Raw genomic sequence first — 60,948 nt, 5'->3', positions numbered from 1 at the left:
CACTTTTACATTGGGTTAAAGAGAATTTTAAAAGCATTTTCACATCTTATGAGGACCAACTGAGATTACATTTGTAAAGTAGCAACCAGAGAGACGGACATCATGAGAGAACGCAGCTCACCCTCTAGAGTAGCAGTTTCAATATTGGTAAAGGTGGTGAAGTGGCAAAGTTTTAGTGCTAACGTGTCAATTCATTCTAAATGCAACAAATCGAGTACATATAAATAAAAACAAGAATAAAACACTTTGAAAGCTAGAAAGATAATACAGTGAATCGCACTTTTGCCTGCAATATGACTGACCTGGGTTCGATCTCTGGCACCCCACATGTTCCCCTGAGTACTATCAGGGATATTTCCTGAACTCAGAGCCTGGAGTAAAGCCTTAGTAAAACAACAACAACAACAAAAACAATAAAAAAAAAACAAATAAACACTTTTAAGACTACCTAGTTGGGTATTTAAAAGTTAAAAGGAAGCAGAAACTCGACTTACTGGTACAGAGTAAATGAGTTAGTTCCATCAATATTTGGGAAAATGCTACTCCCAGTGATGCTCAGGGGTTACTCCCAGCTTTACATTCAGGATCCTAGTGGGGAAGGGGGGACAATATGGAATGCTAGGGATTGAACCCTGATTGATCATATACAAAAAAAAGCACCTTACCTACTGTGCTATCTCTCTGGTCCCCCCATGAATATTTCTTATACATCAATTATTTTTTATAGGGTAGATGGAGTTTGTACTGAATTTACTATGATTGCTGACAGCGCAGATAAGAATGGCTGCTTTGAGGTTGAATGTAAGTACCTTTAAAACTTTCTACTTCCTTGGGCCTGGAGAGATAGCACAGCGGTGTTTGCCTTGCAATCAGCCGATCCAGGACCAAAGGTGGTTGGTTCGAATCCTGGTGTTCCATATGGTCCCCCATGCCTGCCAGGAGCTATTTCTGAGCAGACAGCCAAGAGAAACCCCTGAGCACCGCCGAGTGTGACCCAGAAACCATAAAAAAAAAAAAAAACTTTCTACTTCCAAATTTACTAATTCATAATATCTTGGGAAGTTTTTTTTTTTTTAATCAATTTCAAAGAATGCTTATTTAAGGGATCTTGTAAGACCCAGTACCTGAATTTTGGAGAACCTTGCCTGACATATAATACCATCGGAAAAAGAATGTATTTTGATCTTGGGTTATCAGAATCTAGGACTATCAAAAATGCATCAAGAGCCATGCACTAGCAAATACTTAGAAAATTAGCAGCGATCACAGTCAACTTATGTTGGAGACTGTTTGGCATAACTAAAAGCCCTTTATTCTAAAATCAAAATGGAGTCTCTGAAAGTCTGAGCAGAAGTGCCTACGTGACAATTTAGCAGAGGCTGCCAGCCTGAGCTGCTAGCAAGATGTGGCCTTTGCCCTTGGATTTAAAGAAAAGGGGAGTCACTGCATTCCTCAGAGCTAGGGGAGTCGACCACAGGCACCAAGATGTTCCCATAAAGATAGAGGCTGGTGGGCCTGGGCAGAGATTAGATCTTATACTTTGTTGCTCTACCAACTTGGGCCTCATGATTGATGAATGCCAACCTCATGATGTACAGCCTTGTTAATTTTGAAAAAACATGATGTGCCTGTGGAAAGTTACAATTATTCCAAGAATGCCTTGCCCCTTTCTCTTTGTTTGGCCTGACTATAAAAGGCTGTCCCCTCCCCAAATAAACGGACTCTTGATTGGAGCTTTTCGCCTTGAGTCTCCTTGTCTTCCCAAACCCCTCTGCTGTGAGCCAAATTTTGTTTGCAGTCTACAGCACCTGCAAACAAATCCTTCGTGGAGTTCGGGAAAAATTCCACGGGAAAAGGTGGGCACGCGGAATGGCTAATGACGGAAAATATATTGTAGAAATGAAATGAAACCACGCAGATTGCATGGGGACTTCATTCCAAGAACGAAGACAAATTTATTTTTTAAGCTGGCAGCTTTTAAAAGGTAGAAGCAGGAAGGCAGATGCAAATTTTAGGCATCAAAGAGGCTGGGGAAAGAAAGGGAAGACCCTGGCTAGATTAGCATATGAAGAGCTGATGCTGAAGGTGAAAAGGGAGCTTGTAATTAACAGGGAAGTTGGAAGAGAGGAATGTTTCAGAGTTTTTTGGGGGGGGGAGTGAAAATTACTTTGTTTTGAGCTAAGTTTATGGAAAAACCTTGGTTTAGGCGCCAGAGTAGGAAAAATTACAGGGAGCAGTTAAATGGGAGACTTTTGGCTGGATTGATTGCTGTCCTTTGTTGTAGGAAGAAATTACTAAGGCCTGATTTCTAATAAAGGTTTAAAATAAAGAGAGAGATAGTTACAGCCACATATTTAGAATTATTGCCAAACCCTCCACGCAAAGGGTCAAGTGATTTTGACTGCTCTAAGCGGGCCTTTTTGGCAAATAATTCCTTTTCAGGAGGACACTACACTATTTGGTGTGTGCTTCTCCTGCGTGGGAATGTGGCACCCCTCTTTTCTTTCAGACTGGAATCCACTTCGTGAATCGTGAATAACTGTTGTGGTCTCCAAGCCTCTCCCGCGGGTCGGGATTGAGGTCCCTGGGGGGCCACAAACTTACAGAGTGCTAATGGCAAAAGGAAGATGCCAGAGTGGTGTCGCACAGTTAGGTGTTGCAAGTCAGCCCTTGATGGGGTTGACTGATGGAGGGATGGAGATTGAGGCCTTTCTCCTCCAGCTTGGACCACATGTCTGTTACCCTGTTCAGCCAGTGGTTCTGAGGTGAATGCGGTGGGAAGAAAGCCAATAGGCAGTCAGGCTTCCGAAGAAAACAGCTCTTTATTCCGTGAAGAGGTCTAAGCCAAAAGGCCCCAGAATAGGCCCCAGGATAAAAGCCCTTCGCTTTTCACAGACCATTGTTTTATACTCAGAATCAGGTACCACCCAATGGTGGGATCAGGTACCACCCAGTGGTGGGATCAGGTACCACCCAGTGGTGGGATCAGGTACCACCCAATGGTGGGAGCAGAATGCCAGGTCACACCCTAGGGTAGGGCACTGAAGCCTCATCCCCCACCCTTTCTCCCTAGGTAACTTGACCTTACCTGCAAGACCCCGCCCATTCCTGGGAGGGGTCTTGGAAAAGGTAGATAAGGTATGGACCAGAGGGGATTAGGGCTTTTGGCTGGTGCTCTCACACTTCTGGTCCTTGGCCAGCATGGAGGTGAAAGGAAAGATGGCTGAAAGGAATTAAGATGCAGGGTAGCTGAGAATGGCTGAATGCTTGAAAGGTTATGAGATAGGCCACACACATGTGGTGAATAGGGCATGAATAAAGATGATGCTTCCTGATGCCTGTCTCTGGATGAGTCTGATTCCGCCGTTCACCTAAACCCCAGACCCGCCGGTTCATGGGGGATGAAGCCACGTGGCCGGGGCCTAAGGACAAAGGCCTTCACCCTTCACCATCCACCTCCATCCTGCATCCACCATTATTAATTATTTAATTCAACAGTGCACAATCACCGATCAGGGTAGGATCAGTAACATAATAATCCCATTGAAATGTTTACATACACAACAGTTAGGAAACTACATAAAGAGGAAATGACCCACCAAATGGCCCACATCTGCTCGAAGGTGACCCTGAGTTCTCAGTTCAATGGAAACATTCTATGTAATAGACTATGAGATGCTAAAGTCCTAGGCTACAAAGAGTGAAAAGTCCACAGATCAAAACCAGGCTATTCTTTTAGAAGGCAAAGAATAGAAAACATGGGGCCAGGAATGTGTCTCAAATGATAGAGCATATTCATCATACATGGGAGAGCTTGGCTTGATACCCAGAACCACCATGGCCCCAAGTACCAGTGAGTGTGGTTTCAACAACAATATAGACAAAAACCAAAAAGAAAAGAATGGGAAAGATAGCAAAAACAAAAATAGAAAAAAGAGCAAAATATAAAGAGAGAAAAGACAGGGAATATGGAAAAAAACAGATATGGATGAGATGGAAAATAAGGCCAAGCAGAATACTCTGGGGTCTAAAAAATGAAACCCTGGGTCACACATAGAGTTTGAGGTCCTGATGGCCAGCCATGGTGTCGACTGACATGTGGCTGAACTAGATTGAATTTGAAGACAATTTGTTTTCCTCTCACCTGGGTCATAAAAAAAGGCAGCTAAGATGTTGACCCTGCATAGAGGCAGTGGTACTTTTCTCTTCTAGAACAGGCTTTACTTCTATAGGTAGACTTAATAATAACCATAAGGTGTGCGTGCTGGTCTCCGGAGCCGGCTGGCAAGTGTCTCTCCCGCGCACGCGAGGTGTCCTTCGGCTGCTGCTTGAGCCCGCGTAGTCGCGCCCACCGCCGCGAGCCCCCCTCGGACTCTCGCCGCCGCCCCCCAACTACAAAGCCACAGAAGCCGAGGCCGCCGGCCGCGCCATGCCCAAGAATAAAGGTAAAGGTGGTGAAAACAGACGCAGAGGTAAGAATGAGAATGAGTCTGAAAAAAGAGAATTAGTATTCAAAGAGGATGGACAAGAGTATGCTCAAGTTATCAAAATGTTGGGAAATGGAAGATTGGAGGCAATGTGTTTGGATGGTGTAAAGAGGTTATGCCATATCAGAGGGAAACTGAGAAAAAAGGTTTGGATAAATACATCAGACATCATACTGGCTGGCTTACGAGACTACCAGAATAATAAAGCCGATGTAATTTTAAAATACAATGCAGATGAGGCCAGAAGCCTGAAAGCATACGGCGAACTTCCAGAACATGCTAAAATCAACGAAACTGATACATTTGGTCCTGGAGATGATGATGAAATTCAGTTTGATGACATTGGAGATGATGATGATGAAGATATTGATGATATCTAAACTGAATTCAACATTTACATTCCAACTTTCTGAGGACTGTTCAACAGTTTGGTTTTTGGTTGTGACCTGTTAAAGATTAAAGTTTTATTAGTATGATTGCAATTTGGTAGGTCAGACTGATTTGTTTGTACAGTATATGTGTTTCTTTCAAAAGTTGGTAATGCAGACTTCTTGTAATGAAAGCCCACTTTGTTCCTTTGATGTAAACCCACTATGAACCTTATGGTAAAAGACCACACATACTATTTTAAAATGATTTTTAAAAATGCATTACTGCCTTTCCAACTTGTATCACATCCATTAAGTAAATGGATGGAGTGAATAAATCATTTTCCCACTACTCATGATGGATTATGATGACTAAGTCCTAGTTTGAACTAGCCTGTTACTTTCTTTGTTTTAGCCATATTTTCTTTAGATTTTCATTTTTAAGGGAGACAAATCTGCATTTGAAATAAAAAAAAGTTAGATCTGTTTTTCATATTTAAGTAGCATGTGACTATTTCATACTAATTTTGATATCGCACATTTTTAATGATCTTATTTTCCACAATCAAGTAATCAACTGGAAAGCATTACCAAAATGCAGGTTTTAAAACCTGGGTTTTATTTTAATAGGCAGTTTTGAACTTATAAGATTTGTAGTTGCAGAAATGGAACACTAGGTGGCACTCATAACATTAGAAATCATTGGTCAGCTTTTTTATTTACTGTACGTAGGAAATTTTCCCACCATAAAAGTACGTTTTGACCAGATGCATGTATGTAGAATATTTTTACAAAACAGAAAAGATTGTTAAAAGTGTCATTTTACTTTCAGAAATTATGTAAACTTCAATTTTGAGTGTTTATAAACTAAATCATGTATACATTAAAATTAAATTTCATAACAACTTGTACAAATTCTTTCCCTAAGTTTGGGAATGATGAGAATAATAACTTAATGAAGTAAATGCCCTCCAATTTCTTGAAATAGCTACATCTAAGAAATGCAATAAAGACAGTGTTATGCTAGAGAACATGATAAACCCTTGATTTCTGTGCTAGGGTGTATTATTGTGTGTCCAGATTTTTTTCTTACATTTTACTCAGAATTTAGATTTAACTTTTTATTATCAGTTCTAGCAAGAACTGTAAGGGCTTATTGGTTGAATTGAAATCCCACGGCGCTGTAAATGTAGAGACTCATTATCTAACTTGTGGGGTGCTACAAACAATTTTACTCATGAGCTCCTGAACACAGGAGGGAATGGACCCCGTGGGTTTTGGAATACTTGTAAGAAATCAGCCTAGAAAGATTGACAATGATTATTTCCATCAGTTATTTAAAGCTCCTAAGATATTTAGGCTTCTGTTCTTAAGTTTTCTGTTAAATTTACAGTGTATGTAGATCTTTCCAATTTACTATATCTAGAGTTTTAATTCTGCCCCTGTGGGTTTATGATAGAGATGATAAAATTCAAACATGAATTTTCTACTTATTTAAGGATTCTTTTAAGATGACAGCCACAACCCATTAATGTTTTTGCTACTTTTTCTTTATTGCCAATGGAGTAACAGCCCAATGTAGTACGATTATATTGAAAATCTCAATTCATATCTGCTCAATTGGGTAAAGTTGTGGATAATATTGACACTGTTTGGTGGAAGTATTAACTTGTCTTTATTGTGGAAAAGGAATAGTTTAATTAATTTGATTGTATTTCAGATGAAAGTGGGTCCTGAGAAAATTTTAATTGAGGAACTTTTTTGGATTATACTCTTGAGTTTTCAATTTCATTCTATAATGAATTAAATTATTGATGCAATCCTATAATGTGTGCCCTAAGAGGAAATTAAATGTTTGACATCTAAGAACAAGGGTTCTTATTACTAAGAGGGTATAAAAGTTACTGCTAGATTGGTGTTGAAAAATTGCATATCTGAAACCCAACCATGAATAACTTTGGTTTCACAGTGACTAAATTATTTTTAAAATTTAGTAATGGATTTGATAGGGTTGAACTTTTCGTGCAGGGTCTAATTTTCTGAGAGTATAAAATGTATTATTAAGGTGACTTAAAAAAGCATTGTGCAAAAAGACTACCCAGATTTTGTTAATCTATTAAATCTTGAATATTCAGCCTCAAATGGCATCTCTTCCCAAGGTGCCTGTAAACAATGCATGAGGAAATATCTTGTATTTTACTAAAGAATTACCAATGGCTTACTCTACATACTTCTTGAATTATGGCTATAGAGTTGCTTCCAAAACTTGTGGATTGTAGTTTAATTTAATCTCCTATATTGTATAAATACTAAATTACAGAATTTTAAATAACATCTTTAATAAAAATGGACTGTCAGTAATGACCTCAGAGCAATTGATTAATGAAATAGGTAAAAGCATGCTTCAAATAAAATGTCTAACTGAATGTATACGGTATTTGTATTGTGTACAGATTTAACACTGACCAGTATTCATTGTGACTTGACAGTTAAAGATAAAAATGAAAGTGGGGTTTTTAGTGTTACCTCACGCATAAAAAGACAAAAGCGATTTGAATTGGTATTCGATGTTTACATCTGTAGTTTTCTTTATATGCTTGTATTTTTTTCTTGTGTCACTGTTTTTATTTACCTTCAGTTACCATCCTTTCATTCTTGCTTTATTTTCCTCCCTTATCAAAAATCAGCTGTATTTCAGCTAGAGCGATAGCACAGCAGGTTGGGGATTTGCTACCTGCTTATTACATGGTCAACCTGTGTTCAATCCCCAGCATCCCATATGTTCCCCTGAGCCTGCCCAGGAGTAACCCCTGAGTGCCACCAGGTATGGCCCCAAAACTAAAAACAACAAAACTCGCTATATCTGGATTACATCACAACCATAAATGCGAGAGGTTACAGCCTCTCGGCGAGTCAGATGAAGAGCTTGGAGTGTAGGATTGTGTCCTCATTTCCCCAGCTTCCAGGTCCTGAGAGAAGCAGTGTGATGATGAAGAGATTTTCATCCTTAGAGCCAGGGTCTGTGCCCTTCACCTGCCAGGCACAATTGTCTTCTGCTTTTCTGAGCTTCAGAGATCTCGCCGAGGGGCGAGGACAGCAGGACCTGCAGTGCTGTCGAAGCATTCACTGTTTCTGGGAGCGGTGCGTGCCACTTCTCAATGCACACTTGGGACTGGCACAAAATGCATATCCATTAGTCTTCGATTTCCTCTTACTTGCAGTCTTTGGTCCCCATAATAAATGTGGGAAATATATTTTGAAAAATTGCTGCCACCCTTGCTTAATTCAGCATAAGATTTAACAAAGTCAATTTCTTGAAGATGTTTTGCAAAAAAGCAATCACTGCTTGTTTTTAGGCCACAACCAAAGTACTCAGGTGTTGCCTCTGCACTCAGGAATCACTCCTGGCAGTGCTTAGGGAACCATATATGGGGTGTCGGAAGTTGAATCCCAGTTGGCCATATGCAAGACAAGCACCCTACTCTGCTATCCTTCCAATCCTCTTCAGAGAAAATAAGTTATTAATACTGATAGCTCTGGTCATATTGTCTGTAATGAATCAATGCATCCTTCTAATGTACTGCAGATTTGTTTTCTTCTCTATCTCTTGGAATGATAGAAATGAATCAGATGCAAACTCACAGTTAGGCAATAAAATATGATATATAAAATAAAATATCGCTAAAATAATAATCATAAGTTGTTCTGCAGCTCTTAGCTAACCAGTTTGATGGACAGAAATCATCTGTACCATTGTGTAGTCCACATTAATTTTCCTAAGTGAAAACAAGTGCCTGTGTCTTCTTTACCAAAGTCAGTTTATCACCCTACTTGTCAAAATTTTTTAGAGGTAAAATCTATCAGCTTCCTTGCCATTCCCCTTGTAGAGTCTTCCCACCTCTCTTTTACTCAGCATGATTGGTGAGAATTCTTCCTTGCTACATTATCAACCCCAACAGTTCAACAAATTTAAATATACTATATTCCTGGTAGTTAGGCCCAAAGGTATTACTAGTTTGCTTACTAGAATATAGGCCACTCTGCAGGTCATACAGATTTTTAGGATGTGTCAAACTAAATCATATCTGGGGGCCCTTATTAATGTTAAGCATTGTGTAGAGAATAAGACACAAGTGCCCTCAAGGAATTTTTCCCTGACAGTTGCAAAGATGCAGTTGGTTCTCCAGTCAGCCAGAGGAATCCATATATTGGGAAAGGAAGGATGAATAACTTAGCCTCAAACATTTCATTCATTTGTCTAGCGAGGCTCCTCCAGGGAGACCTAACCTTAAATCAACATGGTTTAATGAAGAGAGGTTTATTTTCTTGCCTCTCAAGAGGGCTGGCTATTATTTTCTATGTAATAATTCAGATGAATGGAATTAGTCACTCATTCATTTTTCTTATATTTTCATCAATCTTTGGGGATCCTCATCTGTCTGCTTAGAAGTGTGAAGGGAAGGGGTCAAAGAGATAGCATGAAGGTGGGGTGTTTGTCTTGCATGCAGAAGGACGGTGGTTCAAATCGCGGCATCCCACATGGTCCCTCGAGCCTGCCAGGGGCGATTTCTGAGCATAGAGTCAGGAGTCACCTCCGAGTACTGCCAGGTGTGACCTAAAAACTAAAACAAAACAAAACAAAACAAAACAAAACAGAAGTGTGAAGGGAAAAAAAGAATGTGTTAGTATCATGAGCCGCTTTCTTGTTTATTATCTTCTAAGGCTACCCTCACTTCTTACTTGTTCATATTTGGAGAGATTATTTTGAGGATAGAGCCTTCTTCAGAAGGAATTACCTTTTTATATGTATGTTAGCCCAAAGGTATGATGAGAGCCCAATTACCCCTGTGCATTCTCCTCCTCCAACACTGTTTATGGTTGCTCTGTGCAATGAAGATGATATTGCAGCAATAATGAGGCTACTGAGTTAAAGTTTTAGCAAGACAGGGGAGCTTCGTTGTTGTCTTTGGGAAATGCTTCCTTCATTGTCCAAATCACACCATTTGAGCTGTGCTGTAAGAGGCTCGTCTGACAAAGAACCCAGCCCTCTTGCCAACATTACTTGTTTGAAGCACTTGTCATGACTGAGCCGCCTTGGAAGTGGATCTCTCAACCTCATCAAGATGACAGCAGCACAACTGCAACCTATAGAGGGAGTGAATCCTAACCAGGATAACCTGCTATGCTGTTTTCAAGAGTGTGTTTACATGGAAAGAAAGACAATAATAGAGGGAGAATAACACAGGAACATAAACACAAAGACAGAGAGAGAGAGATATATATAGAGAAAGAGAACACTTTAAAACAACTAACAAACTTTGTAACAGAGCTGTCAAATTTGTAGGAAGGGTTTAGGCAAGTGTCAGACGATAGAGTATGGAAGCACTGGTGATGGGATTTGACAATGGTGGTGGGATTAGTGTTGAAATACTATATGCCTAAAACTCAACTATCAATAACTTGTGAATTGTGATTCTTAAACTAAATAAACAAAAGTTATAATGTGCCTAACTAAATAAACCAAAGAAAATAGATAATGTGCTTTAAATAAACAAAAAAAAGACATGTTTACTTGAAAAATGCAAACAATAAAGCAATCCATATAAGAAACAAAAAACCCACAATCATATACTATAACTATCTTATGGTTTTGCTTTAGAGGCCAAGAACATTTTTTTGTTATTTCTGTGGAGACTATGAAGCTAAAAAATTTCACTTTATTAGGGGGTGGGCACACCCAGCAACACTCAGGGTTTACTCCTGGCTCTGCACTCAGAAGTTGCTCCTGGCAGGCTCAGGGAACCATATGGGATGCCAGGGATGGAACCAGAGTTTGTTCAGGGTTGGCCACATGCAAGGCAAATGCCCTATAGCTGTGATATTGCTTTGGCCCCTTTAATTTACTTTTTTTGAGGGGGGGCCCATACCCGTTGATGCTCAGGGGTTACTCCTGGCTATGCACTCAGAAATCGCTCCTGGCTTGGGGGACCATATGGGATGCCGGAGGATCGAACCGCGGTCCATCCTAGGCTAGCACTTGCAAGGCCGATGCCTTACCTCTAGCGCCACTGCACTGTCCCCCCCCCCTTTAATTTACTTTTTAAAATCTCAAACTATAAGTCATATACATCTTAAATGAGGAGGCTGGTGATTATGATGCAAAACGTAGCAATAAAAGAAAATGATACAATTGATGACAAAAGTGTTTACCTGGTCAAAGTGCCATATGATAAATCAAAAGATAAGTGAGAAGCAGAAAGTGAATTAGTATCGTACCAGCAAATGTTATCTGTTACCTTCTTTTCCTTGATACTTTAAAAAAGTCTCTAAAATGTGAGAATAGGAGCTGAGAGATAGTACAGTGGGTAAGACAATTGTTTTGCATACAGCAGCCCCAGGTTCCATACCTGGTATCCTATTTGGTTTCTCAAGTCCATCAAGAGTTATTCATGAGTGTAGAGCAAAGATTAACCCCTGAGCATTTTGTGTCTGTCCTCAAAACAAGCAAACAACAACACTAATAATAATAATAATAATAATAATAATAATAAAATTTGAGAATAATCAAGGTAATAAGAGGGTAAAAGACAATTCACAGAAGAAAAATGTGAATAGCCTTTAACTATGACAAGATGCTTAATATCACGTAAAAGAAATAAAAATTATGGCCGGGGCCAGAGAGATAGTGTGGAGGTAAGGCATTTGCCTTGCACGCAGAAGGATCATGGTTCAAATCCTGACATCCCATATGGTCCCCTGAGCCTGCCAGGAGCAATTTCTGAGTATAGAGCCAGGAGTAGCCCCTGAGCACTGCCGGGTGTGACCCAAAAACAAAACAAAACAAAAAAATTATGGGCCGAGCAATCGCGGAGTGGAAGAGCATTTGCCATAGATGCGGCTAATCCAGGACAAACCTCAGTTCAATCTCTGGCATCCCATGTGGTCCCCCAAGCCAGGAGTGATTTCTGAGCATATAACCAGGAGTAATCCCTCAGCATCATCGGGTATGGCCCAAAAACAAAAACAAAGGCAAAAAAAAAGAAATAAAAATTATACCAAGATGCATATTTCTATCTTTCATGTTGGCAAGAACTATCAACTCTAACAATCTACTCTGTTGGCAACAATACATTTAAAGAAATGCTATCAAAGCAGCTGGTGCCCTTTAGGGAATATTAAACCAATCAACAAGATTATTGTACCATTTGTTGCAAGCATCAGTAAAATTGATGTTCTTATCTTTAATGATGAATCATTTTATAAGGCTCTGGATACTGTTAGAAATATTTGAAAATTTTTTCATTTCTTTTATATTTATTTATTCATTTATTCTTTCATTCATTCATTCAGTTATTTATTTATTTATTTATTTATTTATTTATTTATTTATTTATTTATTTATGGGTTTTGGACCACACCTGGCAGTACTCAGGGGTTACTCCTGGCTCAGCTCTCAGAAATCACTCCTGGCAGGCTTGGGGGAACATGTAGGATGCTGGGGATTGAATTCGGGTTGGCTGAGTGCAAGGCAAGTGCCCTATCCCCTATACTGTTGTCTAGACTCTCTTCATCTCTTTTATCTCACTAGAGATAACATGTCTATTACACTTTTCCCATTGAACATTAAAAAATAATTCTCTTATAGATTAGTAACATGGTTGAATATGTTAATCTTCCAACATTATAATCACCTTCCTTCAACAACAACCATGAATTAATATGTACTTTTTTGGGGGGGTCACATCCAGCAGCACGCAGGGGTTACTCCTGGCTCCAGGCTCAGAAATCGTTCCTGGCAGGCTCGGGGGACCATATGGGATGCCAGGATTCGAACTAATGACCTTCTGCATGAAAGGCAAACGTCCTACCTCCATGCTATTTCTCCGGCCCCATGTACTTTTAATTGTGGCATGTCTTATTTTGTTAAGGAAGTCACACGAGGGACAGGAGCGGTGGTGCATTGGTAAGGCATTTGCTTAGCTCGTGGCTGGCCTAGGGTGGATCGTAGTTTAATACTCCAGCGTCCCATATGGTCCCTAAGACAGGAGTGATTTCTGAGCGCATAGCCAGGACTAACCTTTGAGTGTCACTGGGTTTGGCCCCCCATAAAAGAAAGTCACACAAATACATTTTCTTAGATTTTATTTACAATAACAAGGATCTTCCAGAAAACAAAAAAAGGGTGTGCAAGAGTACCAAGGGTAATAGTATGCTTACAACAGCATGCATACCATTCAATAGTACCATATGTACTGTAGATTGTGCATATAAACATGAAAAAAACTGTTAAATAGACAACATTTTTTTTTCAAAATGAATTAGTATTCTGATATAACATGGGTTTTGTCTAATTTTTTCTTTCTATGTGTTTGAGTCTCTTAAAGAGCACTGCATCAAGATACCAAGAAGCTCCTAAATCCATTAAAGTATTGGGACAGTGCTTTAAAACCCTGAGTCAGTGTTCATCAACAAGAATATTTTTTTAGGGGCCAGAGAGATAGCATGGAGGTAAGGTGTTTGCCTTGCATTCAGAATAGTGGTTCAAATCCCGGCATCCCATATGGTCCCCCGAGCCTGCCAAGAGAGATTTCTGAGCTAGAGCAGGAGCAGCCCCTGAAGCAGCTGGGTATGACCCACTCTCCCGCCCCCCAAAAAAGAATATTTTTTAAGCAATTCCACAGGTCACTTAAGGAGATAGTCAAAAACATGTTTTACAATGGCGACATCTAGTGGCCATCAAAATTTTGCTGTTTTTTGGGGGGAATCTGCTCTTCTAGTGGTGCTTGGGGGACCATACAGAATATCAAACCCTGGACAATCACATGCAAAGCAAGTGCCACAGCCCTTGTACTATCTTTCTAGCCCCTGTGGTCACAATCTTTATCAAAGTTACTAGCAGCAATAATGCCATTGTGTCTCCTATGAGGCAATATTGCAGACCTAGATAGAAGATAGAAGATATGGATTACCTATATATTTATTTTTCCCAATTTGAAATTTTATTTAATCACTGTGATTTGCAAAGTTGTTAATAATAGTCATTTCTAACATGAATCCCTACACCAATGTCCTAAGTTACTCCTCCACACCGCCCCTAGCCACCTTTGCTAGCAGGCATAAACTTACTTAACTACTTTATAATGCTTGTTACAACTTACATCTCATAACGGTGTTACCAAAGTCATTGTTCAAGGAATTGCTGAACTATTAGATGCTAGTTAAGATTCCTGTACTATTGTTTCGATCACTGAGTTTAGAGAACTTCTAACAACTTCTCCATACTCTTTTCTGGGTTCCCACTAGGCTGTCACTACTCTGGAGATGTCATGCAGAAATGTATGTGGCCAAGTTTTCCAGAACCTGTCTAGTGAGGATGATTCAGCAGAATGGCATCTCAGCCCTAGCTGAGATCTAGATGCCCTAGTCTGGCATCTCAGACGCCTCACTGTGGTGTCTTCTATATGTATTCATTTATATTATGCCAAAAATATTCAGCTTGAATTTAAGCAAATAGGTTAAATAATAGAGTAATGGTAATAACTCAAAGGAACAGAGTCATGTTTGCCCCTGGGCAACCAAGCCCCACTATGGAAGTACCTATTTAAAAAGATAAAATATAAAATTAGTAAATAGTATAGTTGTTAGCACACCTATCTAGCTTGCATTCATGGCACCACAAGTTACCAAAACACTTTTGCAGTTCTGAAAACCCCAAGGACCATTAGGATTAACCCCTCAATGCATCCCTGGGTCCTTGCATGGATGGAAATACCTAGGCCTGGAGTCTCCTGAGCACTGGTTTGGAGAAGGAAAAGAGAAAAGGAATAAATGAAAAGAAAGAAAAGAAGGAAGGAAGAAAGAGAGAGAAAGAGAGGAAAGAAAGAAAGAAAGAAAGAAAGAAAGAAAGAAAGAAAGAAAGAAAGAAAGAAAGAAAGAAAGAAAGAAAGAAAGAAAGAAAGAAAGAAAGAAAGAAAGAAAGAAAGAAAGAAAGAAAGAAAGAAAAATAAAGAAAGAAAAGAAGGAAAGAAGGAAGGAAGGAAGAAAGGAAGGAAGAAAGGAAGGAAGGAAGGAAGGAAGGAAGAAAGAAAGAAAGAAAGAAAGAAAGAAAGAAAGAAAGAAAGAAAGAAAGAAAGAAAGAAAGAAAGAAAGAAAGAAAGAAAGAAAGAAAGAAAGAAAGAAAGAAAGAAGGAAAGAAGGAAAGAAGGAAAGAAGGAAAGGAAAGAAAGGAGAAAGAAGAAAAGAATGAAAGGAAGGAAGGGAGAAAGGAAGGAAGAGAGAAAGAAGAGAGAAAGGAAGGAAGAAGAGAACAAAGAAAGCAGGAAGGAAAGAAGGGAGAGGGAGCTAATATATTTCTGGTCTTTATTTACTAAACCCTAGAATTCTCCAAGGCTATTGGAGGAGTATGGGCCTCCCAAACAACTTAGAGATCACTCCCCTGGGTTTTTGGTCCACTGTGCCTTAAAGCAGGGTTCTGGGAGGAGTAGGGCATACTGTATTAAGGATCAGACTCAAAGCCTAGTGCATGGAGCACATGTACTACATAAAATCTTTTGAGCTACATTGTCTGGCTTTATCTTAAAGATTTTTTTGAGCCACACCCAGCAATATTCAGGGCTTACTCATGGCTTTGTGCTCAAGGGTCACTCCAAGTATTCAGGAATCCAAATAGGATGCCAATATTAAACCCAGGATGGCAATATGACAACAATGCCCTACCTGCCTGCTGTACTATGGCTCTGATCCAATAAGAAATTCTTACCTAGAATGAGCTGCAATGACTCCTTTTTTTTGGGGGGGGGGGTCACACCCAGCAGCACTCAGGGGTTACTCCTGGCTCTATGCTCAGAAATCATTCCTGGCAGGCTTGGGGGACCATATGGGATGCTGGGATTTAAACCACTGACCTTCTGCATGAAAGGCCTTACCTCCATGCTATCTCTCCAGCCCCGAGCTGCAACAACTTCTCTGCTGATTTTCAGGTTGGATTTTTTAGAAAAGCTTTTCCAAAAAGCTTTGTGTCAATATATAACACAAAAAAACGTATTTTCAAATATTTGATTGGAAAATGAGAAGTTATCATGGACAGAATATTGCTGTTAAGTACTCTTTTTGTTATCTAACAAAATATTGTGAGATGATCAGTTTGATGCCATTTTATCTTTGAAGGCAACATCTAGACTGATCACAGTGCTGCAGAATAGTTCCACAGCCTAGTATGAGGGGAGGTCTGATGGTAAGAAGCCATTTCCACTTGACAGACACACAGTCCTCAAAAGAAAAGTGGATTCTCTCTTGAACTGTTTTCACGCTAAGAACAAATGAGGCTTGTGATCCTGCTAATCAGGCTAAGCCTGCTGCTCCAAGATCACAAGCACATGAGTGACAAGCATGGCTGTAAGCCAAGGAGATAAACTCAAAGCTATACAAAGCCAAAGAGAACAGAACTAAATCTCTCTCCCTCTTCTGTTTGTACAGAGTGTCCTCCTCAATAGTTAGCAGCTCATTTAACAAAACACACCTTTCTATGCCAGGGGTTACTCCAAGTCAACATCCACTTTATTCTGAAATTAAGCTGTCCCCTGCAATTCACAAAGCCACCATTGCTACACATTCCTTACAAGATGGGGCTTCTCGCTTCTCCTTGAGCTAAGGCACTGCTGGAAAACTATAGGCTGTGAGAAGTTCCTTTTCTCTTTCTCCTCACTTCTCACTCCGGTTGCTCCAGGCAGTTTTGGCTCCTTGGAGATTGAAATGCAGAAAGGGAGAAGGAACCAGAAGGGGTGAAAAAGCACATAATTGGAGACACACTCCTTAGACAGCTTGAACTAGGTTGGTGTTTAGTGCTTTCCCTTTCCCTTGTGGATTTCATAAGAAAACTCTGAACCATCAGGCCCACACAAATGGTCTGAGTATGGCTAGCATTGTCTCCTGAACCTTTTGAACACCACTTGGGAGAGTCCCAAAAACAATATAAGGAAACAAAGGAAGAGAAACGGGGGTTTAAAGGAAGGAAGGAAGAAAAGAAGGATGGGAGGAAGGTGGAAGGAAAGAAGAAGAAAGAAAAGAAAGGAAGGGAGAAAGAAGAAACACTATGTCGAGAGATAGCATGGAGGTATGGCGTTTGCCTTATACACAGAAGGACGGTGGTTTGAATCCCGGCATCCCATATGGTCCCCGAGCCTGCCAGGAGCAATTTCTGAGCGTAAAATCAGGAGTAACCCCTGAGAGCTGTCTGGTGTGACCCCCCCCCCCAAAAAAAAGAAAGCACTGACTACCACCCCTACCGTGAACCTTTGATGGACTTCTTGCCCTCATCTCCCATCCCTTCCTTCCTTCCTTCCTTCCTTCCTTCCTTCCTTCCTTCCTTCCTTCCTTCCTTCCTTTGTTCCTCCTTCCTTCCTTTCTCCTTCCTTTTCTTCCTTTGTTTCTTTTTCCTTCCCTCTTCTTACTTCTTTCTTCCTTCCTTTCTTTTCTTTCTTCTTCCTTCCTTCTACCTTCCTCCCACCTTCCTCTCATCCTTCTTTTCTTCCTTCCTTTCTTTAACCCCTCTTTCTCTTCCTTTGTTTCCTTCTGTTGTTTTTGAGACAATGCCAGCCATACTCTGACCATTTGTGTGGGCCTGATGGTTCAGAGTTTAGCAGAGCAATGCAGTGGTATTGGGAACCACCAGGACCACCACCTGCAATTTTCAAGGGACCCTGTGGTATCAAGGATTGAATTTCAGACTACACTCCATTTATTTAAGTTATTCCCCAGCCCTAGACAATTATTCCTTAGACCAGAGTTCTAATAAATCCTGGTCAATGTTTTAGTGCCGTTTCTAAGAATCTGAGGGCTTTGCCCTGCTTTTTGGAAGAATTGTAATTATTTACTTGAGGAGTAGAGGGCTAGAGTGCAGATTTTGCATGTTTGAGGCTTGGCTTCTATTTCTAGCATCATGTGATGTATATGATGTACACGTACATGTGAGTATGGCTAAGAGCAGTTCCAACACACTCTGAAATGGCTCCCGAGCACTGTCTTTGTGGTCCCAGAACAAAACAAAACTGAAATCTTTAATACTAAATGTAGACTTCACTTTGTTCCACAACCACTTTGGCTTTCTCAGCTATGAAACAGTTAACAGTTTCCTGATTTCCTGGAAGTAGAGAGCTTGTGTTCAGATGCATCAAATGGACCTTTCCCTGATGGAGAGAAAATTAAAGTGATGGAGCAATGACAGATAAAGATGGCCAGCAGAACATATTAAGTTGACACACCATGCCATGAATTATCATTCAAAACAAAGGATATCACTTCCTGGGCTTAACCACTAAGAATGAGGGAGGGAGGAAGGTAGGGAAGGAGGGAGGGAGGGAGGGATGGGAGATAAGGAGGGAAGGAGAAAAGGGCAGAGAGAGGAAGAAGAGGGATAGGGGAAGGGAGAGACTACTAAAATAGAAAAATAAGGGCTGAAGTGATAGCACAGTGGGAGCGCATTTGCCTCGCATGTGGCAGACCCAAGATGGACCTGGGTTTGATTCCTAGCATCCCATATGGTCCCCCAAGTATGCCAGGGGTGATTTCTGGACGCAGAGCCAAGAGTAGCCTCTGAGTGCCACCCTGTGTGACCCCAAAGCAAAAACAAAAAAAATGAATTTTGTAGAATCTATGATAGAACTGTTGGCAAGTGTTCTGTTCTGTTAAAAATGAAAGAAAAAATAGTTCCTCACCTCTTTTATCCCAGAATTCTAAAAAATTAAGAAATCCTAATAAGAGTGACAATCAACTTTTCACTGCAAGAATCTCTGGAAATATCGAATATTTAGAATATTTAGAAATATTTAGAAAATCTTTTCCCAGAGTGCAAAATGTACATCTGGAATATAAACCAGTAGAGCTGTGAAAACATCATTCAAAATGTGATCATGACTCCAGGAAGATAGGGGTTTGTCTCTGCTTTACATGATAATGTTTACCCAAATCCATGTCTGTGGAGTAAAGAATCTGGCCCTTGCCCTCAGTTTCTGGAAGGTGATCACTAGGTCCTAACAACATTCTACTGGCTGAGTTACTTTGTTCATGACTTGCACCTGATGACCCACACCAGTTTAGCATGTGATTCATATTGGAGTTTAGAGAAACATCCTTCAGTGAGATTGCAAAACTATTGGTCAGCCTCATAAACTGCTAATCATGGCAGCATGCTGGTGCTCCAGTAAAAAATCTGGACACCAGAGCTTGGCCAAGGCCCTAGAGCTGGCAGAGCTCCATGCATATTGTCAACTGCTGAGGCCAGGAGCGTAGTAGTCCCCAAGATTCCTCTGAAAGGAGATCATTGGTCCTTCCAGTCTTGGAAACTTTCTGTCTGGACTCTGGTATACATCTCTTCCCTGGACTGGTTTTAATCTGTTCCTTCTTGCTGTAATAAAGCAAAAGGTGACCCAAGCAAGGTCTCTTTCCCAATAATTCCCACCTGTTTCTCAGGTATGTAAAGTAGACTTCTGGTATCAACTTCCCTGGTGGGTCAATTCTTTATTAATGTAGTCAATCCAAATATTAAATGGGACATCCTTTACCTTTAAGTTTTAAGTTCATTTGCTTGAACCTCCCCCTTCCCACCAGACTTTACAAAAGTTCAAAGGTTTCGAAGCTTTCTCACAAGTTTCTAGGGGCTATGTTCTCCAGTTCACTCCACTTCTGCTACCTCCTAGTTGGATGCCTTTCCACAGTTTCTAAAATTTTCTCAGCGTTCTCATGCAATTTATGTTTTATACTTTCTTTGAAAAATTAGAGCCAGTTCAGTAAAGGAAGGAATTTTACAATGAATTTGAGTTAGCAGAATTCGTTGTTTTAAATGTTTGAAATAAATTTGTATAGAGATAGCAATGGTTTATAGCATTATTTAAGTTTCAAATGTGCAGGATTATAATGTGAAATATGTATGTTTGTCCTCATTACAACTTTCAGAAGTCTATTTTCTATTTATCGAAGAGATCACCATTCTTTAAGATTTCCTTTACACTGTGTCTAAACATAAAAAAAAGGAAAAGAAAGAGAGAAAGGAAATGAGAAAAAGTGTCTGCCACAGAGGCAGTCAAGGGAGAGGGCAAGGGGGTGGGCAGGAGAGAAACAGGAAATTTGTGGTGGGAAATGTGCATTGGCAAAGGATGTTGTATACTGCATAACTAAAACTCAATTGAGTGAGAGAAATAGAATGCCTGTCTTGAGTACAGGTGGGGGGAGGAGGGAGATGGGGAACATTGGTGGTGGGAATGTTGCACTGGTGAAGGAGGGTGTTCTTTGTGTGTGTGTGTGTGTGTGTGTGTGTGTGTGTGTATGTGTGTGTGTGTGTGTTTGGGCCACACCCATGGATGCTCAGGGATTACTCCTGGCTATGCCCTCAGAAATCACTCCTGGCTTGGGAGATCCTATAGGATACTGTGTGCAAGGCAAATGCCCTATTGCTGCATCACCACTCCAGCCCCTTAGGGGGTGTTTTTATTATGACTGAAACCCAACTACAAACATATTTGTAATATGGTGCTTAAATAAAGATATTATTTTAAAAAAGAAATGCATTAAAGTATTATACTTGAGATTTAAAAAATGAATAACTTTGTAACTGTGAAAATAAAAAACAACTGTATTATGAACAAGGTTGTAAACCACAGTATTTAAATAAAGTAATTTCATAAAAGGTTTCCTTTTCATTAGAGCCTCAGAGTCAGAAAATTGAATTTGAGTGGATGTGTGTGGGGATTGGTGAGGTTGTCCCATGGATAGTAATGGAGGGAAACTGAAACTATTGGTGGGGGTGGGGTGGGTGGAACACTATTTGCCCAGACATTAATAGTATTATAAATAACAGTTCTTAAGAAAAAGCGAAGCAAGTAAAGATATATGTATATAAAATCTTAACTTACAACAGCTAGCTGATTTCCCATTTAACATTCCATCTAACCAAACTACCCCTTTCATTGCTTCCTTCTCTGACCTAGCCCCTAAAAATCCATTTCTTATTGCTACAGAGAAGTTAAATAATTCTACTTGTTCTCTGATATTCCATTATTTATAATTTAATAAGATATTTTCCTCAACAAAAGGTAGTTAGATGCCTGAAAAGAACCCTTGTGTAAAGAAGTCATGTGAGGGGCTGGATCAATAGCACAGCGGTAGGTGTTTGCCTTGCACGTGGATGACCTGGGACAAACCCAGGTTCCATCCTTGGCATCCCATATGGTTCCCCGAACCAAACCTGTCAAGACCAATCTCTAAGCACAGAGCCAGTTGTAACCCCTGAGTGCCGCCAGATGTGGCTCCAAAACAAAAAAATAAAAGAAGTCATGTGATTGCCTTTATTTTATGAAGAACTCTTTGACATTAGTAGATTCAGTAAAACAGTAATCATTTTTAATAGACATTTTTTAAAATTTATTTAAACACCTTAATTACATACATGATTGTGTTTGGGTTTCAGTCATGTAAAGAACACCACCCATCACCAGTGCAACATTCCCATCACCAATGTCCCAAGTCTCCCTCCTCCCCACCCGACCCCCGCCTGTACTCTAGACAGGCTCTCCATTTTCCTCATACATTCTCGTTATTAGGACAGTTCAAAATGTAGTTATTTCCCTAACTAAACTCATCACTCTTTGTGGTGAGCTTCCTGAGGTGAGCTGGAACTTCCAGCTCTTTTCTCTTTTGTGTCTGAAAATTATTATTACAAGGGTGTCTTTCATTTTTCTTAAAACCCATAGATGAGTGAGACCATTCTGCGTTTTTCTCTCTCTCTCTGACTTATTTCACTCAGCATAATAGATTCCGTGTACATCCATGTATAGGAAAGTTTCATGACTTCATCTCTTCTAACAGCTGCATAATATTCCATTGTGTATATGTACCAAAGTTTCTTTAGCCATTCGTCTGTTGAAGGGCATCTTGGTTGTTTCCAGAGTCTTGCTATGGTAAATAGTGCTGCAATGAATATAGGTGTAAGGAAGGGGTTTTTGTATTGTATTTTTGTGTTCCTAGGGTATATTCCTAGGAGTGGTATAGCTGGATCGTATGGGAGCTCGATTTCCAGTTTTTGGAGGAATCTCCATATCGCTTTCCATAAAGGTTGAACTAGATGGCATTCCCACCAGCAGTGGATAAGAGTTCCTTTCTCTCCACATCCCCGCCAACACTGTTTATTCTCATTCTTTGTGATGTGTGCCATTCTCTGGGGTGTGAGGTGGCATCTCATCGTTGTTTTGATTTGCATCTCCCTGATGATTAGTGATGTGGAACATTTTTTCATGTGTCTTTTGGCCATGTGTATTTCTTCTTTGTCAAAGTGTCTGTTTATTTCTTCTCCCCATTTTTTGATGGGGTTAGATGTGTTTTTCTTGTAAATTTCTGTCAGTGCCTTGTATATTTTGGAGATTAGCCCCTTATCTGATGGGTATTGGGTGAATAGTTTCTCACACTCAGTGGGTGGCTCTTGTATCCTGGGCACTATTTCCTTTGAGGTGCAGAAGCTTCTCAGCTTAATATATACCCATCTGTTAATCTCTGCTTTCACTTGCTTGGAGAGTGCAGTTTCCTCCTTGAAGATGCCTGTAATGTCCTGGAGTGTTTTGCCTATGTGCTGTTCTATATATCTTATGGTTTTGGGGCTGATATCGAGGTCTTTAATCCATTTGGATTTTACCTTCGTACATGATGTTAGCTGGGGGTCTAAGTTCAATTTTTTGCAAGTGGCTATCCAATTGTGCCAACACCACTTGTTGAAGAGGCTTTCCCTGCTCCATTTAGGATTTCCTGCTCCTTTATCAAAAATTAGGTGATTGTATGTCTGGGGAACATTTTCTGAGTATTCAAGCCTATTCCACTGATCTGAGGACCTGTCCTTATTCCAATACCATGCTGTTTTGATAACTATTGCTTTGTAGTACAGTTTAAAGTTGGGGAAAGTAATTCCTCCCATATTCTTTTTCCCAATGATTGCTTTAGCTATTCGAGGGTGTTTATTGTTCCAAATGAATTTCAAGAGTGTCTGATCCACTTCTTTGAAGAATGTCATGGGTATCTTTAGAGGGATGGCATTAAATCTGTATAATGCCTTGGGGAGTATTGCCATTTTGATGATGTTAATCCTGCCAATCCATGAGCAGGGTATGTGTTTCCATTTCCGTGTGTCCTCTCTTATTTCTTAGAGCAGAGTTTTATAGTTTTCCTTGTATAGGTCCTTCACATATTTAGTCAAGTTGATTCCAAGATATTTGAGTTTGTGTGGCACTATTGTGAATGGGGTTGTTTTCTTAATGTTCATTTCATCCTTATTACTATTGGTGTATAGAAAGGCCATTGATTTTTGTGTGTTAATTTTGTAGCCTGCCACCTTGCTATATGAGTCTATTGTTTCTAGAAGCTTTTTGATAGAGTCTTTAGGGTTTTCTAAGTAGAGTATCATGTCATCTGCAAACAGTGAGAGCTTGACTTCTTCCTTTCCTATCTGGATTCCCTTGATATCCTTTTCTTGCCTAATCGCTATAGCAAGTACTTCCAGTGCTATGTTGAATAGGAGTGGTGAGAGAGGACAGCCTTGTCTTGTGCCAGAATTTAGAGGGAAGGCTTTTAGTTTTTCTCCATTGAGGATAATATTTGCCACTGGCTTGTGGTAGATGGCCTTCACTATATTGAGAAAGGTTCCTTCCATTCCCATCTTGCTGAGAGTTTTGATCAAGAATGGGTGTTGGACCTTATCAAATGCTTTCTCTGCATCTATTGATATGATCATGTGGTTTTAATTTTTCTTGTTATTGATGTTGTGTATCATGTTGATAGATTTACGGATGTTAAACCAGCCTTGCATTCCTGGGATGAAACCTACTTGATCGTAGTGGATGATCTTCTTAACGAGGCATTGAATCCTATTTGCCAGGATTTTGTTGAGGATCTTTGCATCTGCATTCATCAGCGATATTGGTCTGTAATTTTCTTTTTTGGTAGCATCTCTGTCTGGTTTAGGTATCAAGGTGATGTTGGCTTCATAAAAGCTATTTGGAAGTGTTTCTGCTTGTTCAATTTCATGAAAGAGTCTTGCCAAGATTGGCAGTAGTTCCTCTTGGAAAGTTTGATAGAATTCATTAGTGAATCCATCTGGACCTGGGCTTTTGTTTTTCGGCAGACATTTGATTACCATTTTAATTTCATCAATGGTGATGGGGGTGTTTAGATATGCTACATCCTCTTCCTTCAACCGTGGAAGATTATAAGAGTCCAAGAATTTATCCATTTCTTCCAGGTTCTCTTTTTTAGTGGCGTAGAGTTTTTCAAAGTAGTTTCTGATTACCCTTTGAATCTCTGTCATATCAGTAGTGATCTCTCCTTTTTCATTCCTGATACGAGTTATCAAGTTTCTCTCTCTCTCTTTCTTTGTTAGGTTTGCCAGTGGTCTATCAATCTTGTTTATTTTTTCAAAGAACCAACTTCTGCTTTCGTTGATCTTTCAGATTGTTTTTTGGGTTTCCACTTCGTTGATGGAGATGGATATTGTTTTTTTATTAGGCTCTTTGGAAAAAATTTTAGGTGAGTTGCATGTCAGTGAATGAAAGTAGAACTGAGTAGAGCGAGCAGCTGATAGTGAGATTATGATGAACATCTTGACTCTAGAACAGTGGCACTCTGGGCAATCCTATTATGGCCATTGGGGATTGTACCAAACAAAAACAAAAGAACTGAGCAACTGTACCTTTTCAATGGCAAGTTGTTAGCTGAAAGATGCTCCCTGGACTCATTCACTGCTGGTGGGAATGTAGACTGGTCCAGACTTTTTGGAAAACAGTTTGGATATTCCTCAAAAACTAAAAGTTGAGCTTCCATGTGATCAGCAATACCATTTCTAGAGATATACCCTGAGAACCCAAAATACCATGCAGAAGAGCCCTCTGCATTTCTATGTTCATCGCAGCACTGTTTATAGTAGCCAGAATCTGGAAACTGAGAATAGATGAGTGGCTAAAGAAACTGTGGTCTATCCACACAATGGAATACTATGCAGCTGTTTGGAAAAATGAAGTCATGAAATTTGCTTATACATGAATGAGTAGAAAGAATATTATGTTGAGTGAAATGAGTTAGAGGGCTAGGGATATTCTCACTCATTTGTGGGATATAAGAAAAATAAAAGGCAGTGTGGTAATAATTTCTGAAGACGAGATGAGGACCAGGAGGTTCAGTCCATGTTAGGAAGCTAGCCACAAAGAGTGATGAATGCAGTCAGGGAAGAGAAGGGTCCACTATGACAATAATATTTGCATCTGATTACTCTGTACAAGAACTGGGTGCTGAAAGGGGATAAAATTATATGAATGGTATGCGTTCTTTATTAACAACAGTGCAAGCCAATGTGCCAAAAAGAATGAGGAAGAAAGAGAGGGAGATAATTAAAATGCCTGCCCTAGAGGCAGGCGGGGTGGGCCTGGGAGGAAAACTGGGGACATTGGTGGCAGGAAATGTGCAGTGGTGAAGGATGATGTACATTGTATGATTGAAACTCAACCATGAACAATTTTTTGATTTACTGTGTTTATGAAAATTTTTATTTCAAAAAAGATGATACTTGTTGGATTACCAGGTGTCACCCCACTCAGTATATGCCTTGATATTCATTGGTTGGAAACATCTTTTGAATGTAGCATCTTTGAATGGTGATTAGACCACTTGTTCTCCACCCCAGGATGTGGTCTGGTTCTTACTCTTAAAAATCTTGGATCTGGGCCAGGAGAGATAGCACAGCGACATTTGCCTTGCAAGCTGCTGATCCAGGATCAAAGGTGGTTGGTTCGAATCCCGGTGTCCCATATGGTCCCCCGTGCCTGCTAGGAGCTATTTCTGAGCAGACAGCCAGGAGTAACCCCTGAGCACCGCCAGGTGTGGACCCCCCCAAAAAAAAAAACCCAAAAAACAAAAAATTTGGATCTCAGGAAAACACTCTCTTGCATTTCTGGCTTCTGGCTTTCCTGACCTGAGATATCTGCTTCTTAGGAGTGGAAGGCTTACGTGCTGAAATTCCTGAACCAGTTTTACCCCTTCAGTGTGTAGACTATTTCTTGAATTGGTGTTTGCTTCCATACCATGTCTCTTCAATGTTCTGGTTTTGGAGCATGAGACTATGAGCACAACTCCTAGGAAGGGGTATGGAAACTTGGTCAATGCAAATCCAGGTGCCAACTGTCATTACTAATGAAGTGCTGTAGACCAGAAGTATCTCTATTCCCAGTAGTTAGGAATTAAGTGCATTGTTCCTGAAGATGGGATCTATGTTATGCCAGCTCAATTTCTGCACATTTCAAAGTTCTCCTGGAAGTCATTTTTCCAGATGTCACAATCCTGGTTGATCTAAAGTAAGTTTAGTGTCCACCTCACACCACAGAGACTGGCACACATCACAAAAAATAAGAACAATCAGAGCTGGCAAGGATGTGGAGAGAAAGAAACTCATTCACTGCTAGCAGGTGGGAATACCATATAGTCCAACCTTTATGAGAAACAATATGGAAATTGCTCAAAAAACTGGAAATTGAGCTCCCATACAATCCAGTTATACCACTCCTAGAATATACCCTAGGAATACAAAAACACAATACGAAATGTCTTCTGCACACCATATGATCCAGCTATACCACTCCTAGGATATACCCTAGAAACACAAAAACACAATGCAAAATGTCTTCTGCACACCTATATTCATTGAAGTGCTATTTACAATAGACAGAATCAATAGACAGAAACAACCTAGATGCCCGACAACAGATGAGTGGCTAAAGAAACTGTGGTACATTTATACACAGTGGAATACCATGAAGCCATCAGGAAAAAGAAAGTCATGAAATTTTCCTGTACCTAGATGGACATGGAATCTATTATGCTGAGTGAAATAAGACAAAAGGAGAGAGATAAACACAGAATAGTCTCTCATGTATGGGTTTTAAGAAAAGTAAAAAAAATTGTAATAATACCCAGAAACAACAGAGATGAGGGCTGGAAGGTCCAGCCCACGATATGAAGCTTGCCACAAAGAGTGGTGAGTTCAGTTGGAAAAACGACTACACTGACAACTACCATGACAATGGTAGTGAGAGAAATAAATACATACATATATATACATATATAATATACATATAATATATAAATACATATATCCAAAACCCAACTACAAACATGGTTGTAATCATGGTTCTTAAATAAAGTGAGACAAACTTATAACTCTGCTACCTCTGTTAAAATTGAAGCCATAAATCATCCTTATTCACCCCTCCTTCACTTTCCATTATTCATTTCCCTCGTTTATCCTGCTCTCCTGCTGTCTAGGATGCTTACCCACTGAGGTAATCCAGAGAAACATCCCTAAGGTGTCTGAATCTAAATCCCTCATGTCTTTCTTGTCTGTGGCTTTTACTCTTATCCATAGCCCACTAAAACCAGGCATGGAAACACTGATAGGCATTCTATAGATCTGATAGGTTGATGGGTTGACTTGAGCCCCATATTGGACAAACCATGAGAAGAATATGTGTTGATTTTAGCTAAGTTGATAGTTGTGCCTTCTCATATGCAAAGAATCTAAGTTAACACTATGTGACTGATAAGTTTTCTTAGGAGATGATATGATATTAGAGATGCAATAGAGGTCTCTATTATCAATAGACTGACAGAAACAGTATTTTGATTAGACACTAAACCCAAGTATAGCTTCTCTCCATACCACAATGATTAATTTGTTAATATACTCTTTAATAGATTAAGGAGCTAGTTACAGAGATCAAATAATATCAATTGGCTGGGTCACTTTGTATATTGCCTCTTCTATAATGGATAAAATGAGTATGAAATGAATATATTCAGACTTTCCATAAATTCACACAAGTTCTTTTCAGGGTTCCTTGTTTCTTGTTCTTTTCTTGAGCCTCAACATTCTTCAGCTAACCTAACATTCTTGTCTGAGGCCTCAACATTCTTCTGTGTTTTTATTGCACATGATTCTCTGTATAGTCTCAAGTATGACTAAGTATGTCCCAGAGATCTTCCCTATGAGAAAGTAAACATCTTAGTGGAATTTGGGTGCCTCAGCAGTCATTTGATTTGCCCTGAGATCTTCAGTTGTCCCTTTTAAGGACTCAAATCAAACTCTGTATAGATTTCACATTTATACCAAGTTACGAGAAATGTTGGACTTTATTCGTTGGCCCCCAGATGCACCAACAATATCTTGTGGCATTGCTTCTCTTTTGCATAGGCACATTAAAATGGGAAAATAATACATATGCAAACAAATTTTTATCTAATAGAGACGGAAACACAAATTTGGTAATGTAATTAGGCCTTTTACCCTGAACATTGGCATAATGATTTGGCTCAGGCCTCAGAAGAATGGGCATCGCCCACACACACCTGAACTATGGAAACAACCACAAGTGTCTTTAACACTCCCAGGATCCAAGCCTCTACCAGAGAAGACCTACCACTGCTTTGGCATTGACTTACTCCAAAGAGCTCCCAACACCCAGGCGACTCAGCAACAGTCTGCATGCAGGGCAGATCGCTCCGCATTTAATGATATGCTGAAACTAGAGGATGCTCCACATCAACCTGACATAGACGAAAGAAATGCACAGAATCCAGAGTCTTTAAATATAAAAGTCTGATACCAACTATAGCTAAAGTGTGCAAAAGTTTCACCGGGACCTTCAGATTGACTGGAGTTGGATAGACTGGTATGCCTGGAACCCAGAGTCTGTCTTATGCCAATAAACTTCTGGGGTGAGGCCTTTTTGTAATCAAGTCAAGGACTTTTTTTCCATTTTCTCCATTTTTCTGGACCTATGCAAACATTGGCAATTGCCACTATCACACCTTTACTATATTTTTTTACTCTTATCCTTTAAGGAAAAAAAAATACAACTTACTGAACTTGAAAACAGATTACTGTAGTAGAATGCCTGTCTCAAATACAGGTAGGAGATGGGAAGGGGGAAGGGGGTAATGATGCACTGGTGAAGGGGGGTGTTCTGGTTATGACTGTAACCCAAATATGATCATGTTACTTAAATAAAAAAATATATTCAATAAAAAAAAGAACTCAAATCAAACTTTCCCCCTCTTTTTTTTTTTTTTTTTTGGTTTTTCAGGTCACACCAGCAGTACTCAGGGGTTACTCCTGGTCTGTGATCAGAAATTGCACCTGGAAGGCACGGGAGATCATATGGGGTGCTGGGATTCCAACCTCTATCTGTCATGATTGGCTGTATGCAAGGCAAATGCCCTACTGCTATGCTATCTCTCTGGCCCCACTTTTATCTCTCTTAATTAATTATCATATATATATAGCTTGCAGCAGATACTGAGAGTAATGCACTAGACAACCTGGAATGTGAGCACCTCAAGGTGGACACTGCTTTGTATTAGGATCCTTAGAGATACACTGAAAATGACAGGTAGAGTAGCAAGTCTAAGAATTATCAAAAATATTGGGACCTGAGCAATAGCACAGCGTTTGCCTTGCATGCAATGGACCTGGGATGGATCCAGGTTTGATTTCTGGCATCCCAAATGGTCCCCTGGGCCTGAGAGGAGTGATTTCTAAGCACAGAGCCAGGAGTAACTCCTGAGCACCACTGGGTGTGGCCCAAAAACAAACAAAATATTACCAAAAGCATTTTTTTTTTTTTGGTTTTTGGGCCACACCCAGCAGTGCTCAGGGGTTGCTCCTGGCTGTCTGCTCAGAAATAGCTCCTGGCAGGCACGGGTGACCATATGGGACACCGGGATTCAAACCAGCCACCTTTGGTCCTGGATTGGCTGCTTGCAAGGCAAACACCCCGCTGTGCTATCTCTCCGGGCCCTACCAAAAGCATTTTTTGGGGGGGCCACACCCAGCGGTGCTCAGGGGTTACTCCTGGCTGTCTGCTCAGAAATAGCTCCTGGCAGGCACAGGGGACCATATGGGACACCGGGATTCGAACCAACCACCTTTGGTCCTGGATTGGCTGCTTGCAAGGCAAACGCCGCTGTGCTATCTCTCCGGGCCCTACCAAAAGCATTTTTAAATGAATGAAAGTAGAATTGGATAGAAGGAACAGCTGATGCAATGAGATTATGATGGAAAACTTGGCTTTGGAAAATACACACACTTGTATACAAAAACTCACACACACACACACACACACACACACACACACACACACACACACTATTTGCTGGTACTCTCTGATCCCTCTTGTTGCCCGTTCTAGAATGTCACATTCATCTGATGTTGGATGAATAGGTCTTAGGCCTACCCATCTAACTATATAGTTTTGTAATCTGAATGTAAATGCTCTCATGATGGAGAATTAAGACATTGTGGTTGTCTTAATATTTCTCAGTCAAAAGTTCTGCCTCCAATAGAAGAATCTTGAGGGTCAAAATCTACTTGTGAATGGTGTATACAGCTACCTACAGATGGCATAGCCTTTTTCTCTTAAATATGATTTCTACATTTCTCCGTTGTGCCACTTGGAATTTGGTTGGAGGCTTGTTTTCTCCCTTCTGACCTAGATTACAATTTTTTAAAAATTATTGAATTACCATAAATTACAAACTTATAATGTCACTCATGATTGATTTTAGGCATAATGTTTCAACAAAATATAGATTACATCTTAATACCAAAGAAATAGACCATCCTTTTTGATGTGCAAGTAGAAAGGAACTTCTTCTAGATTGAAAGAGAATAATTATATATCCCTTGGCTGAAAACACGAAGGCTAAGCATCAGCTTTCTTGTTTCTTCCCCCAACAGATTGGTGTCAGGACAACTGGTCAGCCACATGCAAAAAAGCGAACTTGGACCTCCATCTAACACCATGTACAAAGGTCAAATCCAAATGGATCAAAGACATTGATATCAGACCTGGAGCCATAAGGTATATAGAAGAACACATAGGTAAAACACTCCATTACATTGAGACTAAAGGCATCTTCAAGGAGGAAACAGCACCCTCCAAAAAAGTGGAAGCAAAAATAAACAGATGGGACTATATATATATATATATATATATATATATATATATATATATATATATTGGTTTTTGGGTCACACCCGGCAGCGCTCAGGGGTTCCTCCTGGCTCCATCCTCAGAAATCACTCCTGGCAGGCTCAGGGGACCATATGGGATGCCAGGATTCAAATGACTTTCTGCATGAAAGCCAAATACCTTACCTCCATGCTATCTCTCCTGCCCCTGATGGAACTACATTAAGCTGAGAAGCTTCTGCACCTCAAAGGAAATAGTGACTAGAATACAAAGGCCACCCACAGAATGGAAGAAACTGTTCACCCAATATGAATCAGATAATAAATGGGCTAATATATAAGATATACAAGGTACTGACAGAACTTAACAAGAAAAAAAATCTATCCCCATCAAAAAATAAGGAGAAGATGGTGCCAGAGTGATAGCACAGTGGTAGGGCATTTGCCTTGCACATGGCCGATCTAGGACAGACCTTGGTTCCATCCCTTGGTATCCCAGATGGTCTCCCAAGCCAGGATCTATTTCTGAGTGCACAGCCAGGAATAAGACCTGAGTTTCACAGGGTGTGGCCCAAAAAGCAAAAAAAAAAAAAAAAAGAGGGGTATAAAATGAACACTTTCTTAAAGAAGAAATACAAATGGCCAAAAGGCACATGAAAAGAAATGCTACACATAAAAAAAACTACTTCAATAAAAATATGTGAAAATTATTATATCTCACAATGGGATTAATAAAGTAATTATCTGAGAGATTTCTTTTTTTTTTTTTTTTTTTTTTTTTTTTTGCTTTTTGGGCCACACCCAGTGACGCTCAGGAGTTACTCCTGGCTATGCGCTCAGAAGTCGCTCCTGGCTTGGGGGACCATCTGGGACGCCGGGGGAACGAACCGCGGTCCGTCCTAGGCTAGAGCAGGCAAGACAGGCACCTTACCTCTAGCGCCACCGCCCGGCCCCTATCTGAGAGATTTCTAAGTTGTTTGTTGCTTGTTGGGTCTTTTGGGCTATTTTTGTTTGTTTGTTTGTTTACTGAGCTTAGTTGGTGTCTATGTTACTTTCCATTTAATTGGGTGTGAACCTACTGGGCTGTCAGTATTGTGGAATTTGGAGGTATCCTGCTCCAAGAAATTCTAGGATCTGTAGAACTGGGCTGATAGGTTTCAGAGACTTGGCTTGGATTGTATCTCTTCTGATATTAGTTGTGAAGCTGCAATGCTGGCCGTTGTTTACATGGTGGCAGTTGTGGGGTGTGGGTGTGGCTGCTGCTGTGGCTTCCAGCAGTACACAATGGTGGAGGGAGGCTGTTTGCCCCTACTCTGAGAAGATTCAGCTCTGTGGCTTATTTTGTATCTATTGTCATTCTTTAACCAGTTCCTTTCCACTCTTCTTTCTCTACCTAAAGTTCCCCTCAATAACTACATCTGACGGTGAAGAAAACCACTTTGCACAACTCCACTAAGCACCTTTAGCATCATATTCTATGAGAATGGTGCCCAGGTCAAAAGCCCAAACCACAGAAAGGAGATGTTTACCTTTACCTTTACCCTTTACCCACTAGGTGGCACTAAGACTTTTATCAAGTATATGTGACTTATGCAGTGGCAAACTCATTACCATTTTGTTTTGTTGTTTTGTTTTGTTTTGGGGCTACTCCCAGGGGTTCTTAGTGGTTACTTCTGTTTCTGCAGGCTCAGGGGACTGTATGAGATGTTGGGGATCAAACCTAGGTTGACCACCACATGCAAGGTAAATGTCCTGGCTCCCAGTACCATTTATTTAACCAAGCAAATTTCTTTGATTGTAACTCAGATTCTAAAAGAGGCTATGAGTTTACAGATTGAGCCATCTTCAGTGGAAGGAATATAATTCCTATTTACCAATTTAATTAGCTTTCTAGTCAGTTGGTACCTCACTAATTCAAGAAGCACTCATTGAATAAGTACCAATTGTATTAAACACTGCTTGATGCTGCAGATTTAGATACTACAAAACAAAAACAAAAGAATCAAAACCCTACTTCTGGATCTCTTAGAACCAAAAGTTCATACAAAGCCATTAAATTATCACAGCAGAAAGAACTGCACCTGGAAGGTACACAATGTAAGAACATCTAATAGACCAAGACAGGGAATCTTGAGTCTTCCTTGAAGAAGACTTTCTTGAGAACAGGATGGCTAGTTAACATCTAAAAGGAGAGTGGGCGTTGATGTATTAATACAGTAAGGGAATGTCATGAACTGCCACGGCATGCATAAACTTTTAGGGGAGCTCAGCCCACCAGATGTATCCTCAGATTTTCCTGGTGGGTAGAAGTGAAATAACCCCCACAGGGTTCCTCAAAAGGCCCGCTGTGGACACCTTTTTCCCCTGCGTGGATGGTTGAGAAATTTCCAAAGAGATGCTTGGCATTACATTTTCAGTCATTATTTGGCACATTCTCTCCCTTGTAAAAATTGCAGGCTGAAATAGGGCCTCTATCAAATTCCTTTTCCAAGAGAAATTTCTGCACCAAATAAGACAGACTTGGTCTCTTTCGGTCAGCCTATTTGCTTCTGAAGGCCAAGTCAAAACATAGCATCTTCAAGACAAAGTCTTCTCTCCTTATTTTTCCCTGTCACTTTGAATACTTGCTAACAAACAGGTTTGGCCAGTGTAGAATTAGGCTATTTACTAGGTATAATTATGTACCCCTTTCATATAAGTTTTATCTCTTTCTATAACTAGACCATAGGAAGTGGGTCTTAGCCCCTAGCTAGAAAACTATTCCCTCAGGTTAAGGATATTTGTTATTAGGAAGAAAACCAGGATTCCTGCTATCCCTTAATTTACATCAGTAATGACACCTAGGGCCAGGAACTACTTTGATATGTAAGAAATTAGCCTTCCTTTTATCCTCTGGCTCCTAACTGAAACCTATTCTATCTAAGATTACAAACCACCTACAGCCATGTGTATTTGTTTTAAAATCAAACACTGTACATTGTACATTCCTATACTTTGAAAAAACAAACATGGGCATTCCTTTCATGATATGACTGTCTCTTACCCTTTATATACTCCCAGCCTGGAGATTAAAATTGTCTCACATCTATTGCAGACACGGGTCCCCATGCAGTGTATTTTGTGTGGTCTCATTATTTCATATTTCATATTCGTCTGTTCATGTGCCCGCTTTCCTTTCATGAAGGAATTCGTCCCCACTAGAGATGCTGAGACGCAAAATGCCTGCAGCAATGAACAGAGATAAAAGTGTGTTTAAGGGATTTCTAGGGAGTTTGAAGTAATGGATGATGAAGACTAGTGGACTGGACCACTGTGAGCAAGGTGGAAGGTAAGTGACATAGATTTTTGGAGATATGGAAAGGGCCAAACACAGTAAGTCTTATTGGCTATAATACAGGTTTTGGTCTTTATTCTAAGGGTAATTGAAAGTCACTGAAAGACCATAGACAAGGAAGTGAACAGTTATATCTACATTTTTCCCCCCAAGGGAGAGCGCGAACGCAGTCCTCCACTACCACAGATTATGCAGTCGAGTTTCCCACATTTGGGGAAATCGCAGGGGTCAGCACACCCGGAGTGAATGGGTGAGCCTCGCCCTAGGGAAACCACCTTCGTAATCATAGTATCTCCCCTGCCAGGTAAGAAGAACCCCTTTGTCTGCAATGAAAGTAATGTATTGGAAGAACCTTAGAGATTGTTGTAGAAAAGCTTGTGCTTAGATGAGCATAAATTTGGAAAGCTGTGATTATTAGAAATTCTTAGACGTTTGCATGAAAGAAAAACTTAAGTCCAAAGGTCCCAGCTTATTTTTTCTAGAAAGCCAAAGAACATGTTCACACTACTGACGTGTTGTCTCTGACAAACAGAAGCTGTGCTGCAATTTGTGTTCATTAAGCTACAGTCAATTGTCATACCAAAGTATGTTCTGGCATCAACATAATAAGTGAATCAAAGAATAGATTGTGTAAACATTATCTCACTTCATTGTGCCCATTTCCCTTAGTTTTCTCTTTCTGTTTAAAAAATATGATGGAGCTAACCAGAGGGACAGTATAATGGAGTAGAGTGCTTGCCTTGCACATGACTGATCCAAGTTTTATCAATACCTAGCATCCCATATGGTTCCTCAAGCCCTACCAGGACTTGAGTGCAGAGCCAGGAGTAGCCCCTAAGCATCACTGGGTATGGCCCCAAAACAAAAAATAAATAAGTAGAATGGAAAAGTCTGGTCCTCACCCAAATGGTGAGCCTCTTTGTCATCTTCACTGTACTTCTTGGAATAGCCTCAGAGAATTAGTAAATCTATCAGTGATCCAATACCTCTGTGACTAAGTCAGGAGCACAAAAGACAGAATACAATGATAAACACCACTACTATAGTATGCAAACAAATCAGGCTACAACTTGACAGCTGAAAAAATTTAAATCAGGGGCCAGAAAGATAGTATGGAGGTAGGAGGGCGTTTACTTTGCATGCAGAAGGGATGATGGTTCGAATACCAGCATCCTATATGGTCCCCCGAGCCTGCCGGGAGCGATTCTGAGTGTAGAGCCAGGAGTAATGCCTGAACGCTGCCAGGTGTGCAAATAAAATTTAAAAAGAAAAGAAAAAAACTTAAATCCAAATGTGTTTTTTCTATTGGGCTGACTACGTAGTAATGAGCAGTTACTAATTATAGTCCTTATAAATATTTTTGTTTTATCAACACAAATAATAAGGCATAAGAAGCTAAGGTCACACAGCTATTAAGCTTTAGAGCCAGGATTCAAGCACTAGCCTGACCAGGGCATGAACTCTAAGGTACTACAGTCAAAATCTGAATTGTCAAGGAAAACTATTTTCACACATTGGAGGGGAAAACTAAGGTGTGAGGGTCTGGGGGAAACTCAAAGGGCCAGAGCACCCAGAGTTTGATCTCCAGCACTACATGGATCTTCTGAGCACTGCTGGATGTAGCCCAAAGTCTCAGGAGCACTATTGGGAAGACCTGGTGGGCCCCAGCATCTCTGGGCCTGGGCACATAGTATAACCAGAGAATTGAAGTGTCTGGTCAGGTTGGCCAAGTATTACCTTAGTCTTCCTAAGCATTACTTGGGGGGTACTCCCACCAAACTAATGTGATAAAATGGAATTAAGGCTCAAAATTTGATAAAAATAGGGGCTGGAGAGATAGCATGGAGGTAGGTGGCGTTTGTCTTGCATGCAGAATAACGGTGATTCAAAATCCCAGCATCCCATATCGTCCTCCGAGCTTGCTAGGAGTGATTTCTGAGCATTGCCACCGGATGTGACCCAAAAAACAAAAACAAAAAAATTGATAAGATAACTAATGAAATCAGAAGTATTTAATTTAATTCTAATCAAAAGCCCAAAGCAAAAATTATTTTAAGAACTGTCAGATACAATCCCCAAATAGCAGTTGATTATCTTTAAAAATATATTAAAAGATGATCAGTGATGTCCAGAAAATTAAAAATACAAATGTTCAAAACAAAGATAGTGTTCATTTTGTATTCCTCTTTATCTCTTTATTTCTGTATTAATGTTTTCTTAGGATTGACCTACAATTATCAACTAGTTTTAGAAAAGTTCTGGTCTCTAAAACTATTCAGCCAATCATTTATTCAGCATCATTTCTAAATAAATTAATATATGCCACATGGTAACAAATTTCTAGGGACTGGCTTCAAAAAGGAAATCTGTATCTCTAGTGGTCTTTTCATTTTCCACTCCCTAAAGCTCCTGACAACAAATCTATGTTCTTTCTTTATTTATTTTTATTACTTTATTGGTTTTTTTCTAATTTAAGCATTGTATATAAGTGGGACTTTTTGAGCCTGAAACTTTTTTTTGGGGGGGGGGCAACACCCAGTGATGCTCAGGGGTTACTCCTGGCTCTGTGCTCAGAAATCACTCCTGGCTCTGAGGACCATATGGGACACTGGGGAACGAACCCAGGTCTATCTTGGGTCAGCAAGGCAAACACCCTACCACTGTGCTATGGCCTGAGCCTGAAACTTTTAACTTAGAATATTCAGAGGGCAGGCATGTAGTTCAGAGCATTTGCCTTACATCCATGAGGTCCTGGGTTCAATTATTGTACCAGGAAAAAAATAGACTATTTCCAGGATGTAACCTTGTTATGGTATGTATTAGCACTTTCTTTTTGATATGGAACAGATCATACTTTATTGAGATATTCATCATTGGAAAATTTGAGGGCTGGAGAGATAGCACAGTGGTAAGGCGTTTGCCTTGCATGCAGCCAATCCAGGACAGACCCCGGTTTGATCCCTGGCATCCTGTATGGTCCCCTCAGCCTGCAGGAGTAATTTATGAGTGTAGAGCCAGGAGTAACCTCTAAGCAGCACAGGGAGTGGCAAGAAAGAAAGAAAAGAAAGAAAGAAAGAAAGAAAGAAAGAAAGAAAGAAAGAAAGAAAGAAAGAAAGAAAGAAAGAAAGAAAGAAAGAAAGAAAGAAAGAAAGAAAGAAAGAAAGAAAGAAAGAAAGAAAGAAAGAAAGAAAGAAAGAAAGAAAGAAAGAAAGAGAGAGAGAGAGAGAAAGAAAGAAAGAAAAAAAGAAAGAAAGAAAGAGAGAGAGAGAAAGAGAGAGAGAGAAAGAAAGAAAGAAAGAAAGAAAGAAAGAAAGAAAGAAAGAAAGAAAGAAAGAAAGAAAGAAAGAAAGAAAGAAAGAAAGAAAGAAAGAAAGAAAGAAAGAAAGAAAGAAAGAAAGAAAGAAAGAAAAAGAAAGAAAGAAAAAGAAAGAGAGAGAAAGAAAGAGAGAGAGGAAGGAAGGAAGGAAGGAAGAAGAAAGAGAGAGAGGAAGGAAGGAAGGAAGGAAAGAGAGAGAAAGAAAGAAAAAAGGAAGGAAGGAGAGAAAGAAAGAAAGAAAGAAAGAAAGAAAGAAAGAAAGAAAGAAAGAAAGAAAGAAAGAAAGAAAGAAAGAAAGAAAAAGAAAGAAAGAAAGAAGAAAGAAATAGAAAGAGAGAGAAAGAAAGAGAGAGGAAGGAAGGAAGGAAGAAGAAAGAGAGAGAGGAAGGAAGGAAGGAAAGAGAGAGAAAGAAAGAAAAAAGGAAGGAAGGAGAGAAAGAAAGAAAGAAAGAAACAAAGAAAGAAAGAAATAAAGAAAGAAAGAAAGAAAGAAAGAAAGAAAGAAATAAAAAGACAGAGAGAGAAAGAAAGATAAAGAAAGAGAAAGAAAGAAAGAAAGAAAGAAAGAAAGAGAAAGAAAGAAAGAAAGAAAAAGAAAGAAAGAAAAAGAAAGAAATAGAAAGAAAGAGAGAGAAAGAAAGAGAAGGAGAAGAAGGAAAGAAAGAGAGAGAAAGAAGGAAGAAAGAAGAGAAAGAAAGAAAAAAGGAAGGAAGGAGAGAAAGAAGAAGAAAAAAGAAGAACAGAGAGAGAAAGAAAGAGAGAAAGAAAAGAGAAAGAAAAAGAGAGAGAAGAAAGAAAGAAGAAAGAAAGAAGAAAGAGAAAGAAAGAAAGAAAGAAAAGAAAGAAAGAAAGAAAGAAAGAAAGAAAGAAGAGAGAAGAAAGAGAAAAAAAAGAAGGAAAGAGAAAGAAAAAAAAAGGAAGAAGGAAGGAAAAGAAAGAGAGAGAAGAAAAGAAAAAGAAGAAAGAAAGAAGGAAGAAGAGAAAAGAAAAGAAAAAGAAACTTTAATATCTAAGATATATTTCCACTTTTTTTTTAAATAGTTTTTTTTTGGGGGGGGGGGTTTCGGCAACACCCGGTGGTGCTCAGGGGTTACTCCTGGCTATGTGCTCAGAAATCACTCCTGGCTTGGGGACCATATGGGACATTGGGTCAGTCCTGGGTCAGTCGTGTGCAAGGCAAATATGCCCTACTGCTGCACCACGGCTCCGGCCCCAGATATTTCAACTTCTTGATTTACGAATAATGCTTCTTGATATTTATAATGCCAGAATCTGGAAACAACCCAGATGCCCAACAGCAGATTAATGGATAAAGAAACTGGAATACTACACAGCTGTTAGAAAAAAATGAAGTCACAAAATTTGCTTATACATGGATGGTTAGGGAGACTATTATGTTGAGTAAAATAAGTCAGCAGGAGAGAGATAAACACAGAATAGTCTCACTCATATGTGGGATTTAAGAAAATAACAGACAGTATAATAATAATAATAATAATAATAATAATAATAATAATAATAATAATAATGATACCTAAAAACAATAGAGACTCATCTCTGAAGGATGAAGCTGGAAGAACCAGCCATAAGAAGCTTATCACAAAGAGTAATAAGTGCCATTAGAGAAATAACTACACTCACAACTACCATGACAATGATAGAGAAAGAAATACAATTCCTCTGTCGAAGACAGCAGAGGATGGTGGGGAGGAAAATGGGGACAACTGGTGGCAAGAAAGTTGCACTGGTGAAGGGGGGATGTTGCAATTTATGGCTACAACCCAGTTATGAACATGTTTGTAATGATGCTTAAATAAAAAGTTATATTAAAAATAATGCTGCTGGGGCCGGGCGGTGGCGCTAGAGGTAAAGTGCCTGCCTTACCTGCGCTAGCCTTGGACGGACCTGACCGAGGTTCGATCCCCCGGCATCCCATTTGGTCCCCCAAGCCAGGAGCGACTTCTGAGCACATAGCCAGGAGTAACCCCTGAGCATCACCGGGTGTGGCCCAAAAACCAAAAAAAAAAAAAAATAAAAAAATAAAATAATGCTGCTGTAAATATTCATGTTCAAGATTTTGTGTGGATGTTGTTTTCAGTCTTGGGGGGTATATACTTACTTGTAGACTTTCTGGATAATCTGGTAAGTCTACACTTAATCTTTTGACGAACTGGCAGAAAATTTTCCCAGCTGGCCCTGCCATTCTGCATTCCATCAGCCCTGTACACAGCAGCACTTGTTAATTTCTTTTGTTTTTCTATTACAACCACCTTAGTGGGTGTTAAGTGGTATCTTATTGTGGGTTTGATTTGCATTTTCCTGGCAACTGACCATGCTACACATCTTTTTGTGTGCTGATTGGATTGATCATTTATACGTGTTCTCTGAAGAAAAGCCAGTTCATAATCTTGACCCATTTTTAAATGGGTCATCAAATCCTTTCATGATTGAGTCATAAGAATTCTCTATTTCGGGCCCAGAGAGATAGCACAGCGGCGTTCACCTTGCAAGCAGCCGATCCAGGACCAAAGGTGGTTGGTTCGAATCCTGGTGTCCCATATGGTCCCCTGTGCCTGCCAGGAGCTATTTCTGAGCAGATAGCCAGGAGTAACCCCTGAGCACCACCGGGTGTGGCCCAAAAACCAAAAATCAAAAAAAAAAAAAAAAAAAGAATTCTCTATTTCATAGTGGATAAAAATTCCTTATCAGATGCCTGTTTTGCAAATATCTTCTCTCATTTAATTTTTTTAAACTTTATTGATTGATTAATTGATTGAATTGATCCAGCAGAGCTTAGGGGTCACTCCTGGCTCTGCACTCAGAAATCACCCCTGGAAGGTTGGGGGACCATATGGGATATGGGGAATCAAACTGGGTCCCTCCTGGGTCAGCCACAAGCAAGGCAAATGCTATTTCTCTGGGCCCCTTCTCTCATTTTAGGTATTTTATGGGGTGGGGTTGAATGGGTCTACACTCAGAGGTGCTCAAATCCTGAATTCCTAAATGCAAAGCATGAACTCCAGTCCTCTGAGCCATCTCCCCAGACCTTTGGGAATTGTCTTATTACTTTTTATTGTTTTGGGAGCCACACATGGCTTTACTTACGAATTACTCCTGATGGTGATTGGGGAGCTATATGGGATGCCAGGGATTGAACCTGGGTCAGCTATATACAAAGCAAGCACCCTACTCACTATTCTATTGCTCCAGCCCCATTATTACTTCTGGATAACATCTCCAGTACAAAAATTTCTAATTTAGTTGAAGTCAATGAGTTTTGGAGCAGAAGAGATAGGTGTTTTCCTTGCACGTGGCCAATCCCAGATGGACTCCAGTTCAATTCCCAGCATCCCATATGATCCCCAAAGCCTGCAAGGAGCGACTTCTGAGTGCAGAACCAGGAGCAACCCCTGAGAGTCACCGAGTGTGACCCGAAACAAAAACAAAAATAGAAGTCAATTCTGAGGAATTTAGGATGATAATACAGCAGGGAGGACTCTTACCTTGCAATGCAATCAATCCAGGTTTGATCCTCAGTACCATCCATGGTCCCTTGTGATCCCTGTGTGCAGAGCTAGGAGTATGACCTGGGCAGTGTCAGATATGGCCCCAAAACAAAACAAACAAATAAATAGGTAAAATAGCAGTTCTGAAGTGGGGAGTAGCTCAGTGCCCTTTATTAAGTGAAGTAAGGTACATTTTTATTTTAAAATTTAAATTAATATTTTGTTGGTTTTGGGGGGGGGCCCACATGGCAGAGCTCAGGGGTTACTTCTGGCTCTGCACGCAGAAATTACTCCTGGCAGGCTCAGGGGACCATATGGGAATCAAACCTGGGTAGGCTATGTGCAAGGCAAATGCCCCATCCATTGTGCTATCGCTTGTGCTATCCATTGTGCTATCACTCTGGCCCCAAATTTAATATTTTTTATTTAAAGACAAAATTTAGTGACTATGCCTCACTGCTAAGCTAGTTTGAATTTTTCTTTACCCCTCTGTCTCAACTTTTATATAATTATAAAATGATATTTATTGACTAAAAACATCTGTCTACTTAGAAATGGCCTTTTATTGTGTTTATCAATAGAAAAACTCTACCATGAAGATGCCCACTATTCTCTATGATGTTATTTCCCATCCCACATCTGGTTATCAGAAAATTATGACAAGCAAAGGTGTGCATCTGCCACATCCTGATTAAGGAGAAGCTACAATGCTGGTTAGCTGAGACTAATACAATCCCACTGGCTCCTTTTGCTATTAAAACGGTGTGTTTAGTAGAAACAGTCCAGAAGGTGATGACTAGAAATATAAAGTTCTAAATCAAAGTTCCTGGTTCAAGCTCCATTGAGTTCATCTTCATATATTTTTCTAGTGGTGCCAATGTGTCCAAAGTATAATTTTGGTTAAAGTTGAGCCTTTCATCCTAGTGGGGCCGGAATTGTTTCCCTATAATTAATATTGTGTGCCACATTTTTTATGATTTACCAAACATAAACAGCTGTGTATGCATTAGGTAGCCATGCATTATATTTCCAGATGTTATATTTTTCACTAATATCTGGACTCAGGAGTTTATCTATTTCAAATGCAGGCTTTTGTCAAATGAACCATAAACTATCTTTACTCTCCAAGAATATGGTCACATCAAAATATGATGTGACTTTTATCTCAGATTGATGGGTGGTCTATGCCTTACCTTTTCTCTCTCTCAAAATACTATTGAAGAAAGAGGAACTAGAATTGATATAAAAACAAATAACAGCACTGCATCAAAGGCAGACAGAATAGAGTTCATCATTACACAATAGGGAACATCTAGAAGATAGTAAGCAGATCAAATCCATCTGATGTCAAAATTCATGCACTAAACAACTCCCCAAATACAAGCTATTTGAAAGAGATGGCATTGTGCTCCTCCCCATCAAAAGGAAGTGACAGGAAAAATTCCTATATAGGTGATGCAAGATTTTTCAGAAGGGAGAAGTGAGACAAAGACTTGACTTTCTTTGCTTCCCTTACCACAGCATTTGACTTTTTTCTAATATTTTCCCACTGAAACCAATAAGTTCTGATGTCCCTTGTTGCATCAGAGCCCTTAGGAGGGGCTTGGATGGTGGTGGATGATGATGGAGGCCTTTCTCTGCTACCCCAGGCCACGTGGTTTCAAACCTCTCCAGCCGGCGGGTTAGCAGGTTCAGGTAGAGGTGAGTAAATCATTCACAGACAGGTTCCAAGAAATATCAGCTTTATTTGCCCTGGCCAACATGTGTGGCCTATAATCTTAAACCTATTTAAGCATGGTCTTGTCAGCTTGCCCTGCATCTAGCCTTTTTTAGCCATGTCTCCTCCTGCTCCTTCTCCATCCAGGTAAATCCTACTTCCTTTTGCCCTTCCAGTCCAAAGGCTTTTATTACCTCCCAAGAGCCCTCCCAGAAATGGGGAGGCATCTTTTTTGTAGGTCAGGTTACAAGAAGATTGAGAGATGGGGTTACAGTCCCTAATTGGAACGTTACCTCATTATAGGATGGTTTCTAGACTATCAGCCAGGTCTTTCAAGCTTTTGTTTTCTCGTTTCATAAAACAAACTCTTATTTGGAGGGAAGGCACACTTAGAAGAGCTCAGGGCTTATTCTGATGAGGCTCATGGGACCATATGGGGTGTTGGGATCAAACCTAAGTCAGCTGCATGCAAGGCAAGCATCTTCTTCACACTCTAGCCCTCTCACATATGCAAAAGCGGACTGATAAAATGATGTCACAATGGGGTAATAGGTTCAGGGCTAAAGCACATCCATGAATGTTTGAGGCCCTGGGTTCAGTCTCAGTACCATGTACCCCCCCCCAATAACACTGGTGTTAGCCCTGAGCTCTTCATGACCACTACAACAACAATAACAAAAAAGACAGTGTTAGGTCTGGGTAGATAGCTCCAGTCAGGGAGCAGTCTTTCATGCACATGGGCTCTGTGTTTTGATGCTGGAGTACTGTCATGCCTTCTAGAGCACTGCTGAGGGTGACCTGTGTGGCCTGGTTAAAGTCAGTTTGACTGCTGAGGCATTAAGCTGTCTATTACTGCTGATTGAACCCTGAACAATGAATTAGGATACCCCCTCCAAAAGAAAGAAAAGAAAGGAAAAAAGAAAGGAAGGGAGGGGAGGGAGGAAGGAGAAGGAAGGAAGGAAGGAAGGAAGGAAAGGAAGGAAGGAAGGAAGGAAGGTAAGGGAGGAAGGAAGGAAGGAAGGAAGGGAAGAAGGAAGGAAGGAAGGAAAGAGAGAGAGAGAGAGAGAGAGATGAGGGAGGGAGGGAGGGAGGGGAGGGAGGGAGGATAGAGAAGAAAGAAAGAAAGAAAGAAAGAAAGAAAGAAAGAAAGAAAGAAAGAGAAGAAAGAAAGAAAAAAGAAAGAAAAGAAAGAAAGAAAGAAAGAAAGAAAGAAAGAAAAGAAAAAAGAAAGAAAAGAAAGAAAGAAAGAAAGAAAGAAAGAAAGAAAGAAAGAAAGAAAGAAAGAAAGAAGAAAGATAGAGAAAAAGAAAAGAGAAGGGAAAGAAAGAAGGAAAAGAAAGGAGAGAGAGAGAGAGAGAGTTATGTGTTGGATAAAACTCCAGCTCTCTCCCTAAATAGAGACAGTGAGGTTTCCAACAGCTCCTAAAAGGTGGATGCCTTTCATCTTCATGAATTATGTTGCTGCTGAAAGGATTGAGAGGAGGGAATGCTGGATCACCTTGTCAGAGAACCTGAGAAGTACAAGTGTTTATCTCTTAAGGGCTGCTGCATCCAATAGGAGAATTCATGGGGCTGGTTGGCTGAGACTCATGTCATCTCACTAGCTCCTTTGCCACTAAGATTTAATGGTGTGTTTTAGTTGAAGTTGTGAGAAGGTGACCAAGTGAGAAAAATAAAGATCTGGACTGAAGTTCCTGGTTCAAGCCTCCCAGCTTTTCCTGCGTGGTGAAAATCTGTCCAAAGGGTAATGCTGGTGAAATTGAGATTCTCATCCTAAAAGAGCCAATGTCGTGCCTGGTGGTGAGTGGATGTTTTGATAATGTGTCACATAACTCTGCAACTTTGTCTTATGTAATGAGTAAAACCAATACATTATCTAGGCCAATGATGCAAGAGGTTTCCTTCAGAAATTTGGGCCTGTAGAAAAAGTACAGAAGTAAGGCACAATGGTATATGGTCCTCCAAGCACTGTCAGAAGTGATCCCTGAGCAGTCAGGAGAAAGCCCTGAGTACTACTGGGCATGGTCCCCAAAGGATGCTTCTTGCTATAGAATTTTGTTAAATTAATCAATGGCCATAAAGTCCCAGAAACTTTCTTACTGATTCAAAGAATTTTCCCTAAAGAAACACAAGTTTTTGGGGCCGGAGAGATAGCATGGAGGTAAGGTGTTTGCCTTCCATGCAGAAGGTCATTGGTTCAAAATCCCAGCATCCCATATGGTCCCCTGTGCCTGCCAGGGGGCTATTTCTGAGCAGATAGCCAGGAGTAACCCCTGAGCACCGCTGGGTGTGGCTCAAAAACCAAAACCAAAATAAACAAACAAAAAAAAGAAACACAGGGTTTCAGTACATTGTCATTACTATTTTATTTGTTTATTTGAACATTAGAAGGTTTCTTATAGGAACTTGGTGATATCTGTTACATTTGGGGACATTTTGTGACTGAATCCATGAGATGTTTGTGCCCTTGTTAAAAAAAAGAATAGGGCTGGAGCACTAGAGCAGTAGGTAAGGTAGATTTGCCTTGCATGTAGTAAACCTGTATTCAACCCTTTAGCATTGAATATGCCCTCCCCCAAAACAGTGCCAGGAGTGATTCCTGATTACTGAGCCAGGAGTAACCCCTGAGTATCACTGATTGTGGCCCAAAAGTAAAAACAAGAAACAATGGGGCCGGAGAGATAGCATGGAGGTAAGGCATTTGCCTTGCATGCAGAAGGTCAGTGGTTCAAATCCCGACATCCCATATGGTCCCCCGAGCCTACCAGGAGTGATTTCTGAGCATGGAGCCAGGAGTAGCCCCAGAGTGCTGCCAGGTGTGACCCAAAAACCAAAAATAAAAAAGTGTTTAAAACAGTTTTTTTCCTAAAAGAGAACTGGTATCCAAACTCTTAACTGTAATGTTTTTCAATTGGGGGAGGGGGTTTGGGCCACACCCGGAGATGCTCAGGGATTACTCCTGGCTATGCGTTCAAAAATCACTCCTGGTTTGGGGGACCATATGGGACGAACCGCTGTCCGTCCTAGACTAGCGAGGGCAAGGCCTTACTTCTAGCTAGCACCACCGCTCTGGCCCCATCTTTTTTTATTTTTATGTATATGCATTTATCTGCTTTTGCTTCTTAATGTCTTTAACTTTTTATCATTTATCATTATTTATAATTTATTTATTTATTTATGATATACAAAGTTTTGAATAACAGTTTGGGGCACTCATTCCCTATCCAAACCCACCACCAGTGTCAATTTTTATTGAAGCATCATATTTTACAATACGTTAATAATAGTTTCAGCATGCAATATTCTAATATCACACTCAACCCCAACGTGTCAGCTTCCTTACCACAATATCTCAAGGTTTCCTACCACTCACCTATCTATCTCCTTATAAATTCCAGGGTATGTAATTATTATATAATTGTTATTCCTCTACTATGTTTCTTTATATTCCACATATTAAAGAAGTTATTCTCAGTTTGTCCCTTCCACTCTGACTTTACCCAGTATCAGTGAAATACTGGACTCTCTAGTTTTATCCACGTTGCAGTAAACAGCATGATTTCATCTTTTCTTATAGCTAAGTAGTTCAACGGTGAATTTTTAATGTTTTTGATGATGCCATACAAAAAAGGGAACCTTAGAAATTTGAGGATATCCCTCAAATAATATGAAAATATGGGCAAAATCTCCCATATGTAAAAAGTAGCCCAAAAGGAGCTGGAGATATAGCATGGAGGTAAGGCATTTGCCTTGCATGCAGAAGGACTGTGGTTCGAATCCCAGCATCCTATATGGTCCCCTGAGCCTGCTGGGGGCAATTTCTGAGCATAGAGACCAGGAGTGGCCCCGAGCGCTGCAGGGGTGTGACCCAAAAAACAAAAAAAAAAAAGTAGCTCAAAAACTATGCATTATATTAGTATTATTAATCCCCTTAACATCTTGCATAGTAGAATTTCAAATAAGATTTTTAAGACTACTTGGATAAGGTTAACAAAAAATAGGAAATTGGAAAACAAAACCATAACTTTCCCTTCCTATTGTAGATTATTTTTTAATATATTCCCTTCCTAGGGAAAGAAAACTACATAAAAATAATAGGCATAAGAGGACAAAATAAACAGATCATTCTTCACTCAAACAGATCATTGACATTTTTATTTCATTACAATACCTATCATTGACTGAATCTGTCAATGTGCCACAGCTGTCGATCAAACATATATTTTTGCAGAATGATCTGAGATGTAAAAACTATTATAAAGTTTCCTGAGCAAAAATCTGAGAAAATACTCTTATGAGTGAAAAGAGGGGTTGATGAGAGTTCAACAGATAAGGCCACTTTTACTTGGCCCCTGCACACCACCAGGAGCAACCCCCAAGCATGGAGCTGGAAGTAATTTTGCTTTGAATAACCCCTAACAAAATTGTCAGGGGCAGTGAAAAAAAGACAAGGGCAGAAGAGTTTGAACATTGGAGCAAAAGACAAAGCTTTTAACTAATAACTTTAGAGAATTCAAGAGTGAATTGGCTGGGAAAACATCTAAGACTAATGAGTAGTTTGAGATTATATCATTGGAGATTGACATTTGTCATTTTTAGTGGCACCAATATGCCCTCCCAACAATAGTTCTAGCTACTTTAACAAAAACAACAGTTTATTACATCTTCCACTGACATTCATTAAAACAACAGGAGAATCACAAAACATTTTTCATCCATTAAATAGTTATTATTAAAATATTGTACCATTAAATAAAAAAAATGAGTAAAGAAAACTCTGGTTTGGGGAAAAATCACATTTATATGAGTCCTGGTAAGATCAAGTATCATGGATGTCAAAGTAGTTGGGCAAGCAGGAGTATATTGTCTTCAGAGAACAAAATATTTGAATGAAACACTTTGGAGGTGGTAGAACTATAGTTGATCAGATCCAGGACTTACAGCAGTTAGTGGCCAAAGAAGTATTTTATTTTATAAAATCTCTCTCATTTAAAATTTATAGAAGGCCTGAATCAAACTGACATTATAAAAATCCAATGCATACATTTTTATTATTAAAAATTCAGGGGCTGAGATTGGCCCTGATACATTGTATGTCTGAAACCCAACTATGAAGGACTTTGTAATAAATACTTTTTTAATAAAATATTTTTAAAAAATAACAAATACACACACAAAAAATTTCAGGGGCTAGTTTAACTTCAAACTTGGCTCTTATGGCATTGTCAGGATCAGGCTCTCTCCATTTTCTGCTCTACTGTCCTCTGTGCTCCAGGCTCAAACTCTTATTCTATGGTGACAAAACAGCTGCCAGCAATTCCAAGATTTCATCATATAATCACAGGCATAAATTAATATGATTGGTCAGTCTCACATGTACATGAAAGATGGTTCATCAGAAGAAATATGAGGTGTTGTTTTCAGTAGAAGAGTCAGTGTATGCTGACCAGAAAACACAACAGATGTCTTTTTTTCTAGTGTTGAGCAGGTTGTGCATGAGATCATGAGGTTTGGAAGCAGAACCTGGGGTGAAGAAGAATCTCACCAAGCCAATCTTTGATGAAAGAGAAGGAGGACCTAGTGTTAGTGACTGGGAATAAAATAGAATTTGAAGTATCAGTATAAATGCCTTTTGATAAAGTACCGAATGATTCTTGTTGTAAAATCTTTGTAAAGGCAGAGGCACGGCTGGGCTCAGACCACTCCACATGCCAGGATTTCTGGGTCTTTGACTGGTATGTTGGGGGCTCTGGGCAGGACAGCTAGCCACAGGTCCCCTGGGCTGAACTCCTAGTCCAGGGGGCCAAGATCCCCCCAAACCTGGTGGGTCTTCAGGGCCACGCCTGGTTAATCGGGCCCTGGGGGGAGGAGGGGGAGAAATCCCGCCCTATGCATCCCAAAACTGCAGAGGCACGGCTGGGCTCAGACCACTCCACATGCCAGGATTTCTGGGTCTTTGACTGGTATGTTGGGGGCTCTGGGCAGGACAGCTAGCCACAGGTCCCCTGGGCTGAACTCCTAGTCCAGGGGGCCAAGATCCCCCCAAACCTGGTGGGCTTCAGGGCCACGCCTGGTTAATCGGGCCCTGGGGGGAGGAGGGGGAGAAATCCCGCCCTATGCATCCCAAAACTGCAGAGGCACGGCTGGGCTCAGACCACTCCACATGCCAGGATTTCTGGGTCTTTGACTGGTATGTTGGGGGCTCTGGGCAGGACAGCTAGCCACAGGTCCCCTGGGCTGAACTCCTAGTCCAGGGGGCCAAGATCCCCCCCAAACCTGGTGGGTCTTCAGGGCCACGCCTGGTTAATCGGGCCCTGGGGGGAGGGGGGGAGAAATCCCGCCCTAAGCATCCCAAAACTGCAGAGGCACGGCTGGGCTCAGACCACTCCACATGCCAGGATTTCTGGGTCTTTGACTGGTATGTTGGGGGCTCTGGGCAGGACAGCTAGCCACAGGTCCCCTGGGCTGAACTCCTAGTCCAGGGGGCCAAGATCCCCCCAAACCTGGTGGATCTTCAGGGCCACGCCTGGTTAATCGGGCCCTGGGGGGAGGAGGGGGAGAAATCCCGCCCTATGCATCCCAAAACTGCAGAGGCACGGCTGGGCTCAGACCACTCCACATGCCAGGATTTCTGGGTCTTTGACTGGTATGTTGGGGGCTCTGGGCAGGACAGCTAGCCACAGGTCCCCTGGGCTGAACTCCTAGTCCAGGGGGCCAAGATCCCCCCAAACCTGGTGGGTCTTCAGGGCCACGCCTGGTTAATCGGGCCCTGGGGGTGGGGGGGAGAAATCCCGCCCTAAGCATCCCAAAACTGCTGAGGCACGGCTGGGCTCAGACCACTCCACATGCCAGGATTTCTGGGTCTTTGACTGGTATGTTGGGGGCCTGTGGCAGGACAGCTAGCCACAGGTCCCCTGGGCTGAACTCCTAGTCCAGGGGGCCAAGATCCCCCAAACCTGGTGGGTCTTCAGGGCCACGCCTGGTTAATCGGGCCCTGGGGGGAGGGGGGGAGAAATCCCGCCCTAAGCATCCCAAAACTGCTGAGGCACGGCTGGGCTCAGACCACTCCACATGCCAGGATTTCTGGGTCTTTGACTGGTATGTTGGGGGCTCTGGGCAGGACAGCTAGCCACAGGTCCCCTGGGCTGAACTCCTAGTCCAGGGGGCCAAGATCCCCCCAAACCTGGTGGGTCTTCAGGGCCACGCCTGGTTAATCGGGCCCTGGGGGGAGGGGGGGAGAAATCCCGCCCTAAGCATCCCAAAACTGCAGAGGCACGGCTGGGCTCAGACCACTCCACATGCCAGGATTTCTGGGTCTTTGACTGGTATGTTGGGGGCTCTGGGCAGGACAGCTAGCCACAGGTCCCCTGGGCTGAACTCCTAGTCCAGGGGGCAAGATCCCCCCAAACCTGGTGGGTCTTCAGGGCCACGCCTGGTTAATCGGGCCCTGGGGGGAGGAGGGGGAGAAATCCCGCCCTATGCATCCCAAAACTGCAGAGGCACGGCTGGGCTCAGACCACTCCACATGCCAGGATTTCTGGGTCTTTGACTGGTATGTTGGGGGCTCTGGGCAGGACAGCTAGCCACAGGTCCCCTGGGCTGAACTCCTAGTCCAGGGGGCCAAGATCCCCCCAAACCTGGTGGGTCTTCAGGGCCACGCCTGGTTAATCGGGCCCTGGAGGGAGGGGGGGAGAAATCCCGCCCTAAGCATCCCAAAACTGCAGAGGCACGGCTGGGCTCAGACCACTCCACATGCCAGGATTTCTGGGTCTTTGACTGGTATGTTGGGGGCTCTGGGCAGGACAGCTAGCCACAGGTCCCCTGGGCTGAACTCCTAGTCCAGGGGGCCAAGATCCCCCCAAACCTGGTGGGTCTTCAGGGCCATGCCTGGTTAATCGGGCCCTGGGGGGAGGAGGGGGAGAAATCCCGCCCTATGCATCCCAAAACTGCAGAGGCACGGCTGGGCTCAGACCACTCCACATGCCAGGATTTCTGGGTCTTTGACTGGTTGTTGGGGGCTCTGGGCAGGACAGCTAGCCACAGGTCCCCTGGGCTGAACTCCTAGTCCAGGGGGCCAAGATCCCCCCCAAACCTGGTGGGTCTTCAGGGCCACGCCTGGTTAATCGGGCCCTGAGGGGAGGGGGGGAGAAATCCCGCCCTAAGCATCCCAAAACTGCAGAGGCACGGCTGGGCTCAGACCACTCCACATGCCAGGATTTCTGGGTCTTTGACTGGTATGTTGGGGGCTCTGGGCAGGACAGCTAGCCACAGGTCCCCTGGGCTGAACTCCTAGTCCAGGGGGCCAAGATCCCCCCAAACCTGGTGGGTCTTCAGGGCCACGCCTGGTTAATCGGGCCCTGGGGGAGGAGGGGGAGAAATCCCGCCCTATGCATCCCAAAACTGCAGAGGCACGGCTGGGCTCAGACCACTCCACATGCCAGGATTTCTGGGTCTTTGACTGGTATATTTGGGGGCTCTGGGCAGGACAGCTAGCCACAGGTCCCCTGGGCTGAACTCCTAGTCCAGGGGGCCAAGATCCCCCCAAACCTGGTGGGTCTTCAGGGCCACGCCTGGTTAATCGGGCCCTGGAGGGAGGGGGGGAGAAATCCCGCCCTAAGCATCCCAAAACTGCAGAGGCACGGCTGGGCTCAGACCACTCCACATGCCAGGATTTCTGGGTCTTTGACTGGTATGTTGGGGGCTCTGGGCAGGACAGCTAGCCACAGGTCCCCTGGGCTGAACTCCTAGTCCAGGGGGCCAAGATCCCCCCAAACCTGGTGGGTCTTCAGGGCCCGCCTGGTTAATCGGGCCCTGGGGGGAGGAGGGGGAGAAATCCCGCCCTATGCATCCCAAAACTGCAGAGGCACGGCTGGCTCAGACCACTCCACATGCCAGGATTTCTGGGTCTTTGACTGGTATGTTGGGGGCTCTGGGCAGGACAGCTAGCCACAGGTCCCCTGGGCTGAACTCCTAGTCCAGGGGGCCAAGATCCCCCCAAACCTGGTGGGTCTTCAGGGCCATGCCTGGTTAATCGGGCCCTGGGGGGAGGAGGGGGAGAAATCCCGCCCTATGCATCCCAAAACTGCAGAACCGCTCGGGGGCTAGCGCCCCCTTGCGTACTTCATATATTAAGAGTATTCCTATTGTTATGTTACGTTTTACGTATCCAGAATCTTTATTTTGTATCGTGCCCTTTCCCACATCCCTACAAAGCTCTTTTTTATTTCTTTACTCTCTATCCCCCCCAAACATCTCTAATCTACATTACTCTTTTTAATCAGTAGTGTACAAGCGTTATCACAGACCAAAGCCGTGCATTGTGTGTAACAACCCCAAACTGTTTCAAGATACATAAAATGGACACGTATTTCTTTATAATATTTTGTTTTTTTTTCTCTGACAGCTATAATTCTTACTAAATGTTGTCTTATATAGTGATGATTCTAACCGCTTTTCTCCTTCTCTTTTTGAGCTGTTTAACAAGGAATCTTAGAGAAAGAGTCCCCCAGATTAATGCTTATGATTGAACCATAATTGTTCTTATCACCCCCTTATGGGCCAAGAACACCACGTGGCATTGCTCCTTTTTTGCATAGGCACATTAAAATGGGAAAATACTATACATATAAATAAGATCCTATCTAATAGAGATTGGTACAGACAAATCTTATAGCGCAAAGGGACCTTACACCCTGAACATTGACATAACAACCTGGCACAGACCTCAGAAGAAAGGGCATTTGCCTGAACCAGGGAAGCCATCCACAAAACATCCAGGCTGGTCTATAGCATCACCTGGAAGCAATCCTCTACCAAGGAAGACTCTACACTGCTCAGACATTGTCCTGCTCAAAAGAGACTTCCATTAACACTGAGAAGACTTAACAATAACAACGATTTGCTTACAGGACAGGGCTCCCTGCATTGCCCTTTGATTGTAAGGTGAAACCAGAGGACGCTCCACATCCTGACTTCAATGTTGGATATACAGATTCCAGGATCTTAAATACAGAAGCTTGATACCAACAACAGAGACTGTGTGAAAAATGTAAGTGTGTTGGCACTACAGACAATGTCTTGGATTGGACGATCTAGCTTGCCTGGAGCCTAGAGTTGGTCTTGTGCCAGGAACCTTCAGGGATCGGGTCTTTTTGTATTTAGGCCAAGGTTATTTCTTTCCATGTCCCTCATATTTTGGTGGGCCTATGCAAACAACAATTGCCATTCTAACACCATTTTTGCTGTGCTCCTTTGACTCTAATCCTTAAAAAGAACCCAGTTAAGATTTGAGGTCAACTTAAGCTAATATGCATGAATATGGAAATGTAAAAAAAATGCTATGCCTATAATGTTTAAGGAGTTATGTAAGTTTTATGGCTTTAGATTGCCTTGTGTGCTGTTAAGAAATATTATAGTGTGTTACAATCTTTTTTTTTTATTCTATCAAGCCAATTATCATTAAAAATTCTCAAAAGACAAAAAAAAAATCTTTGTAAAAAGGCTTACCTTTGTCCCTAAAATATGAACACCCAAGGGTTCATAATGACTGAATGATCTTTGAGATCAAAGAATTTTTAACCTCTAGTATGTACAAAAACACTTGATACTCAAAAAAGCACTGTAAATAAACATACATAGAAATAAAAGATGGGTGAAGAATCAAGTGAATGAACCAATGAACCACTGAGTTTGAATATCTTCAGTGGCACAGGCTTATAGTACTTGATGAAAAGTGTTTAGCCACCATATGCCTTGTATAAACACCTATGCAATTACATCATATAGAAAGAGAACATTGTGAAGAGTTTAATCTTAAGTATACACAAACCTAAATTTGTAGTCCAGTTCTGTTTGACCTTGTGCAAGTTAGTTATTCTGAGTCTCAGTTTCCTCATCTAGAAAATTAGGCAATGTTAAGGTGCTGCTGCAAGGGGACACACAATTTCCTAAGAGGCCCCATAAATTATTATTCATTAATTTGATGCATTATGAATAGGATCTTGCTCTCAGCCTAATAATATACAAAGCTTCATTTTATGAGTAATTTGAAAGGAAAACCATTTTCCAGTGAGATTCTTCTATTGGAGTAAAAAGGCAGGCTGACAAACAAGAATCCAAATATATTAATTTACTAGGACAGATGATTTAGGGAATTCAAATAACTGTCATGTTTACTTCATGTGCATTTTACTTTGAAAGTAAAATCAAAACTAGAGGGGGCCGGGTGGTGGCGCTAAAGGTAAGGTGCGCCTGCCTTGCCTGCGCTAGCCTTGGACGGGCCGAGGTTCGATCCCCCGGTGTCCCATATGGTGTCCCATATGGTCCCCCAAGCCAGGAGCAACTTCTGAGCGCATAGCCAGGAGTAACCCCTGAGCGTTACCGGGTGTGGCCCAAAAACCAAAAACAAACAAACAAACAAAATCAAAACTAGAAAATCGCTTGTGGCCAAGCAAGGGGCGTGAGACATCTGTTGTAATGTAGTGTGTACCTGTCACTGGGACACCCAGTGTCACTGGCTGGTCATAAAGAATGTATGTATCTGTCCTTGGGTGAGTTGACACATCTTTGTTTTATTTCATTCTCTAGTTATGTCTCTGGGAGCACCTAATGGTTCTTTCTTGTACAATCTCAGGAGTAAGACTTAACTCTGTCCCTAAAATATGAACAGTAAAGGGCATAACATCTACCTGTCAGTAGCTTTCTACTCCCCAACCCAAGATCTGGGTCAGATCACCCAACAACTCAAAAATATACTATGAAAGCTCCAAGTACCAGCAAGTCCTTGGGAGAATTGATTTCTTAGGTGGTCTTCTCTTGCACCTCATTTCCTCTTGCTCTCTGCCGAATGTGATGTCACTCCAAACATGAATCACAACTTCTTTGTTGATTTCCACCAAATTTGAAAATGGGAAATTCCGCTCATGTAAACCCTTCCTTCTGTGAAGAGTCATTTTTTTCTAGGAGACTGGTTGAGGTTTGATACCCAATTGAGCGGAAATTGACAGGAAAGGCAATTTCTATTCCTCTGTCCGATTAGGACAGGGGGAAGGAACAGTTCCAGTTGTAGAGATCCACAGGAAATAATTCACAGTAAAAAGGTACAAAAATGGGTTCAGGAAATCCAGTGCTCAAGCAAGGAATTCAAACCACAAAAGCTTTCTATTCCTAAAATGGAGTGCGGCTCAGTGGAAGAAGACCAAAGAAGAGCCCCTGCCTTCCTCAGACCCTTGCTTTTATTGACAAGAATCAGGTCCTACCCTAGGGTGGGAGCAGAATACCAAGTAAGGAATAATCCACTATACTATCAACAGATCACACCTGAGGGTGGAGTACAATTATTGATTAGGATAGACAGATCACACCCTAGGTTAGAGTACAATTATGAATTAGGATAGAATCAGTAACCCAACAAACAAAGAGGTAGGAGAGAGGGTTCACAAAGAGCCATTAATGGTACAAACGGCTATTTATTCTTTTATTTTTTATGCTTAGAGTTGTATGTTGTTGTTTTTCTTTCTTTTACCTTTTTATCCATTGTTCCTTATTATTAATTTGACTCCTGTCTGCTGTCTAGCTGTATTTCCTATTTTATTTCTGATATAAGTCATTTACATTTTTATTTTTCTCTCTTTATCAGACTTTCTAGATATTTATATATTTTACTGAATGTTTCATAGAACCAAATATTTATTTTATTGTATTGCCTTTTCTATTGCTCCTATTTTCTCAATTAACTTTACTTACATCTTTATAATTTCCTTCATTCTCCCTGGTATGATAATATTTAGCTCCTACATTTCCTGTTGAATGAGAACTTATTAACTAAATACTTTTTCTGTTTGTGTGTGTGTGTGTGTGTGTGTGTGTGTGTGTGTGTTTTGGGGTCAACCAGCAATGCTCAGGTTACTCTTGGCTCTGCTTGGGGAGTCATATAGAATGCCAAGGGTAGAATCTGGATCTGTCGCATGCAAGGCAAGCACTTTATCCCTTATAATATCTCTCTGGCCCCAATATTTTTTTCTTTTATGGTATATGCAGTAATGCAAAATTGTTTTACCTCTTCATTGCCTTGACTGTACCCTACAAATTTTGATTTAGTACAAATGTTTCATTTTGACAGAAAGCTATTTAAACATCACATCAGACATTTGTGTTCTTCCAAATCCTTCTGCCCACTCTGTCACTTACAGGTTTCTTTCCTGGCCCTCCCATCAAAGGCCTAAATCTCATTTTTTCCCACACTTCTTTGTTTTTGGTTTGGGGTTTTGGGGTTTTGGGTCACACCCAGCGGTGCTCAAGAGTTACTCTAGGCTCTGTGCTCAGAAGTCGCTCCTGACAGGCTTGGGGACCATATGGAATGCCGGGATTCGAACCGGGGTCCAGCTTGTGTTGGCTGCGTGCAAGACAAACGCCTTACCACTGTACTATTGCTCTGGCCCCTATTCCCACACTTCTGATCCTCTCCTGTTTGCTCCATTTCTTCTCCTCTCTATATCTGTCTGCCTGTCTGTCTCTCTCACACACATACATATGTCCTGCCCCCCAGTCTTGAGTCTCCTCCACATCAGAAGCCAGGACTTGAAAATTTTACCTCCTAAGCAATCCCAGATGCTTTCCAAACACTATTCCTTTCTTTCTGAATAGTGATAGGTATTTTCCAAATAATCTTCCTCTCCAAAAGGAATTTGAGGGGCTCTGGGACAGAAAATAAAAGTAAAGTAACTCCCACTTAGTTTTAAAGTGTCAGGGACGCATGTTCAATCAGGAAACTTCTGTCTGGGGCTGGAGCAATAACACAGCGGTGGGGTGCTTAGCCTTGCATGCAGCTGACTTGGGATGGACCTGGATTTGATTCCTGACAGCCCATATGGTCCCCTGAACCTGCCAGGAGCAATTTCTGAGTGCAAAGTCAAGAGTAACACCTGAGCACTGCCAGCTGTGGCCTCAAAACAAACAAATAAACAAAAGCTTCTGTCTATTCCTCTTATTATTCTCCATTATACAATATATTCTTATATAGTTGACCAACAATCACTTTATCATGACTAATGACTAAAGTGTTTCTTCTCCTGCTCACATTTTTTTTTTTTGTGGTTTTTGGGTCACACTCAGCAGTGCTCAGGGGTTATTCCTGGCTCCAGGCTCAGAAATTGCTCCTGGCAGGCACGGGGGACCATATGGGATGCCGGGATTCAAACCGATGACCTCCTGCATGAAAGGCAAATGCCTTACTTCCATGCTATCTCTCCGGCCCCTCCTGCTCACATTCTTATATTGATTCTAAGGACACCCTTCAGTAAAATTCAGTGTTCATTGTTAGAAGCTTTCAGAGCCTAGACTGTCTAGAGCCAAATCCTGGTTCCCCAACTTGCTCACTGTGTGAATTTGTGAAAATTACTTAACTTCTTTGACCCCGACTGTAAAATTGAGTGTTTTACAGTTTACACCAACGCTTGACAGGCTTCTGGAAAGATTAAATAAATGTATTCATGGGGCCGGAGAGCTAGCACAGCGGTGTTTGCCTTGGAAGCAGCCAATCCAGGATCTAAGGTGGTTGGTTCGAATCCCGGCATCCCATATGGTCCCCTGTGCCTGCCAGGAACTATTTCTGAGCAGATAGCCAGGTGTGGCCCAAAAACTAAAAATAAATAAATAAACGTATTCATATAAATTATTTAGCATAATTTACTACTCATGAGCTCAGATATGTTAGCTGGTGCTTTTTTTTCTTTTTTTTTTTTGGTCTCTTCCTTCAAATGGCATGACTTCAACACTTTAAAAAAACAAGGAAGCTTATCTTTCACACTTTAATGAAGCCAGTCTTGAGCTAAAGACCAAAAAGACAGGCTTAAGGCCTCAGTGTTGTTCAAGGCCCACACCCAGCCTGGGCTACAGAGGACGCCTAGACACTGACTCAGCTGGTACCTGCATTCAGGAGTGGAGCAGGGCGGAGACATGAAGACAGTCTAATCCAGCTCCAGAGGAGCTTGAGTGGGGAGAACTACATACTGGCCTAGATCTAGTTTGTGTTCAAGTATGAGTCTGAAGGGTTCCTGGGCTGGCAAGCATCTAGCTTTCCAACTCCCACAAGAGCATCCTAGTCTGGAGCCTCAGCATCCCCTCAAATTTCTACTAGATGAAGTTTGCCTATCCAGTGTTGGTGGAGCCCTTAATAAAAGAGCCCAAGTGATCTGTCTGGTTCAGGCTGTGGTTCTCAGCCTGTGTCTGATTGCCATAGGCCCATCTGCCCGCAGCTTCTGGCCCTCACAGGAGCAGGCTGGTTCAACTGCTTTACTACATACAGCCTTAGGAGAAAACAGGGTGAGGAATGCAGTGGGAGATCCAGGCCAGGGCTGGGTGAAACCAGGACCTTTCAAGGTGGATCTAATGAGGGGGAGGAAGGGGAAGAGGAAGGAAGCTCTGAGAGGGTTGCCAGGCCAGCTGCATGGGAGCTTTCATAATAGAGAACAGCTGGTTCTTTCTCTCTGAGGAAGGCAGAGTTGTCTGGACAGGAAAGGCAGAAAAGAGATTTGAACTCACTGAAAAACTACCAACAGGGCACATCTCTCCACCCTAACCTTAGAGTGAAGTGCCTACTCTTCATGGGACCATCATTGTCCATCTGCTTGTTTTGACCCTTCCTGACACTTGAATCGCCCTCTCAGGACTCCAGGCCTGCTTTTACAGGCTTGAGCAGATGGGGGAGTAAGGCCGTGTACCTTGACTCTCTGTCCCACAAAGTAATTTGAAGAAGGCTCCTTCTCTGTGCTCTACGGTCTAGCATTACCCCTTATCCCTGTCTGCTTTGCAGAAGTATGTACTTAAAGGAGGAAGCAAGGCAGCCCCATTCAAGGGGAAGTACATGAAAGAAGGGCAACTGCTAAGAAGTAGAAAGGGTTCTTGGAACTTGACTCTGGAGAAGACCCTGGTGACTCATTGGGAAAAAGCCTGGGCCAAATGGCCTTTGAGTTTTTGGGGTTTTTTTTTTGTGCCATATCTGATGATGGTCAGGGGCTACTCCTTTTCTGGTGCTCAAGATGCCAGGCAGTGCCAGAGTTTGAAACCAGGTCTCCTGAGGGCAAAGCCTGCACTCCAGGGGGTTAAGCTATCTCCATGGCCCTCTTTGGCTTTATTTTTAGTGATTTTTAAAATAATTGTGTTAAAAACCTTTGACATAAAAGCTACCCTCTCCTAAAATATTGAGTGTATATTGAGTGTATAATACATTGTTGCTATGTTTTACAGCTGGTTTTTGACACTCATCTCGCCTAATTGGTCCTTTGTTTATTAATTAGTACCTTCTTGTTCCCTTTTCCTTCACTCTCTATAACTATTCCTCTCTAATTTTATATTCTGATTACTGTAGATCCCTCATCTAACTAGAAGCATGAGCTCTTTGTCTTTGGAGACTATCTTCTCTCATTTAGCTTAGTGTCTTCAAGGTTCCCTTATACTCTTACACAGTGCAGCATTTCCTTGTTTAAAAAAAATTTTTTTTTATTTTTGGGCTACACACAGAGAAGGCACTTAGGGGTAACTTCTGGCTTTGCACTCAGAAATAATTCCTGGCAGGCTCCAGGGATCATATGGGATGTTGGGGATTGAATCCAGGTCAGCTTGGTGCAAGGCAAATGCACTACCTACTGTGCTATTACTCCAGCCCTTCCTTGTTTAATTTTTTTTTATAATTTTTTTATTTTGAATTATGAGAACAAAAGATGCAAAGAAAGAGGATAAGGTAAATTTACAGTGGAAGGACAATCACCCATAACATAATTATCAGAAGAAGTCCCCTTGCTGATATCTTAACTTTGAACTTTCACCAAAGAAAGTTAAGATAAATAAAACAGAATCCATGTGCAATTACTTTGTCCCTCAAGTCTCCAGATTGTAGCACATTATAATATTTCTTAACAGCACACAAGGCAATCTAAAGCCATCAAACTTACGTAACTCCTTAAACATTAGAGGCATAGTATTTTTTACATTTCCATGTACATGCATATTAGCTTAAGTTAACCTCAAATTTTAAGTGGGTGCGTTTTAAGGATTAGAGTCAAAGGAGCACAGTAAAAACGGTGTTAGAGTGGCAATTGTTGTTTGCATAGGCCCACCAAAATATGAGAGGCATGGAAAGGAATAACCTTGGCCTAAATACAAAGAGATCCTACCCCTGAAGTTTCCTGGCATAAGACCAGCTCTAGGCCTCAGGAAAGTTATCGTTCGTCCTTGTTTAATTTTTATTTTATTGGGAGGAGGTCGGATCACACCAGAAGTGCTTAGTTCTTACTTTCAACTCTAAGATTAAGGATCACTCCTGGCAGGGCTAAGGGAACTGTATGTAATGCTGGAGATCAAGCCTGGGTTGGCCTCTTGCAAGGCTTTAAGTACTCTACCTTCTTTCTGTACTATCACTCCGACCCCTATGGTAATTTTTAAAGATGAAGAGTAGTCCATGTTTATGTGTACCACATTTGTGTGTGTGTGTGTGTGAGAGAGAGAGAGAGAGAGAGAGAGAGAGAGAGAGAGAGAGAGAGAGAAGAGAAGAGAGAAAGGAAGAGAGGGAGAGAGAGAGAGATTTGGATGGGGTGCGAGAAATCAGTCTATACCTGCTATGTTGAGGCTTACTCTGATCAGTACTCAGGGAACCAGATGTTGGGTAGGGAATCCAAACTCAGGTTGGTTACTTACAAGGCAAGTAAGTGTCTTGCCCACTGTATTATATCTCCAACCCAATTATCTTGATTCCTTCATCTATCAGTGGACACTTAGTTTTGCATATTCTGACTACTGTGAGTAGTACAGCAGTGAATGTAGCAATGTTGTATTGTCTTCCCAATAAAGAAGCTAATAAATTGCTGCAGCATAGGAAAGAACAAGGTGAAAAGTCAGGCTCCAGAATGGGAGAAAATTGCATACAACATGCATTTGCTAGGAAATCTGTCCCAAAATACATAAGGAATTCTACCTCAATGGAGTCCCTACTCAAAACTCAATTGTAAAAAGGTACTTAAACAAAACAAAACAAAATAAACCTAACAGCCTTATTGAAAAATGAAGTAAGCAGCCTGGATTTCTCAAAAATGACAAATGGGAGAGAGAGGGGGCATTTGTCTTGCACATGACCACCTCCTGTTAGTTCCTGGCGTCCTATATGATCCTCTGGGCCCACCAAG

General features: G+C 41.3%; 1 protein-coding gene and 1 non-coding gene across 2 annotated transcripts; one reads left to right on the top strand and one right to left on the bottom strand.

The window, feature by feature from the left end:
- The first annotated feature begins 4,429 nt into the window (after positions 1-4,429).
- LOC126024575 (eukaryotic translation initiation factor 1A, X-chromosomal-like) lies at positions 4,430-4,969 on the top strand. The gene has a single exon (XM_049785013.1). The coding sequence runs from the start codon at positions 4,430-4,432 to the stop codon at positions 4,865-4,867; it is 438 nt and encodes a 145-aa protein (XP_049640970.1). The 3' UTR covers positions 4,868-4,969.
- Positions 4,970-34,382: 29,413 nt separating this feature from the next.
- LOC126029830 (U1 spliceosomal RNA) lies at positions 34,383-34,545 on the bottom strand. The gene has a single exon (XR_007503054.1). It is a non-coding gene; the product is annotated as a U1 spliceosomal RNA (small nuclear RNA).
- Between the last annotated feature and the right edge of the window lie 26,403 nt (positions 34,546-60,948).

This window comes from Suncus etruscus, chromosome 1 (genome assembly GCF_024139225.1).
Source record: "Suncus etruscus isolate mSunEtr1 chromosome 1, mSunEtr1.pri.cur, whole genome shotgun sequence".
NCBI lineage: Eukaryota > Metazoa > Chordata > Mammalia > Eulipotyphla > Soricidae > Suncus > Suncus etruscus.
The sequence above is the reverse complement of the archived record's forward strand: the minus strand, read 5'-3'. Positions and strand labels throughout refer to the sequence as shown.

Coding starts and splice junctions, on each gene's coding strand:
- LOC126024575 (XM_049785013.1), top strand. CDS start 4,430: ATGCCCAAGAATAAAGGTAAAGGTGGTGAAAACAGACGCAGAGGTAAG.